The sequence below is a fragment of the Sitodiplosis mosellana genome, unplaced genomic scaffold, assembly GCF_009176505.1.
Source record: "Sitodiplosis mosellana isolate CC-2019 unplaced genomic scaffold, AAFC_SMos_1.0 Smas_scaffold_3, whole genome shotgun sequence".
Lineage (NCBI taxonomy): Eukaryota > Metazoa > Arthropoda > Insecta > Diptera > Cecidomyiidae > Sitodiplosis > Sitodiplosis mosellana.
The window spans coordinates 2,831,837-2,903,173 of NW_022595246.1; the positions used below are offsets into that span (position 1 = coordinate 2,831,837).

General features: G+C 36.6%; 6 protein-coding genes and 1 long non-coding RNA gene across 8 annotated transcripts; 4 read left to right on the forward strand and 3 right to left on the reverse strand.

Annotated features, from left to right (window-relative positions):
• The first annotated feature begins 4,480 nt into the window (after nt 1-4,480).
• LOC129566372 (phospholipid-transporting ATPase 11C) lies at nt 4,481-15,973 on the forward strand. Of its 2 annotated transcripts, none has more exons than XM_055442247.1 (16): nt 4,481-5,124; nt 8,587-8,839; nt 8,917-9,015; nt 10,783-10,920; nt 11,042-11,266; nt 11,387-11,762; nt 11,855-12,032; nt 12,094-12,177; nt 12,249-12,645; nt 12,718-13,168; nt 13,248-13,371; nt 13,441-13,735; nt 13,807-13,881; nt 13,944-14,191; nt 14,327-14,746; nt 14,894-15,973. In XM_055442247.1, exons 1-16 carry the CDS (start codon nt 5,104-5,106, stop codon nt 15,593-15,595), a joined length of 4,086 nt encoding a protein of 1,361 aa, XP_055298222.1. In that variant the 5' UTR covers nt 4,481-5,103; the 3' UTR covers nt 15,596-15,973. The 2 variants fall into 2 exon arrangements, with proteins under 2 accessions (XP_055298222.1, XP_055298221.1); XM_055442246.1 differs by lacking the exon at nt 4,481-5,124 and adding an exon at nt 6,640-7,468.
• A 716-nt stretch (nt 15,974-16,689) lies between these two features.
• On the forward strand, nt 16,690-21,827 carry LOC129566375 (cystathionine beta-synthase). Its single transcript, XM_055442250.1, has 8 exons — nt 16,690-17,144; nt 18,158-18,263; nt 19,140-19,246; nt 19,397-19,760; nt 19,863-20,088; nt 20,234-20,302; nt 20,403-20,779; nt 20,887-21,827. Exons 2-8 carry the CDS (start codon nt 18,175-18,177, stop codon nt 21,248-21,250), a joined length of 1,596 nt encoding a protein of 531 aa, XP_055298225.1. The 5' UTR covers nt 16,690-17,144; nt 18,158-18,174; the 3' UTR covers nt 21,251-21,827.
• Nucleotides 21,561-25,699, reverse strand: LOC129566373 (glutamate receptor ionotropic, kainate 2). The gene is made up of 15 exons (XM_055442248.1): nt 25,418-25,699; nt 25,089-25,244; nt 24,809-24,993; nt 24,562-24,719; nt 24,336-24,477; nt 24,060-24,221; nt 23,809-23,982; nt 23,447-23,665; nt 22,986-23,352; nt 22,715-22,904; nt 22,547-22,640; nt 22,250-22,466; nt 22,046-22,165; nt 21,818-21,933; nt 21,561-21,740 (listed from the first exon to the last, which is right to left on the reverse strand). The coding sequence occupies exons 1-15, from the start codon at nt 25,506-25,508 to the stop codon at nt 21,561-21,563; spliced, it is 2,571 nt and encodes an 856-aa protein (XP_055298223.1). The 5' UTR covers nt 25,509-25,699.
• A 3,043-nt stretch (nt 25,700-28,742) lies between these two features.
• Nucleotides 28,743-29,548, reverse strand: LOC129566080 (uncharacterized). The gene is made up of 2 exons (XR_008687693.1): nt 29,102-29,548; nt 28,743-29,035 (listed from the first exon to the last, which is right to left on the reverse strand). It is a non-coding gene; the product is annotated as an uncharacterized LOC129566080 (long non-coding RNA).
• An 8,445-nt stretch (nt 29,549-37,993) lies between these two features.
• Nucleotides 37,994-41,368, reverse strand: LOC129565662 (probable serine/threonine-protein kinase nek3). The gene is made up of 7 exons (XM_055440772.1): nt 40,581-41,368; nt 39,966-40,400; nt 39,660-39,826; nt 39,399-39,540; nt 39,159-39,326; nt 38,840-39,065; nt 37,994-38,752 (listed from the first exon to the last, which is right to left on the reverse strand). Exons 1-7 carry the CDS (start codon nt 40,626-40,628, stop codon nt 38,316-38,318), a joined length of 1,623 nt encoding a protein of 540 aa, XP_055296747.1. The 5' UTR covers nt 40,629-41,368; the 3' UTR covers nt 37,994-38,315.
• An 11,415-nt stretch (nt 41,369-52,783) lies between these two features.
• On the forward strand, nt 52,784-57,549 carry LOC129565884 (BTB/POZ domain-containing protein KCTD12). Its single transcript, XM_055441190.1, has one exon. It carries the CDS (start codon nt 53,772-53,774, stop codon nt 54,474-54,476), a length of 705 nt encoding a protein of 234 aa, XP_055297165.1. The 5' UTR covers nt 52,784-53,771; the 3' UTR covers nt 54,477-57,549.
• A 7,909-nt stretch (nt 57,550-65,458) lies between these two features.
• LOC129565751 (SCY1-like protein 2) lies at nt 65,459-68,856 on the forward strand. The gene is made up of 7 exons (XM_055440961.1): nt 65,459-65,738; nt 65,815-66,444; nt 66,534-66,742; nt 66,807-67,482; nt 67,648-67,867; nt 68,025-68,207; nt 68,290-68,856. Exons 1-7 carry the CDS (start codon nt 65,612-65,614, stop codon nt 68,654-68,656), a joined length of 2,412 nt encoding a protein of 803 aa, XP_055296936.1. The 5' UTR covers nt 65,459-65,611; the 3' UTR covers nt 68,657-68,856.
• The last annotated feature ends 2,481 nt before the right edge of the window (nt 68,857-71,337 follow it).

The following is a 71,337-nucleotide window of genomic DNA, read 5'->3' on the forward strand; positions in this document are numbered from 1 at the left end:
TTTGTTCATTTACCGTTATTTGTCAACAATTCTGCCACTGTGTCACTACATAGTATATATAGTCCATAAGAAATGTGTAGAGACAATGCAAAATGATATGCAGATTTGTTTACAAACAACAAAAAATAAACAAAACAAAAAACCCCATAACTAATGTATTGGCAATGTAAAACTAAATGGCGAACATTTTCGTCTCTGCACATTTCATATGAACTATATATACTATGTAGTGACACAGTGGCAGACTTGTTCACAATTATCGGTAAATGAACAAAACAAAAATCTCATTCCAGCGATAAATAGCTGGCAAATGCGTTAGATCAACACAACGCATGAAAAATATCGGATAAATTCATTTGATATTTGAAATTTGAAATTTATATAAATAAATTTATCTGCAACCAAATTCTGGTCATAAGTCAATCTTAACGCATAATTGGTGAAAATATCTTTATACCCATACAAATTTACCCATTTTCAACAAGAAAACAATGCAGCAGAAGAGGGTTTTTTACACGCAAACCGGCAAGGCCGTCTAGAGACGGTCTTTACTTTTCTTTTTTACCTGACGGTCGTTCTAGAAAATATTTTTACATGAAATAAATATTTAAACTGAAACAACCAAATTGTTTGCTGTCAAACTTTGTCTCGCTCACACCAACTGTCACACTCGTTCGTATACGAATTGCTGTTACATAAAAGAGATGTTGTTCGCAGTAAACTCAGTTCAGATGTTCTTTGAACTTGAGGTTTTTTCACCTATATTTACTTGTGAAAAAAAATTCAGCTTGATCCCAACATTTTAAGTATCTTGCCGACTAGAGGGTTAAGTTATTAATATGAATTGTCTATGAACTGCAAGTCTTGTTTGCAGTTCGCCAAACAAATTGAAATTTTCAATTTTTTTCATCATCCATGCGTCTCAAATTTTTACAACAAAGACTATTGCAAATTGTGTCATAAAAATTAAAGGGCTAGCATATCCGCTAGGTATCGTTTTAGTCTGTTGGTATTGAAACAAAAAAAAACAAGTTCTCAGTGCTTTCAGCGCTTCAAACAAAACCGTTATGAATCTGACTTTTTTCAATAAAAAATAATCCAAAAATATTTTATAATAAAAAAAAGGTAGAATAAAGTTGTAAATTCAATTTCTCTACACACAGTTTTTAGAAAATATTTTATTTGCATCAATAAAACTTAGGAAAACTACAATTATTTCACTGCAAACGATTTCCACATGAAATTTGAAACAACAACACACTTGTCACTTGTCAATATGTCGAATGGAGTATTGTAACGGATTTTCGTTAGATGTCGCTGTTAGTTTCGAAGTTTCAAACTTGAAATGGGAATCATTTGTAGTGGAATAATTTGTTGTTTACTGATGCAAATAATTTTTTTATAAACTGTGTGTTGAGAAATTGAATTTACAATTTTATTTTACCTTTTTTTTTATTCGAAGATGTTTTTTCATTTAAAAAAGTTAGATTCATAACGGATTTGTTTGCGGCGATGGTAGCGATTCAAGCGGTATAAGACCGCTAAAGCGGCCTTTTGAATTTTATGACAAATTTCATAGTTCAATTTGCAAACATCTTTTGTTGCGTGAAATTTTTTTTTGAGGTGAATATAATTCTTAATTGCTATAATTCACCGATTTTGCTCAAAATTTATGCGATCTTGAGAAAGAAAAGTGTTTTCTTAAATATATATGAATTATTAACGATCGAGTGATCGAAATATGTGTCGTTGAGAATAAAAATGGGATTAGCCGAAACCGCGTGTTTTTATGCGAATCATTTTTGTGTTTCTGGTACAAGATATGGGGCAAGTATCTCAAGCAAAGATAAAGATCTTGAAATATTCTAAAACATTGCAGCAGACATATGTCTTCTATCTCTTACCAGGAACACAAAAATGATTCACATGTAAATGAGCGGTTTCGGCTAATCCCATTTTTATTCTCAACGACACATATGTGAGACGTGTTATTATAATCGAATGTTTGAGGCGTTCAACGCTTATACGAATGTTTCATGAAATATGTTATTGGATTCTTCAATACCATTTTGAAGATTTATCTAAACAAAATGAATAAATAAACAAACAAGTCTAAATCAAATCTTATTCTGCGTGAATGCATGCGTAGTCAATAACAATAGCAAAATGATATAATAAAATTAGGAAGAATGACAGTTCTGCTGTATTGATCGAAAATTTAAAGTCAATTTTAATAGTACAATCCAATACGGAATTCAAGTGCACCAAATTCCACCGTTATTTGATAGCTAGCGAATAAGTTGTTCGAAGAAAATCTCTACCCAAGAAAAATATTATTTAAAAAAAGATGCTACTGGTTTTTCGTCAAAAAGAGTAGCTTTAGCCTGAACGGGTAATTCGAAAAAAAATTGTCACAACACGATTTCATGCAGGAAAAATTGCATCTACTTCGGAAATTTTGTCAAACGAAAATTTTTACTCAATTTTTCATAACCGTAAGCTTAAGCCTAGGAAACGAAGTTTTTTAATTCTAAAACTCGACTTGGAAAGTCTTGAAAATTATTTTGTTAAAATGCAAAAAAGTGAAATATAAATGAGTGACAGCAATGTAATATAGATTTATTACACTGTCTTTATATATTTTATTTTTTCGTATTTTTCTTATGTAACGTTTCAGTACACTTATTCTGCAAGTCCACTTTAATTTCCCATAACATATTTTCCTCACATATCTATGGGTGGAATTGAGAATGGTGTATGTTTCACGGGACTTTGTATTTAAAAAAGTAGAGTATGTTTTCAAGTGCTACGAAATGTTTGAAGTAAATTATTTATTTCAACAAATATACGTTGGATTTCTTTTGCAAAATTGTACAGTTTGAAAAGACCAACGATTTTTGAGAGGACACCATTTCGATATTTCTTGACAATAAATTAAAAATCGCAATGAACCACCTGTGAAACATACTCTACTTTATCAAAATATAAGTCGAAAAAATATACAATACTCTCAATCTCACCTAGAGATGTAATGCAGTCAGGATTTTTTTTTGCAAACCGTCCGATTCGGATTCGATACAAAACGTTTGTCTGATAAATAAAATCTTCTAACAAAAACGAGATTTCTGACGCACAATATTTTTCCGTCAAAATGTGAAAAAAACGTTGTTAAGTTTAACACGGACGATTTGCAGGAAAAAAAATTCTCTTGATAACAGTATTCACTTTATCGATTTGATTTTTTAAAAAATTAATAAAGAAAAAACCACCTGAAGTATAAGGTATACAACAATAATTCTAGGAATATGACCCTTCATTTTTCTACTGTGAAAGATACTGATCTTCTACTCTACTTATATACATTTCAATTGGCGACGTTTCCAGTATACGTGTGATGTGGTGGCGAATTTCAAATTTCCACATCGAATACTAACACCTTCACTCAACTTCATCCTCATCGTGCACTGATGTACTATTTTGGGCGGTCTCAACTCTTTGAAGGAATGTTGTGGCATTGCAACAGGTATTCGACGAGGATCGCACATTCGATAAACAAAGTCAATGAAGCAATTTTATATTCATATACAATAAATTTGTATTGGACTCATTTCATTTTCAATACATTGTAAATGAGATAACTTTACCACAGCTTCACAAGCTGGAAATCGATCAACAGATGTTTTCGATTTTGCACCCAAATGAAGGAGATTTCGAAAATTAATTGCCTTCGAGACAACGAATTTTAAATTAAAAAAAGAGAAAAAAAATCCACAGAAAAAAAGTACCCATAGAAATTGATTCAAGCTGCAAAATTGATTTTACACAATAATGAATGTAAGATGTTTGTATAATCAAGGGATACAGGTTTTGTTACCAACCTGAATTTTCAAGACATTTTGAAATAACCATACAAGCGACGTTTCGTACACGCAGCGCCCGTGTACTTCGTAGTGGAAAAAAAGTGAAGCTTGCTGGTCACCAATATTGTCAGTCAGTAGTTCAAAAAGTGACAAACAACATTTTTCATGATATTCGAATCACATCGTGCCAGATATTGTACTCAAAATCAAAGAAACATAGTATTATCACCCCTCCCCCTTTCTCTCTCTCTCTCTCTCTCTTTAAAAATGTCAAGTGATTGATATGGTGTAGATGGTTCTGCGAATAAATTATTGCTCATTGATCAAGCAAATGCTTACGCAATGAGTAACGGCCAGTACATCGATATTCCAAGTATAGCAAATAGACGGTGCGTTAGATTGTTCGGTTTGTTGTCACAAGTAAATATCAAATTCATACCTCAGCCGATTTTTCTCTTGTTTCGTTGTTGTTTCTGTACGTTCGAAAAAAAGCGTCATGTTGGAAATTACCACGATGAATGCAAAAGAAAAAAAGCGACTGATAAAGAACGCTATGATATCGGTTCGGAATTGATAATGATTATTTGAAATTGATAACAGAACCAATGAAAAATTAGCTTGAGTGTGCGCTGGGAATCGGCTTTGCCAATCCATTCAGTGTCAATTTCTGAGAGCACGGGTATCGTCGGGCCTGTTGTTTCAACCAGACGGACAAATCATTCAAATAGGAATATCTTAGATGTTATTTAAGTTAAAGGATCAAGCAGTGATTAGATAAATAAAGTAAACTTGAAACGAAAAAGAAACAATTTGCTTATATCAAATCAAAAAGCGTAGGGTAGATTGTTCTTCAAAGTGGGAAAACTTCATGGCAAGCAATATTAAGTCATCATGTCATCATTTATTCTATTCAGAGCATAGTTTTGACATCGATTTATGTAATAAGAAGATTTTAAAAAAGAAACATTGATCATTTCATAATCAGTTTGCATGAAATTCATTCAAATACATTGTGTCGGTTAAAATGTGAGTGCAAGTGTTCTCAAGCTGTGAAAACTACATTTAAAATTTAAAAAAAAATTTAACTATGAGTGCGAGAGAACACATAAAATCCAAAAGGTTCACGATAATGAAGATAAGATAAATGGTTCGAAATTGCGCAAAAAGTTTTTTTTCCCTGCTTTTTTCAATACACGTTTCGTGCAACCATCATTTTGTTTAATGTGTGGCAACAAAAGGCTGTATGAAATTATTGACAAATATGGTGAGTGCACGCCGAATTTCTTAATCATCTTAATAATTCGCAGAGAATTCTGAGATACGCGAAGTGAGCTCATTTCGCATGGTAACTCTTTCCTTGTGCCCATGCCAACAGTGATTTTTTTTTTAATTTTGAAAATTATCAAAAAAAAAATGGGTTGGATTTCGTTGATTTGCGCTTGGGCAACAATGCGATAAAAATACAGCTGTTGATGAGTGGCCCTGATGAAATATACTGAATGCAGTCGCAATTTTGTAACATGGAGATATGAGTATATTTTTAAAAAGTGGAGTTCCAATTGACGAAAGCCGAATCATAATGGAACCAAAAACACCTTTGCTTTTTGAGAAACAAAATGAGGAAAATTGAAGGAAAAAAGAAGAAAAATTCAAAAACAAAATAATTACAATTGAAAATTACTTTGAAATGACGACAATTTAGTGTAGAATCGACTGACAAAATGAAACAAGGCAATATAAACGATTTACTATTCATCCACATGATGATGCTTGTAAAAAGATAATTTTTGCTGATACTTCGATGATCGTTCTGGTCTTTCTGAAGTTTTTCGTTTTGTCGTTCTTGTTTCTATGAAAGTTCACCGTCAGTCATGGGAATCGAATGACTTACGTGGCGAAAAGGTTTGTTCATTTATCAAAGTCACAAAAAAATTTAGCAATTATTGCAAAAATGTTGTAATATCTGATTGGACGCTGGCTCAAGCGTTTTATTGATTGTGTATCAATATTTCCGCTTGATTTGAAAGCGTTATCAATGTTCGATGAATCGTCTCTATATCATAATAATAAAATGATTCGGTGCTTTGTGTCGTGACAAAGTACTTAATGTGGATGTCGTTAATGGCGGTCATATAACGATTTAAATGTTTTGAAATGTCTAGATAAAGAATCTATTTTCGATGAAACAAGGTACACAAGGTTGGGTTGGCCGCTAAAGCGCCCACATAACATCTTCTTTGTAAATATGAAAATTGCGCACGGCAAACGGAACAAGAAAATGCAATCAAAGAAATGTGCCGAAACACAAATGCTCGCGTACACAAAAGTGTTCGAAGTGAATATCAAAACAATTAAAAGCTGAACAACAAACAATCACCGTGTACCTCTCAATGAATTAGAGCTCAATCAACTCTTTCTTTCTGTCTGTCGCTTTCTTGTTTGCTCTCTTGCGCATTCAAGTTCCATGGCATTCGCTCGAAATATGCTTTTGTTATTTTCAGCTATTAGTTTCCTCTCTCTCTTTCTTCGTAAAGCGGCAAACGCTAATGTGTGTGCGCTATCGCACGATCCGACGAAGAAAAAAAAAACTTTTGTTTACAGCTACCGTTCTCTTTCCCATTTTCAACCGCCATATACACTTTGACTGCATGCACACGAAACAAGAGAAAGAATACACTACACCATGAGCTTGTAACGCATCGTTGGGAAAACGTACGTGTTTCTCTATATGCGATCCATTGAGATAGACAGAGAGACACATAGTAAAACCGCTTGATGAGCGTGTCCGCGTTCACTCGCTCGCTCGCTTGCTTGCTCGTTTCTGCATGTAGTTGTGTGTTGTTAGATACACAGAGAGAACTAATTTCAGTTTTGAGAATACCGTCGATCAGTTTAGATCTGTTTCATATTTTCGGCGCATATCATAAAACTTTCATTTTAGTTTTCTGTGTTGATCATTTTTTGTGGGCCAACATGATCACGGAAAATACCTAAGTGAAACTAGTGTTTCTTGCAAGTTTGTTAAATTCGACAATTCAAATCGCAACCAAAATAAATTGAAATCGACAAAACCACGAAGAAAAAACTTAATTTCCAAATTTGACCGCCTTTCGTGTTGTGTATTTATAGTTAGAAAACAAGCGAAGCGATCGCTTCCACTTGGAAGAGTCAGTAAAAAGAAATATATACGATATATTTGACGATTACGAAATGTAGAAAATGTGTCATTCACGAATATGAATGTGGATTTATGTGAAAACCAATTTCAACCGAGAATAGCTTACATTTCGTACATGCAACAGCAATTTCATGTGAAATATTGTCGTGTGTTTACGTCGATTCTCTTTTTTTCGCGCTGCGTTTTGTTGTTGTTTTTGTTAAATTCGCGATAGTTCTTTGTGGAACTGTTTTTGGAGCTGAAGTCATATTCTTGTTTTAAACCATGATCAATAACAAAATGCTGCCAGATTAAACGAATACCAACGAAAAAGGAAGAGAGAAAGAAGAAGCAGAAGAAACAGAGGTAGAAGCACACCTGAAATGAAACGATCATCATCATGTCTTGGTCGATCGGAACGGTTTATACGAAACCGTGGTTTTGGCGAAAGGTATTCACAAGCAAATCCATGTGTTTTCTCTCTCTCTCTCTCACTCATTTGCTTTGTCTTCTATTGTTGCCAAGAATGAAGACAGAAAAAAAACAGAGTTCATTTACTCCGTGTGTGCCATCCACGAAATAGACGAAAAAACTAAATAAACAAATCAAGTTTTTTTTTGAAGGAACATCTTGAGGTGCTTCGCGATGTTTTATAGAATAAACATCGACAGAGAACTACGTCAATTGCGCTGTCGAAATTGTCCATTTGTGTTCCGTGTTCAAAGACGACGAAGTGTTTATTGAACTGTGAAAAAAATTGCGATAAAAATCAATTTGGTTCGATGTAAATGTGTATGTACTCGACCAAAACTCAATTCTTATGCCGTTCACATGGTAGCAAAATTGCGGTGCAAAAAATATATATTATATTATATTATATAAATCAAAGCGAACATTTCTGGTTGAACACAAAACGGCGTTCGTATTCATTTTGTGTTTTGTTCATAATTTTTTTTTTTTTTATCGAATGATGAATTTATAATAAGGAAACCAGCTGAGACACAAGACGATACAAAATATCGATAAGAACCAACAAAATTGAAGGCCTGTGGGACTCCGCCATGTGATTTCTTAATTCAAAAAACCAACTGTTTAAATGCGCTTTGTGCGAATCGTCTTTATTTTTTTCATTTCGTTCGTGCTTAACGTGCACAATTTGATCGGATTTATCATCTTTTTATTCATTGAATATGCAATTTTCTCGTTGCCATCGTAATGACGTCGATATTTTTTTATCATTTCTGTACTTGATATCAAATTCCGATAATGAAAATGCGAACCGCTCTCATCCCAAAAATGAAAAATGGCTCGTGCAAAATATCGCATTGTTGCCAATGAAAAACATTTCGTTTGATTTAACGCAAACGAGCATCAAAAACAGGTGCTTCGTTTATATTTTCGCGTGTGTTCGATCATTTCATCGTATCTGAATCTCAGAATATGAAAAGTGCGAGTAGAAAAAAAGCGAACCACTTGTGCAAATTCAATCAAAACATTTGAAAAATGAATGCAATTTGGCTGGCGTGTATTGAATTCATGTCTATGTATTTTTCTCGTTCGTTCGTTTAGGGCAACCGAGTGTCAACGGAAAGTGATTCAATAGCAATTAGAATAGGTAGTATTGATGACTGTGATAATGATGGAAATGTGGCAACGGAAAAGAGAGCGACATCATCCACAACAACAACAACAACAACGACGACGACAACGTCGTCATCATCGCCGCCGTCGACCAAAAGCAAGGGCAGTTTCTTCAGACCGAGCATCCGAAATAAGAAAGCAAAACGGCCCATTGCCAACAACCGTGTTAAATCTACCAATTGTTAGTATTTACAGAAAAAATCAGCAACACATCGCCCCACACCCAGACAATTCTAACGATATCGATTTTCATTTCAGACACCCTCATAACATTTCTACCAAAGAATTTGTATGAGCAATTCAAGCGAATCGCCAATTTCTACTTTTTAATTATGACCACGCTTGCAAGTGTGATTGGTAAGTATGTGTTTGAGTGTGTACACAAAAATCACATGCGAATTTTAGAAAAAAAAACCAAGAACTTGATCATCTTTGCGTTGAATGAGACGTTTAAGTCATTGTTTGAGTTTCTAAAAATGGTAATGTCTGTCATTAATGTATGCAAATATCAAGTCGATTTTGACATTTTACAATTTGTAGAGCACACTCTAGATCAATAGGCGAAGAAGAAAAAAAATCAACAAGTTGAAATTGAGAATTCAAATTAGTGTGGAATGTGTGTGTTTCTGTGTGAATTTTACTTAAGTGAGAGAAAGAGTTCAATGTCAAATGAATTAGCATCTAGCTGTGCTACATATGGCATTAAAAAATCATGTTAAATACTTTTCATTCGTAGCCAAAGGTTCGATAAATCGCTTGGCGATATCACAACCATTTAATAACAAAATAAGTTCACACCTTTTCAATACACATATATATTTATAACCTCATTACAATTTACCGTTGCTGTTATTCCGCATACATGAAGTATTTCAAAAATCATATAAAAATGACCAAAAATAATTTCATGCTTGATATTTCATAGCGGCAGCAGAATATGAATCATGCTGTATGCCTTGATTTGCTCTCTGAGATTGTAAAAGTAGCGTTTCGCTAGCGATAACCACATACCAACGGAAACAACAGAGTGAAAAAAGCGAAAAGAAAGAAGAAGAAGAAGAACGAAAAGATAACGCATTGTATGGAGGAGAAAAAGTAATATATAAAATTTATATATTATTATAAGTATATGACTAATGCCTGTAATTAGAATCGTGAGCTTGAAGAGAATCGCTTGATATGTCATTTGTTTGTGTGTGCATTGCAATGTGCTTAATTGAATAGTATGAAATTTAACAATGAGCTAGCACATTGTTTACTTGAGTCAGAGAGAGAGAGAGAGAGCGCACGAATAAGTATGCGCTTAAGTACGTGACCGATATACTGGGCTTGGGCAGTACAAACAGAAAACGCTACACCGTATATTCCGATCGAAAACAACAAAAAATTGAAAGAAAAAAACGTCTCATTCACAAAAAATGTCTATTTTTAACATGAGTCTAACATTGGAAAACAAATATGTGTGCTAGCGTGCACCCGCGTTGAAATAATCATTCAATTATACGCGTTTCGTTTGCTCAACAAATCGGCACTTTTGTTCGATTTTGCCACATGATTGTTCTAGCTAGCAATTTTTCGTCTCACACGCTTACATTTCATCGCAGACGTTATCGTTTCATTTCTTTCTCCCTATTAGCTGGACGAGCAATACAATTAAATATCACATGTGCTTTTTTCTGTAAATTGTTGACGCACACACAGCACATTAAATGTTACCCAATCGGAACCGACTCAATACTATTATCATCATTTTTAACGATCGCCTCGCATTGTTTATTATTATTCATGGAATTCGTTGAATGGAAAAACCATAGCCCCAAAAGTCTAAAAGCTATTTTTCATTGTTTACACATAAAATTCGCGTTTTGCGAAACATTTTTCAATTAGAATATTTGCGAATTGTTTTCGAATAGAAAAAAACCTTTTGTCGATTAGAAATAAATGCGCCAACAATATCCAATTACATTCGACCTAGTAGACGATTTAACGCTGAACCATATAAATAACGATTGGATGCTAATCAGTAGCACATAATCAAATGATATTAATAACCCTTGTTTCAACCATCTAGATTTAAATTGGTATTTATTCAATTTTTGTGTGTGTTTTATGTGCCATTTCCAGATAGATTTGGCGATAGCCCCGTATCGATATGGACGTCATTGCTTCCGCTAGTATTTGTAATAAGTGTAACGGCGATTAAACAAGGGTATGAAGACTATTTACGTCACAAAGCCGATAACCTTGTCAACAGATCTTATGGTATGCTCATTGTTATTAGCAAATATTTGCACTGATTTTATGAAAATAAAGTTCGAAAAAAAAAAAATTGAAATATTTGTTCAAACAATCGAATGTGTCAACAATTCTAATGTTGTTGCAGCAACCGTCATTCGAAATGGTGTCGAAATAGACATTAAGTGCGAAGATATATTGCGAGGCGATCTGGTTAAAGCGTCCAGAGACTGCGATGTTCCATGTGATTTAGTACTGTTGAAAACATCCGATCCAGATGGCAAGTGCTATGTGACGACTGCAAATTTAGACGGTGAAACCAATTTGAAGGCACTGTTCGTACCGAAAGGGTTTCCTAACGATGTTTCCATTGGTATGTTTTCAAATGTTGCTATTTGCATCAATCAACATCAATTTATCTTATCTTCTATACTCTTTACTTGTTGCTTATGAATTTATTGAAAAATAACCAGTTTTTGTTGTTTAATTACAGAAAAACTTCATGATATCGGTTCGATTGAGTGTGATCAACCGCTGGCCGATTTATATACATTTAATGGTAGATTAGAAATTGGGCCAACATTTTTTTGGCGTCAACATCATGAGCCTACATTTAGCGATACATTACGAAGACACCGACGAACTCTGCCACTGACCGCTGATCATTTGCTATTGCGTGGTTCACGTATTAAAAACACCGAATGGGCTATCGGCTGTGCGGTGTATTGTGGTCAGAATACAAAACTTGCACTGAACGGAAAAGTTTTTCGGTCAAAAAATAGCTCCAGCGAACGATTCATTGATCAATTTTTGATTTTGTTCGTGCTCGTCATGATAACTCTAGTTGCCTCATGCTGTGGAATGAAAATGTAAGTTTTTTCAGAGTTTTGATTGAGCCTATAGAAAAAAGTGTAGAATTTTCATTCACCATTAAAAAAAAATAACGAATTTTCTCTTTCAGCTATTATGACAGTAAGATGATAGATCATAATGTGTATTTGGGTGATCCGAAAACAAAGGATCTCCTTTATAAATATATAGGAGACTTTTTGTCGTTTTTAATTCTATTCAACTATTTAATACCGATATCACTGTATGTGACCATTGAGATGCATAAATTCCTTGGCTCATTGTTTTTGGTAAATTTGTCTTGTTTGGTTTCTTCATTGCGTTCTTTTAATATTGGGTGGAATTTTCTAGGAATGGGATTTGGATTTGTACGATGTTGAAATGAATCAGCAGTGCCTTGTGAATACATCGAATTTGAACGATGAGTTGGGACAGGTATGGCTTAAAACAAAAAAAACCTTACTTTCATTTTACTTTTCAACTCAATAATTGGTCTTTATTTTCAGGTGAAAATTTTATTCTCAGATAAAACAGGCACGTTAACGAAAAACGAGATGATTTTACAGCAATGCTCAATCAATGGCAAAAAATATAAGATCCAAAATTTCGGTTTGCGTGAAGAGAATAGCTCGAGTATTATGCGTTTACCACAATATGATCCGTATATGCGAAACTTTTTTCAAACTCTAACGACGTGTCACACGGTGCAAGTGGCAAAACTGGAGAAAGTCTCCGAAGCTGACGATGCCGAGATGAAAGGATCTTTTGAAATGGTTGAGTCGTCCGGTTCATTGGTGGAAATCGAAGAGGATGTGAAAAGAAAAGCAGAAACCGAACAAAATACTAAGCAAAATGAAGTTTGCTTACCTAGCAATCCGCTTGAGAATATGCCAGCTGTTCAACGTGAGTTTTTCGATTTTCCAAACGGAATTTTTCGATTCAGAATCAAAATTAATGATACTTTTCAATTTTCAGTTCGGCGAGAGCATCGTCGAGTGGCAAGTGCATCGAGTGGCATTCGCAAAATAAGCTTCAGCAAAGAGAACAAAATTGCAATTCTTGCCAATTTCCCAGTGGGTGCACGGGATTTTGCACCAAAAATACCATCGCCATTGACTGTTGAACCTCCGTTCCCATTCCGACCAGAGAGACTGGAGTACAAACGAACATTGTCCACGAAAGTGGGAGGGCCACAAGAGCGTATAACGTTTGGCCATCGTCGAACGCAGTCGTTGAATGTACCGCAAAACCAAGTAAATCAATTCACGGGAAAGAATGAACTTCGCAAGAGTATTTATAATCGGAGCTCAACCAATATTGCCAATACGCGTGAATTCTATGCGGCACCCGCCTACAACGAAGCCTCTTTGTTGGAACGACAAGAGTCAATGCGGCTATCCACCCATTCCATTGGGAGTGTGACTGCGTAAGGATCACTTTTTCACTTTTGTCACACTCAATTGACAGTCGTTTGTTGCTATTGATTCGGTTTTCTTTTCATTTAGACAATTCGATTACCAAGCATCAAGCCCAGATGAAAAGGCATTAGTTGAAGGATGCGCTAAAGTTGGTTACATATTTACTGGTGAAAAAGGCGGATACCTCAACATAAAGCTCCAAAGTCAAAGGGTAAGAAGAAGAATAAACTCTCATCGCAAATCGATCAATTGACTAATATGTTTCGTTTGTTTTGTGTAGCCAACAAAAGGATTGTCGACCAACGAAATCAACGTAGAAAGACTGTATACACTGGAGTTTACTTCAGATCGCAAACGAATGAGTACAATTATTAAAGATGGCAAGGGTGATATTTGGTTGTATACAAAAGGTGCTGAAAGTCACGTGTTTCCGCTGTGTTTGAACACATCGTCACAACAAAACCTAATGAAACTAACACAACAACATATTGATGATTTTGCTAAGGTTGGCTTGAGAACATTAGCGGTTGCTCGGCGAAAATTGACATTAGAGGAGTATAACCAATTCGATATTGGTAAGTGAAGATCATTTTAAATTTGGAATTTCTCAATGTATCTAAGTTTATCGTGAATTACTTTTTTCCAGATATTACAAATGCGAGCAATGCACTGGCCAATCGAAAAACGCAGGTCGAACAAGTACAAGCCAAAATCGAAAATAGTAAGTTAAATCACTCTTAATTTTCCTACAATATTTAATCCATTTGTTTTTTTCGTTGACAGATTTAGAGTTGCTTGGTGCTACAGCTGTAGAGGATGCACTGCAGGATAAAGTCAAAGATACGATTGAGTCACTCCGGTATGCGGGTATCATAGTTTGGGTTTTAACCGGAGATAAAATTGAAACTGCTTTAAATATCGCGAGATCGTGTGGCCAAATTCCGGACAGTACGGAAACATTCATGATAACCGAATGTAAAGAAGAGTATCAGATCAATCAACACATGGATATGCTCGATGACCAGTTGATTGTAAGTGAAAAGAAGTTACACATCCTTCATAACGGAAGTTTTCCGTTTTTCAATCGACTTATTCGCTATTTAAACTGGAATTGCGTACACTTCAATTCGATGATTTCATAAAATTTTTCATTTGAACCCAAACAGTTGTTCCCATATCGTCCCTATTCATTGCTTGTCGATGGAGCGAGTTTAAGTCTTTTAATGAAACATTGTCCAGAACGATTCCGTGATTTGGCGATGAAATGCCAAGCGGTTCTGTGTTGCCGCCTAAGTCCGTTGCAAAAGTGTCAAGTGGTCAAATTAATGAAAACGCTACCCAATTCACCGGTCACAGCTGCGATTGGCGACGGTGCAAACGATGTGTCAATGATACGTGAAGCGCATGTTGGCTTGGGAATTTTGGGCAAAGAAGGACGACAAGCAGCTCTCTGCTCCGATTATTCGTTCACAAATTTTTACATGCTCAAAAAAATACTTCTTGTTCATGGTCACTTCTTTTCCTATCGATTTTCCATACTGGTCCTGTATTTCTTCTATAAAAACCTCGTGTTCATGCTTATCCAGGTGAGAGCTCAATAAGTTTAAAAAGTTCAATAATGTTGTAGATCTGAATTATGTCCAATTTTATCATTTTGCCGAAAAATTTTGAAAATTTCCAATAAAAAAGTCACGAAAAACTAAATTTAATGAAATCTGTTCCAAAAATTGCAGGTATACTTCCAACTACACAACCAATTCTCCGCACAAACCATCTACGCCAGCATATTTCTAACATTTTACAATGTGATGTACACATCGATGCCGATTTTACTGCTGTCAATCACAGAGAAACCATATCGTGAGGATCAGCTGCTGAAAAATCCATCGTTGTACATGGAAAACAGTGGCAATAAGCGTATCACATGGAAATATTTCTTGGCCTGGATCACATTGGCCGTGTTTCATTCGATGGTCGTATACTTCATCGGTTATGCATTTTGGATGGAAAACAATATGAAAACAAATGATCTCGATTCGTTTGGTGCCTTCATGATTCACAACGTGGTATTTGTGGTCACAATAAAACTGTGGCTTATTTCACGCTACCGAACAATTATATTCGCTCTAGCTGTGTTTCTATCAATTTTTGCATTTATGTCATCGACGATCGTGTTTAATTTGCTGCCATTGCCGGGATCATTATATAATGTTTACAATCATCTGGTGTTTTCATATGAATTTTGGGTGTATAATGTGCTGATTTGCTTTGCCGCATTGATACCCGACCGTGTGATTACAGCCCTAAAAATTTTCAATATCAAAGTCAGACCGACGGACACTATTTCCGATGGCTGGAACCGGCTCTTTAAGGACGCCAAAAATAGTAGCATGAATCAAAGTACGAACAGCAACAGCGAATCGACTTATTTGTAATATACTTATCAATTTACCAGTGACATAGCTTATTGACACACCAATGATTCAGTTAAGTTACACTCATGACAGTGCGAACAACAAAACAAAATGACAAAAACTACTAGCACAAAATGGCACAAATTTTACATTTTTGTCAAGAATAAAATTTAGGCAGTTTTAACAAATCGACAAACCAATTTCAATCGCTTCGATAGGAATTCTGTACAATATTTAAATTATATATATATATATGTATATTTGTATGGGGGGACATTTTTACCACTCTCTGTATTTTTGTATGTGAATTCTACTTACTTATTAGATAGGCAAAGCCATTGAATGTATCAAATATTTATTTTGATTAAAACATTAATAACAAATTGAATGTAAAGAAAATTGGCTTTTTTTCTCGTCTTTTTCAATTGTTCTTTCATTGTTTATTTTATTCTATTATTTAAATTAATAATTTCTATTGAAATTTAAAGGCAAAATGCTTCTATTGCAATCAAATGATGAAACCCTTTTGAATTTGGTTCGTTTATCAAATCCATCCTCCAGCGCCATCTATTGGAAGTTGTGTGTAATCATCTGCGTTCCGATGCGGATTCTTTTCTTTATAAGCGGTTTGTACATTCCAGAGGCTAAATGTGTTATCTACCATTTGTTATTTCATGGCTTCATTATTCTAAATGAAACTTATTTTTTTTCTTCAGAAAATATTCAAATATTCCCTCATCGTAAGCTACTGCAACAATTGATTTAGATTAAAACCAAAATAAATACAAACATAATTCCATACAATTCGCCCAAGAAAATATGTTGAAGACAGCCGACAAAAAATGAACGTGTTGCAAATTTCTTGATCAAAATCATTGTATCTCGTACCGATAACCATGACCTATGTGAAACATATTATCAAGTATAACAATGGCGCTCGGCGAAATGCCCACCGACTTACAAACATATATACCGATTTAATGCCCAAAACCTTATCAGTAAATGCAGGGAATGTGTAGTCTAACGCATGGCCGAAAGTCACAACGAGCTAAAAATACAAGCGAAAGCATGCGTTCACCAGCCCACCGAACTACATACTATAGTATGTAGCTACTAGTATATCCAAGACGATTGAATGGAAAGAGTGAGACGGTGAACACAAGACACGATGTAAAACAGTTTGCTGTTTAAATAGTCGAGAACACATAAGCGGCTTGCTACTACGAACTGTGCATGTATTTGTTGTGTGTATACCGCATAAATGCATATACATAGAGCCGTGCATATAAAAAAGTAATTCGACTGTGAAAGATGAAAAAGTATCACTTGAGAATGAACTGTCGTTCAAAGTAGACGTACATACAAAATTCCAAACCAATAAAAATCCAAGTTGAGAAATCAAATCCATTTTGATTTAAAGAAGCAATCATTCTTCTTCAATTCACTGACAAACGACGTAGTTTTGCTAAATAAAACAAAAACGTGTGAAACATTGCGACTGTAAATTCTTGTGCATTTTTTTTTTCATCTTGTTTGAATTCATCATAAATTAACAACTTTGATGTACAAAGTAAGTGTTTTGAAGTTACTAGTGGCCATAAATTGTGTCTTTCTCGCGATTTTCTTTTCATCTTTCGTTTTTTCTTGTCCACTTCTGTTCATATTCAGAGAGAAGAAATTCTTTCGATGCACTGTGTGTTCCGTGCGAATTAATTTGGAACATATAAATAGATTAGAAGAAAAAAGAGCAACCGTTGTCGTGTAAATTGAAACGCCGATGTATCATATAAAAATGAATCAAATTGAATTTGATGATTTTGCTATTCTATTATTTCACCGTGGTGTTTGATATGTATTTATTCCATTCATATGTCTTTCTAAATACGCAAAAACCGGTTTTCGCCATCGTTTCTAGGACGTAATAGCTAATTGAAAGTAGTTGCGCATTTTCGTTATGGAAAATAACCCATAGTTGTTTATTACGGAAAATTCGTTATATTTATCTAACAAACTTTTTTTTGCATCAAATCGCTTGTTTGACAATTGTGGTTGGCATACGTGTTGACACTTCCCACACATCGAGAAGAAAAAACATAAGCGCATATTTACGTGTTTCAGAAAAAAAAGAAATTGCTCCGATCTTTCATTTCTACATGCTTGAGCATTCGGCTGCTAAGGTCAATGTTCTCATTTCAATTCATTATCATTTCATCTCATGAAACCAAACACATCAATGAATTGCTGTTATAACAAAAGACTGCTTATGGACACACCTTTCCAGCAATCCACGTTTCTTGTCGGTTTTTGTTATTGGAAGTGTACAACAGCGAAGTTTCGCATGCTTTTGACGTTTCGCGTGAAGACATGCGTATAAAACGTATTTCCAACATTCATTCCAAATACCAAATGGATGATTAAGATTACATTGTTGCATCTGTTGATATTTTATAACGATTTGGAAACAGCTTCAAATAACAGTCTAGATGTGTGATTTTTTTTTTGCAAATCCTCCACGAAATTGGATTATTCCAATTTATTGCCATATCTGTTCCCGTTTATTCTAATTTCTGACTCTAATTCCAGGCAGCTGAATCAACAAAATGTCTAAAAACTTGAATCAATACGGACAATTGTGTGAAGAAGATTCATGTTCATTTGCTAACTGGAAAAGGCACACTCATCGCACTCAGTAAGTTGATACACAGTTCAATTTTTTTCTTCATTCACAAACCGTTTCGTATGGAATGAGACGATAACGTGATTTAAAAAAAAAGCCATGTGAACAAAACAGAAATCGAAAATGATATTTTTTGCATGGAAATTTCGTGTTTTTGAAAAATATGCTGGTTTTTGGGGTCGTGATTGATAGTGGAATTTTCAAAATAATGCACATTGAAATCTGTGTCGCGCCAATTTATAATTCAGTTTGAACGAAAAGTTATGCGACCGCTTCATGATTTGTTGCAAAAATCGTGCTTTTAAAATCCCACTAATATATTATAACGCAACATTCCTGGTTGCCGAATCTCAATTCAAATTTAATCACTTTTTTAAACGCTAACCTTTGATTTATCTTCTGCTTTCCACTCTAGACTTTTCGTTTCAAATACTATATGCACGGGCTTCGGTTTTCGGTTTTTTTCTTCTTTTTGTTAGCTTCATAGTTGATATTTAGACGATCACAATTCTTGCTCCTTGGTAAAAATACAGAAGTTGAACGTGCGAAAAATTAAATTTATTTTTGAATAAAATTCATAATGAAAACAATCAAAATCGACTGTTTTGCTAGTCCGATGAGTAAGGTTATAGGTGTAATCTCGTGCGATTAATTTGGTTTGAACAAAAAACAACAACAGTCACGTTCGATTTCATCAAAATATATGCTGGAAAAATATGGCTAATCATTGCTCGCATTGATAATCAAACACTAATAATAACACTAATGAGAGTCAACCATAACGCCTCGCTATTAATTGATTCGCTTTTTACCGTATTTGCCTGAATGAATATACGATAAAGAACAGTATGGATAATGCGAAGTTCGTTTTGTTTAATTTTTTTACAGCGGAAATGAAAAGAGAGTGTACCCGAATATTTTGCACGCTATCGGAAGTACCCCACTTGTGAAATTGAATAAACTTCCAAAGGAGTTCGGACTGAAATGCGATGTTTGTGAGTGGATTTCTATTTTGTTCTTCGTTATATGTGATATGTGGTATATAATATATCAGTTTTCTCTGTATTTAACTTTTTACATTTAAGCACATTGGATTTGATAATGATTTTATTTTAATTTGGTTTCATTTTTCGTCAATTTTCCAGACGTGAAAGTGGAATTCTTCAATCCGGGCGGTTCGATCAAGGATCGAATTGGTTTCCGTATGGTGGAAGATGCCGAGGAACAAGGTCGATTGAAGCCAGGCTGCACAATTATTGAGCCAACATCAGGAAACACTGGCATCGGTTTGGCCATGGCATGTGCTGTTAAAGGCTACAAATGTATTATTGTTATGCCAGAGAAAATGTCCGACGAAAAAGTGGCTACACTGAAGATTCTCGGTGCTCGAATCATTCGTACACGAACAGAAGCAGCTCACGATGATCCAGATGGTTTGATTGAAGTGGCTAAGCAATTGAACAAGGACATTCCGGATTCCGTTATTTTGGACCAATATGGAAATCCAGGGTAATTTATTTTCTTTTTCGATTCCACTAAATACTCCAAATTGCTCCTGCCAAATTTAATCCATGTGGGGCCCACATTGTGGGCCACATTTGATCCCTTTAGCAATCCTTGTGCACACTACGATTCAACTGCCGAAGAGATTGTCCAACAAACCGATGGAAAAGTTGATATGGTTGTGGTCGGCGCTGGCACTGGAGGCTCAATTACAGGTATCAGCTACAAAATCAAAGAACATAACCCAGATGCTGTCATTGTTGGTATCGATCCATTTGGCTCAATTCTTGCATTACCCGAGACGCTCAACGAAAGCGATGTGACTTTCTATGAGGTAATTTCCTTCGACATTGGCGCAATTTTTCTTGAAAACTTTTTGATAAAAAAATTTTCTTACCTAAATTTGAATTCAATGTTTCTCCATATATGAATTAAATGTTCATATAAACGTATTAAGCAACTCTCTTTTCATTCAACAGGTTGAAGGTCTTGGTTACGATTTTATTCCAGAAGTATTGCATCGCGAGCACGTCGATCGTTGGATCAAGGTACATTTTCATTCTGGCCAATACCAATATTCGTCTAAAATGAATTGTGTGCACTGAATCATTTTCTTTTCATTTCCATTCCATTCCATTTCAATGATAGACGAATGATAAAACCTCTTTCACAATGATTCGTCATTTGATCCGTGAAGAAGGTATTTTGTCCGGTGGCAGCAGTGGAGCTGCACTTTGCGGAGCCTTCAAGGCGGCCAAGGATTTGAAAGAAGGACAGAAATGTGTCGTTATTTTGCCAGACGGAATCAGAAATTATATGACTAAATTCGTCACCGACAACTGGATGGAAGCCAGAGGATTTAAGGAAATTGTTAACGAACACAATCACTGGTGGTGGAATCACAAAGTCACCGAGCTCGCCATACAACCGACTCAATCAATCGAATTAGGCACAAGTGCCAAAGAGGCTATCAAGTTTTTGAAATCGAACGGATTGGATCGGGCACCGGTTGTAAATAGTGAAGGGTGAGTGAATGGAATAAATTTTTTAGGCCGATTGAATGGACCATATATTGTGGTTTATTGATTTTATTTCAATTTTCACTCATTTTTACTTTCTCTTCAATTCGTAGAAAATTGGAAGGTTTCCTCGCTCTAAAACACCTAACGAAAAAGGTTGTGAGTCAAAACTACCAGCTCGCTAACCCAATTGATAAAGCTCTTTTCAAGCAATTCCGTCGCGTAGCAAAAGATACCGTGTTGGGTTTGGTGTCGCGAATTCTGGAGACCGACGAATTTGCTGCTGTTGTTGATGAAGCCGATCGTCCAATTGGCGTCGTAACACACCTCGATTGGTTGAATTTCATTACAGACGACTCAAAATTAGCCAACACAGTCGGAGCACCTGTTGCGAAAACGGTTTTCGATGGCAGCATTTCAGCAATCGGAACAAATGGAGTACAAGCAAATGGTCATTCAAATGGCCTTACACACTAATTTCACACCACCAGTTGCAATTAATCTCACCAGGAGAAAAAAAACACAGTATATTTTTCTTAAGATCGATATCGTCGCCACATTTATATTACGTACAATATTATCTAGTTGAAATTTATCATTAATGTTTATTTTAAAAATGTCTTGTCGAATGTTAAATTAAGCTGCATTTAGTCGGGCTGTAATTTAAACTCCTAATTCGATGCTGCTTAAGCGTTTAACAATGTTGGACCTGTTTGTAGAAAAGAACGAAATTCCATTTTGGAATGGATTTTGATGTTGTTGCTACGATGCTACGCGAACCTCAGATTTAGTAACATTGCATTTGGATGACTCGCTCTTCCGTGGCCACCTTTCGTGATTTCCAAACAAATTCACACACAGCAATGACGCAAGCTACCCCCATGCCACCCATCAATACTACAAACACACCACCAACATTTGCCAGACCCAATTCGTTTGCAGTTGAACTCGATTTTGATGTGTCGTCCTTCAAATTATTGATGATTTTTTTTAATCCATTTATTTTTTTAAAATTAATGAAATGCAATAAATTTCAATTCTTACGCGACAAGAACCGCCCCCGCGTTTCTCTTTCCACCAACGAGTCTTAAGAATGTGCAATTTTCCCATCTCTTGTAGCTTGAGAACGGCTCCATTGATCATCGTTCGATATGGTGAGTCTTGAAGGTACAGTATTTGTTTTTAATGAATGACATACATTGAATTTGAATGAACAAGTAAATTTCGATGATTGAAACCAATTTCAAAAAATATTGTTATTTGACTGCTTACTTTGTCTCATCGCAATGCCATATCCCTTTGAATCGAGCATACCGCCAATTTGAGTCAATTCACAATTGCGCTCGATGACATACTCAATCGAGGTTGATTCCATCAGAAAGGCGTAGGAGCCTGAAATTTAAACAAAGGAAATTAAGCATAATATTACCTGAATCAATCGTAATTTGAGTTGAAAATAAACAATAAAAAATGTACCTTTTCCTTTCGTAACACGTTCAACACCTTCAGTATTGCTTGCTGCAAAAACACTTGGCTTGCATGATTCCATAAACGACCACATGCGTTGATATGTCGAAAAGTTTGAATTCCGGAAGAATGATGCAGTTGAACCGCCATTGAGAACACCGTATTTAATCTTGGTCTGTTTTGCCAAATCTTCGGCACTTTCAATTGGCGAATCCATTCGTTCGACCTGAAACCATTTTGTTTTAAACAAAAATGTAAAAATTGTTCGAATCAGAAGAAAACTAAAAAAATGAACATAGCAAAAACCGTGAGAAAGGCAGCCAAATTGGCCGTGTACGAGGATATCATAATCAATGTGAAGAACCACCACATTCCAGCCACCATTCGTGTTGAAACCGCTCTGTAATTCAAATTGGTGTTCAATGAAAAGAAAATGATATTTGAAACCAGTTACAAATAGATTCTAGCTCGTACTTTGGTAAAAAGTCGCATCCTTGCTGCATAAGTGAGCCGATGGCAAACCACATACAATTCATCAATGTGAATTGAGTCTCGCCCTTGTCTGGATGTTGAGTGTTAGACCATTCGTAAGGCGTAAATCGAGCTAGAATGAACAGCAACACGGAAACACCCAAATAAGCTGTTGCCATGTAAATCCAAACATCTGTAATGAGAGAAAAATGAAAATTCTGCATAAATTTTTTCCTAATGAAAATTATATCAAAAGAGTTGAATCGGAGCCTACCCAAAGAAAGTGGTGACAAAAATGAAAACAAATTCGGTGGTTGTTTAACTGGTTTTCGGTAAAGTACGGAAATGCCCAAGTTCATAAACGGCATTGTAAAGTCAACAACGTGTTCTCGTTCGTATGTAATGGTCAAATCTCCAATAGCCAAATCTGCTCGCTGTTCCAGTAACTCTCGAACCATTCCATCCCATTCACCGGTTAGCTTATTCAAACTACCGTATCGTCCATCTGGTACCAAGCGAAATGTGAAATTGAAACCGAGTATCATCGATATCTCACGTATCAAATCAATGGCATAGCCTTCAAATTGATTATTGCCAGTCAGCTTAGCCGCAGAATCCTTCCTCATCACATAGGGGTCGCTCTGGAAATCAAAACATTCGTTTTTTTTTCAAATTATTTGAATAAAATCTGAATATTCCAACACAAATCTTCAGGGATAACCTTGTTAAACATACCAAAAGTGCCGTAACAACCAGTGTTTTATTCTTCAAGTTTTCCACCATATCTTGTACTTGTTCCTTGAACGATCTAGTGAAGTTAACCCCTTGAGTTGAATTCCAGTCACCAATTTTCCGTATTCCACTCGGGCTCAATTCGATGATATCCAAAACGAAATCGGTTCGAAATCCTTGATTATCGAACTTAATTACATTCGTTAGGCCTTTCATTTCCACCTGAAACCCGTTTTAAAAAAAAAAACAAATATGTGACAATTGTTCGAAAAATAAAAAAAGGACATAGCAAAAACAGAGAAAATGATGGAAAAAGGGACATGACAACGCAAATAGCAAAAATGGGGAAAACGTTTGGCACGTACGATTTTCATGTAGTTGATTAAACTGTATCCATGTGGCCATGTATCTTGCCCATCGCATGAAAGTGGTTGGATATCAATTTGTTGGCTCGTGTCTAGATCATGCAGTGCTTTCGAAAAAAGATGCACCGCATCATAAATCAATGCTGTCTCCGCTTTTATTACAGTGTCATTTCGCTGTAGAAAAAAGGGTACAAAGTGGAAAAAGTTTGTTAAAATCTGACGCTAAAAACCATAGTTAATTGGCAACTTACTTGGAAAGCACGTTCATTCGGCTTTTTGTCTGACCTCAATTCCGATTGCGACCATTCTGCTACAGTTTTACGCACGGTTGGATTGTCGGGATCGACCAGGCGGAATGCAGTGATATTAGTGCCGCTATATTTGAACTCATCTAAATCAATCGTTTGCAGGTCCTAATGAACAAGAATATGATGAAAAACAAAAAATTACGATCAAGTGAGAAACGTTACAAAAAACTCGACTCAAAAAACCGGTCTGATTCCGTGCATCCAATTCTAATAGCATACCAGTGATGTTATTAAATAAGAATGATAGTCGCTCATCATGCCAATTTGTTGCGATTGCTTGAGAACATCATAAACCTTCTCGGTGCTACAGTCGAGAACGATGTGCGCAACGCCGGAATTTTTGATTTGCTTCAGCATTGGCCTGGAATGAAAAATCCGCTTTGATTGAATTATCCGTTGTCATTATTATTTTGTTTATTTTGTTTAAATCTCATTACACGGCTACCTATAATCATTCGTATCGGGAAGCTGTCGAACGGTTGTTGGATGGTCGCTACGCCGGTGGGCTTTTAGAAGCTCTTGCAATCGTAAGAGGCCATCATTTGTCTCATAAATTATTGTATAGTGTTTCCATCCCCAAGCATCAACAATATCTACATAGGCCTATTTAAATGTAAATTGAATGGAAAACAGCGACAATCCTATCTAGTGCACTTATTGTGTAATTTTCAATCTATTGTCATTCAAATTACCCGTGATAAAACACTCGGATGTGGATAGAGATTGACAAGACAATTTTCACGTCGATGCGAATAGTCCCAACGCATTTCCAAATGTGGAATTTCCATGGTATCACAAATGCTCTGGACATGGTTCGAAATGGGATTGGATTGTGGGCCAAAAATCGAGCTAACGCCCATTCGCAACAAGTGACAAACTACAATCCAATCACAAACCAAACACAAAGAAAGAGATTTTTTTTTTGAATTCTAATTCAAACATGATTAATAAATTAATTGATTGTTATAGTACCTCGTTTCGATGCATGAAAACTGTCTTCCGACGAAACGCGCTCAATTTGTGCGGATAGCTTGGAGCGTGGCAATACGGTTTTGTCTAAATTAATTTTCTCGACGGCATATCGAAAAGCAAGCTCTTGATCAATGTCACCATTATGGAATATACCACCTGATTAGATATGCAAAACACATGATACAAATTGGATTATCAATTATTTTTCTCTCTCGTTTTTTCTCCTTGCGGCATCCATTCGAATATATGAATTTTATGGTCGAGAGAATAATGATGCGCGTTGCTACAGACGCACGACAACAAGAGCAACCACAAGAGGATACACTCACCAATGCGAATGATGTCGGGAAGACAATTGACTGAGCACAAAAAATTTGCAATGAAAAATAAATGGAAAAATATCGGTGAAACTTGCACCATTTTAACGAAATTCGTTTCGGCGGGCGTTTTTGTTTTTAATTAGTTCAACACAAAATTACGGATACTACTTTCACATCGGAAAATCAATTTGACAAAGCTCAAAAAAGTAAATGGTTTTTCTGAAATTCCATTCGAAATGAAACGAATGAAATGGCTTTTGCTGGTTACTCCGATGGATGTTTGTGTGCGACTGTCATTACTGTGTGCAATGGAATTATCGATGTGAAATGGGAGAAATGGTCTGTGTGTGAACTGAAGCTTGGATGCTGTGTGATTTACATGCGAATAGCAGCAATCATTGCACACATACACATTAAAGAAGCAGCCAAACGCCAAAGCACATCATACGGTGTTTTTATTTGCAAAAATACCGCACAACCAACAGGGATGACTAGATGTTGCCGTGTGAGATAGCGCGAATATTTGCCTTTGTGCGTGGTCGGAGGGGAAATAAAAGAGAAGCGGCTGTTATCAAACAAAAAATGTGTTGTCAGTTGGCAAGAAGTCGCGCGGTGCGTTCAGTATGGGAACAACGAAAACATGGTATTGCGCGCAATACATATATGCGCAGATTGGTCGTATCGCCACCACTCTTCACAATCTCAGTGTTGTGTGCGTTTGTATTGGAGTGGATTTATGTTCTGTTTGCAATGATTTTGATGATGTAATGACGATGACTTCAATGATTGCCAATGACGATGATGATGACGGCAATGACGGCGATGACGGCGATGACGGCGATGACGATGATGATGATGGCTGTGAATCCCCTTGAAGCAAAACAGACTGTGTTTTCATGGATTTTTCACACTTTCGCGTTGACAATATTTGGAGATCCTTTTCGAACCAAATAAATACCGAAGAACTGTTCAATATATACCTTTTCAACAGCAGAAAAGAGCGTATGATACTCAGTTTTCTCTCTCTTCAAATCATACAATGGACCAAACCTATGTGTGGACACAACTATTTTCATGCTTGCTTCGCCAAAAAAAAAACCAGCACCCTCGAGCTCAAATAAAAATGCTTTAACCCACGCATGCATATATATGCAAATAGACAAACAAGCAAGAGTTGATGGCGAAGCACACTTTACTCTTTTTTTTCCCTGTTGAAAATAAAAATGAATAAATATTCAAATGGAGAGGTAATTTATGAGCAAGCTTTAAACGCTGACTGGGTTCGGCTAGCGCGATTTGAAGTGTAAACTAAAAGATTAAAAGGCACACAAATTGGTATTCTCGCATTCAAAATACGAACAATTTTGTTTAGCATAACAATCAAGCTCAACTCCAACTCTCGTTCACTCTCGCTCATTTCGCTCGGCCGTGCTTGCTTTGGTTTCAAACTCATTAAAAAATGTGGTAAAGGAACAACCAAAAAAGTCTTGAATTATCCGGCGATTTCCATAGCCTTTATCATTTCATTTCATCCGTTGTCCAGTGACAAACACGTTCGCAATGGGCGCAGTGAGGGTGAAGTAAAGCTAAATTTGTTCGTTCGTTGTTTATCGTTATGAATTTCAAAAAACCGCCAACAACATATTCGGTCGCATCTTCAAGCAGTGGTTTATTTGATACTCGTTTTCTGGTTTTGGGCTAAGAAGGAGAAAAAAATGCTTTTTCAGCGCTCAGCAACAGACAGAACCACAAAGTACAAATGAATAGCCAGGGCAATCTCATGAAACGATATTAAATTACCAAGCCACATTCTCATCCCTTTTCGACTCCAAATCGGATTCACTTGCTGCTCTTTTTTTCTGCCGAGCTGCTCAATTCCAGTATACGCATGCACAACACCTCTGCAAGAGGCATTATGGCTCGGCCTCGTTCTACTCGATGGTTTCCTTTGTTTCATCTTATCTGTACATTCTTTTTTTCGCTTCGAAGGGCCAAATGACAAAATAGAAGTTCTCAGTCAGCAGTTGCGAAAGAAAAAAAAGGAAAACATCTCGTCAATCTAGATTGCTTTTGATTTGGCGACGGCAGCGACCAGTTTGGCCGATTTTCTGTGTACGGAAACGAATTATGTGTCTCTGGCTTATTGCATACGGATTGTGCATGTTTGGTTCACTGAAATCTATCATTCAAATCACTTTGGCGAATAAATTTGATTTCATTCCAAGAAATTCAGGGCAAGAATTACTGCTTCTGCTGTGGCTACTGTGTCTTTAATGGAAAATATCGTTTTATGCACGACATAATATCTCTTCGAATAATTAGAACACAATTTCAAGAATATTAATTTAAACAACAATTTATTTCATGCGATGCGGCACGTGCATTTTTAAAATTGGGTTTTTGAATCATTTTCATCACAAATTCAACTGTCATTTTTGACGCTTAAACGTTTCACTGCCGTTTCCATTTCGTTAAAACTCTTCCGTTGCTCGAGATTTGCTTTGAATTGGATTTCAGACCTCTTCAACTCATTGATTCGGCACATTGTGTCACTTTTATCTTCAGTTTGCGATTGGCAAGCGGCTCGTTCTTCCAACTCATGGATTTGGTTGAGACGCTTTTGTGATCGGGCGATGTGTTGGTTGTCTGTAAACGAAATATGTAATCGATTACACTCATTCAATAAAAACCAATTTCCAAAATGCTCACAATTCATTGTTCAAGTTCCGACGATTCGTTTTTCTTTTCGTTGATGTCGTTTTATTTGAAATGAAAAATTACGATTCCAATTTTTTTTCTTCTTTCTGTAAAAAAATATATACGGTTGGTGCGATGCGATAAAAAGCAAGTGCTAGAATCCAGCAAGAAACATACAGAACTCCTGTCCATGTTGTGTAATTTTGATTTCGTGCCAACTTTTTTTCTTTCTTACTTGTTTTCTATTTACATCGAGTCTCTGCTTTGTCGTCATTTTACAAAAGTAATTTTTTATTTGCTTGTTCAGCGAAAACTCAGTCGATTTGTTGGAAAATATTTGTTGCGAATGCCCCGCATCGATTCTTCCCTTTAGGCTATATTGGTGTATGAGACGAGTGCTCGCTTGTATTTTCTTTTCCGAGCTCATGAAAACAAACTGATAAATCATCGTCAATCGCAAGCGTGGTCGTATTGATATTTCCCATGGTATAAACAACCGAATGAAAAGAATGAGTAATACAACATCTTCTTTAAACTGCAACTTCGATTGTTGAGAAAATAAATACACATCACGGTTCAAAACGCATACATATTTTTTTTTTTGATAAAATATTTATTTTTTATTGATTACAAAAACCACCGATATTGCCCCAGATTTTTGAAGATCTGTTTTGTTTTTTGTTAGTTTTGCCAACAATGTAACGGTCGCATAAAATAAGAAATATTTTCTTCAATAAATTCCATTTTGTCATCACATGCTTCTTCTTGGTTGGTTCTTTTCATCCCATCTTGATTGTCGTCTCTCTGTTTTAGCATCATCCATCATGCGAGCTTCGGTTTTTTTCAGTTCTTGGATTTGATTGCGAACCCGGATGATTTCTTGTAGAATTTGTCGTGCACTCTGGCCGGATGTCTTATTCTCGCTAATACCTATTAAATTTCAATTCATTTTTATTTAACAAATCTCCCGTTTAAATTTCACTTAAAGCATCTTACTTGGCATTTTTATCGTAAATTGATAATTTCTTCTTTGAAATCGCTTCGAATAATCGATCAAATGGATTCTCGGCCGTCTTTTTTTTCTCTCGACTTCCTTTTATTTCGCAAAATCTACACTACTCTGAATAAAAATGAATGCAAACGCTTCGTTTGATTGAGTGCCTTTTGAAAGGCGGTTTTAAATGACTAACGCTTTTATCGACAGACTTTGAGGGCAAGAGAGATGTGAATGCGGCAACGGCACCAAATTCAATATCCCGAATTTGAATGAAACGGAAAATACGCACTGAGAGCAAAAGAGGAATGGAAGTTTTGTGCTGTTCACGCCAAAACCGTTTGTGATGATAAATTATGTTCATCGAATGTATATAATGTGATTTCCCTCAGCTTACTTCAACTGAGGCAGAGCTAATGAAAAAGAGTGAAAAATGTTTATGTTCGTTCGTTCAACGGCTAACAATCGATTAAGGCGTATTTTTCACGCATCAACCGAGCTATTTATTTCATTATTCAAACACGCGACCGAACATTACACTTGTTTATTGAATTCATCAATGATTCATGTCTTTTCGCTCGAATTACAGTGTAATTTGTTTTTTTCACCAAAATAATTGGTAAATAAAAACAACAACAACAACAACAACAACGACTCCACAGTCAAAATATATACGTTGCAATAAAAGAGAGTTCGTTGGAATATGACGGGACATAAACAAAGTAAAGCGATAATCAGCTGAAAGCGAGAAGTATTTCGTTTGACATTTAAGGTGAAATCGATGTGTTATTCCTGGCAATGATTTACGAGAAATACTTATACCGTTTTTGGAATGTATTAAAAAAAGTTTCTTTTATGACATGCTCAAGTTTTCCGCCCGTAATGATGGAAATAAATGCCTCCCCCCTCCCTAGAGACGTGAAGGATTTCTCTCCTTGCCGCAGCACTCGAATTTCGAGATAGACAATACTATACGCTTTTTTTTATTTGCAAAGTTTTTATTTAAGACTTACATTTGATTTGATTTTCAAGATGTGTTTGAAATCATTCAAATCAAGCGAGTGTGCACAGACTACAGTGGCATTGCTGTTATGTTTCATCTCTCGTATATGTCACTCACAATTAGGCGAATTCCATATCAAAAGTTTGCAACTTCGAATCATGATACTGCGGTGATGTTATCGCGCATGCTGCCCGCAAACAATAACCATGATCTACGTTAAAACATTTGATATAAAGCAATTTTGATTATCTCGAATTCGAGATATTTTGCCAGAAATATATATATATATATAGAGATACTGACCCATAACATGAGTTCATCGGCTTGTTGTTCCAATGGATGTTTCGATTATTTTTTTTACTGCACCATTTCCTGGCATATTGACTTGCGTCTACTTAATATTCAAAACGATGTTGACTTTTGCTTGTCACAAATTATAATATGTCTACTAGCCTTATTCTCTACTATGGTTGGTTCTTCATTAGCTGCGTTGTTATTTGGGAAGTTTTTCTTACTATGAGCTTATCGAATTAATCAAAATCAAATTAACTTTCTTCTTATCAATTATAATTAGAACAAAGTTTGTTTGGTTTGACGTCATAAATCCGGGCGCAACACGTATTTTCGGGGATCATTTGACAAAAAACTCGGATCAACTTTATCGCTCAGCGTTCGTATTTAACAAGGCAGTAAAAACTTTCGCAAGAGATTAGCCGTGATGAATATTCTTTTCAATGCCATTAGCAAAATCGATGAAGACGTTCAAAATAGCGTGAAAAAACGACAAAAAAGAACACAGCAAACACAGAGAAAAAACAAGACCGCAGATCGTCGCTTGGCTCCGCTCTGCGTTCTTGAAGCTTGTAAATTTAAGGGGTTTAATAAATTTGATGTTTATCAGTGTCTAAAAACCATGCTGAAATCAGAAAAAGGGAAAAGTGCTGGCTGATTTTCACTTTGTTCCCGTCGAAATGTAAATAGTTGCATGGAGCAGACAACGATGACCGGTCTTAATACAAATTCATTGTGCGGAATATTAGCAAAACAATCAAGTGATAATGGCTCAAGTACGGACCCAAGGCAGAATGCTGTATTTGTGAAAAAATGAAGCAACGAAAAAAAAGCCAAATGCCAAACCATTTCCATCTCCTTTTTTTGCCTCATACGTTGTCCAGTGCGGAAAAATGCTGTTGCTTTTCAAGATAAAATGTTTTCCACGGGGGATACAAACCACTCATCGGCTATCAAGTTAGTTTACATTATTATTATACCTATGTGTTGTATACCAATAGCTGTTGATGTTTGTCATATCTTTTTCAATCGCCCTTTGGAATTCAGAAAATAGCCACAAATCGTGTTTTCAAGAGCTTTTATTTGATGCAACAAATTGTATGACGTTTTACAAAGTGTGTTCGTTATATAATAAGCTGGCACATCATTCAAACTATCGCTTTTTTGAAGAGCCAATCAATGTTTGACTTTATCCAACTTGGCATCCAATTTGGCCCGTAAATCAGCTTCGATACGTTCGAGTCGCTTGATTTCACGTCGAACATTTTCGATGTCTATCATACACTGGGATCGCGTTCGAACGGATGTTGTCTTCGGAGCGCGAGAAACTTTGTCATTCTTATCATTCGGATCTAGAACCAAGTTTAACATAACTTGTTGAAATTGAGAACACCTAAAATATATACTCTTCTACTTACCTTGCATTTCGAGAAAGAGAGAGAGGGAGATGTTATTGGAAACAACTTGAGCGAAGAGTTTTTATTTCTCTACCTTTTGTAGACGATTCTTTTTTGATTCTTGAATGTGAAGTGGTTTGGTTGACTGAAATGGAATATCTGATTGAAGTAGCGATTGAATTGTAAATATGTTGTATAAAGTCGTCGCATCAAGACAAATACTGCGAATAACGCGACCATCAAAACAATATGGTTATGTTTTATTTGTGGGAGAAATGTGATTGCATCAGCAAAACGTGATATCCAATAAATACTCATCTTCGTCCATGTAAACATGGTCGTTTATTTATACAAAATATGGTCGTTTTCAGAGCATAAACAGAAGCTATTATTTGCTTACGAATGAGAATGCATGGGCTTAAGCCCTTACTGAACAAATTCAACGACTCCAGTGCTGACAATTACCGATTCAATAGCGAATTTTATTTGCGCTTCTGCATTTGATTACATCACAATAGGCGGTGTGTTTTTGTTTCTGCAGAGGACAATATAATAATCCGGATTTAATATCGAATTTGGTTGCAAGCAAGCGATTTCGTTTATATTGAGACATGGCATAAACGAATGCATTATCACAGATTTTGATTACAAATACTTTCATTGTTATCATATATTGTTTGGAGAGTAGCAGAAGAAAGAGCTGTTTACATAGGAGCATGTTGAGTAGCGTGCTTCAACACAAGAATATATCGACAACGAGGCGCGCCGTTCGGCAATTAAGGTTTTTTTTTGCGTCGGTTCGAATTGCCTCTTGAAAAATCACATAGCAAAGAAAAAGAAACCACTCAAAGTGACGTAAAATTGGTATTCGTGAACGAAAACATTTCGGTTGATAAGCAATAGGAGTGGAATTGCGACGTTTGCACAAATCAAGAATAAAAATGAAATTCCCAGTGCGAGAAAGAGAGTGAACCGAGCCGAGAATATCAAGTGGCGCAAATGACGAATTGTTTGCAATTCGTTCGTCGAAATAGTGATTCCGTCATGACTTTCATAGCCAAGTGAAATTAAATGTGCATGCGTATGCATAAATTCGTTAGAGCTAGTGAGATTAATTCAACGGGCAGAGCAATGAAAATTAATGAAAAATAAAGCAATTACATATTCCGCGCAAAAATCAACCGAAACGAACACTGGTCGAACGAATTCACAGCGTACACAGCTAATGCTCTAGCTCTAATGAAAATAACATCATTTCAGCAGAACCCTAGTTAATGGCCAGAAGGCAGAATATGTCTTTACTGCAAAAAGTAACACAAAGTGGATCAAAGAACGGAAAAAATATTCGGTTCATCGTAGCCTTTTCTGTTTCTCGAAACGAAATTAAAAGCAAATGTTTATTCGTCTGCAGCACGAAACCGATGTATACATATATGAAATGTTTCGAAGTTTTCGCACATTTGTGCAATCTCTTGCTCTTGTCTTTTTATGGAAATTTCAGGGTGGACGACGAGAGAATAAAGTGATAAAAGTTGGCAGAATATCAAATAAATATCCATTTTGACGTGAACATATGTCCTGGGCTGTCGTTTGTTATTTTTTCTTCTTCTTTTTCAAAGATTTGTCACACCAACAGCAAAACCATTAACATTGTAACGGTCGTCATCGTTGCCGCCGCCATGGCCGTCGTTGCCATCGTCTACATCGGCGCGACATCCAAAAAGGCAAATGCAAATCGAAGCGCACACATACGAATGGAGTGGTGGTCGAATGAAAGCAGCAAAAATAACAAAAGAGAGAAGAAAGAAAAACCGAAACCTAAATAAACAAATGTGCATGTGTTCGTGTAAATGGCGCATAAAAACTCATTCAAATACCTCTGACACGACATCAAATTTTTCCTTTATGACACTCGCATTCTAATTTCAGTACAATTCATCCAAAATTGTGTGCTGCAGATTTCTCATTCTCAATTCCTCTCTCTGTTTCTCCATCTCTCTCTCTCTCCATCTCTCTCTCTCTCCACTTCTTTTCATGGCACAGAAGCTCGTGCCAAAACTTCATATAAGTGTCAACTATCATTTCAGTTCAACAACGACAATGAAGGAAAAAAAAATCTGTAGCTTCGTCTCATTTTCAAACGCCTTATTACTGGAACAACAGCAAAAAAAAGAAGATGACAAGAGTCGTCACATAAAAAAAGGTACTCAAACACACATAGAAAACCAATTCAACACTGAACTCCTGAGAGTGTGAATACAATAAATTTCCTTTTGAAATTTGTATCTATTTCTTTCTTCATTTGTTCTCTTCTGTTGTTCGTTCAACTCTTTGTTCCGTTTTTTAGACACGCACACACATACATGGAACCGTGGGCAAAATACTTGCAGCCAAATTTTTACAATGTTTCTGCTCTTGTGAGTGTGTATGTTTGTGACAAACGGAATTTTCATGCACTGCATGTACGATTGATTTGTTTACAATGAGCGCGTCATAATTTCCTTTGTTAGCACATTCCAGTGATAAATCTTCACCAGACGCATACAAGACGACGACGACGAGTTGCGGGTGCTCAATTTTTGAATTGGATTTTTCGTCATCTCGCACCAGATGTATGAAATGTTTTAAAACTTCTATTGACGTGTGTATCATCTGCATTTTATTATCGAATTACCAAACCTCTCACACAGACATGCATACACAGTACACACACTCGAATTCACAAAAATTTTATTTATTAAATTAGCAACGCTGAATTAAATATGCTCCAAAGCGTGCGAACACCCATGAATATAATGGAGGAAAAAGGAGAGAGAGAGAGAGAGAGCAATGACGGGAAAGAGGAATTTGCTGGGCAAAAAGTGTTGAGCCGTGACATAAAATAAAGACTGAAGCAGCATGCTATAGCTAGAGCATGGGAGAATGTGTTGTTGCTTTTTCGGTGTTGAAATGCAAAAGAATTGTGTGCTTACACGGGCGCGCGCGCATCAGTGTGTGCAGAAAAGTATGGGTGTAGTGGGTTTTCAAGGAACATGACTTTCATATCCGACCATGGGTGCTACAATTAAAAATCATCATTCAACCACTCGAAACACATGCATGTGGGAAACAATGCTGCTTTTCACTTGATGAATGAAGGACTTTATTTGATTATACGGAAAAGCAATGATGTCAGGGGAGAAAAACATTCATTTGCGCCTTCAGAGCAAAGTCACAACAATCGTTGTCATGCCACAATTTGATTGTGACTCGAACCGGATACGCTTCATTTCCAACAGTCACTAATTCAAACACTTGACAACAATATTAATTCTCGTTTGATTGGAGCCTGTGTCAATGCGCTCGCTTCTAGCACGGTTTTATTCAACAAAATGAGTTAATTCGCATATAATGTCAAATTATCGGAAAATGTGATAAGGATATGCTGTTGATTTCTTCATATTAAACTTACGGTAAAATGAGGCATTCCTGATTTAAAAATGGGAAGAAGAAACAACGGCTAACGAGCATGAAAGAAATGCATCATGTTCATTACTGAGTGATGATTGCTCACAGAAAACCGAAACGATTCATGCATATTGCACTGAAACTACGAAATAGAATGAAAAATATTTCCAATAAAACCAATTGTCTCGAAACAACGTTCGACTTCGTCGAAATGGAACGTCACGAATCATACGTCCGCACGAGTTTTGAAAAGGTTTTAGCGACTTTAACTTTTGGTAACATAACATAAAAAGTACACATATAATCAAATTCTTCGAAAATTGTAGAATTTCTTTTCCAATCAATCAGCCGTAGTACGGTACCAAATAAAGCAAATAACATCTTAAGGTAGGTACACAGTTCCCCGTGAAATGAAAAAATTTCTCCGGTGAAATTTTCACAGGTGATATTTGTATGGTGTTTTTTATTTTCGAATTGCAAGCATAATGATTTTTGATGTATGAAACCGTTAACTCCCTCCAATATCAACATAACACATGAATAAATTTGAATTTTGATATCATTCTTCAATGTATTTTGATCTTTCTTTTTTTTTCACGACCGTGAAAAAAATTTGTTTAGACAAAACACATAGAAGAATGAACTCAAAAACCAAATTTGTTCAAACATGCAAAAAAGTATTAAAAAAATATTTTTTGATGACTTGAGTTCCATCCGATTGAGAATCAACAAAATATTATTACAAAATGATTTTGCACCATTTTAAAGACTCTTATGAAAGCAAAAGTTGTGTTTGATTACGTAGAGCCTGGAAATCATGTGCTGAAATTTTGGAATTTCGCAATTGTATTTGTCCTTTTTATTTAAAAAAATTAACCTTTTTTTATTTTGTTTCAGTGGTTGAGAGCTGAATCAGCTCAATGAATTTATCATCAATTTATTGTAACAAAAAATATTTCTAAAATTTACATCATTGCATGTAATTAATGAAGAAATAAATCATCGATAAAACTCAATTTATACAATAAAACATCAAAAATTGGAATGGAAATTGGAAAAGTCTTGTACAGTGAAAGAATAATTTGAAAAAAAAAAAAAAATCATTGCATTTCAACCGAGATATTTCTATTGGGATTGTCCGTGTCTGTGGCAATACCCGTATAATTCAATTCTCCACTCGATTTAACAATATCGACCAGCAGAAATACCAATCTCGCTCCACACTGCTCTGGAATCACTTCGCTCATTTGTTTGGTTAATGGTTTTTAATTACGAATTGATGCTTGTTGTTGTTGGAATCAGAGCTGGTGTTCCCATTTTTCATCTAGTTAATTGCCATTTTTGTGCAGCAGCAAGTACATGTCAAGTGCATGACACTAATTAGAAAGTAATCAGGCAATCTTACGATTGCGGCGGAAAAATCTTAGCGACCGACAAAAAAATGGAGAAACCCTTGAAGAGCGCAAATTCACTGCAGATTTTCTGCACATAAACGGAAAAACATGCAGCCAAGTATTGTGTGCCATAAAACCATTACTCGGTCATATTTCAATGCAGAGCAAAAGTAGATACAGGGAAGGGAGAAAGATCGAAAAATAGTGTGTGCACGAAATGCACAACGAATGTGCAATGAAAAGCTGAAAATCGAAATATTTTTTATTGGTTTTGGTTTATTACGGCGCTTTAAATTGGATTCATTCCCAGATTGATCTGGAAACATAAAAGTTTGTATGTGTGTGTACCATTTCTGGGCGAGATGATGCCACCCGCAAAGGTTATCAGGCAAATAGCTGATTTTTTACGATAATGGCACCGTTTACGCTGTCTGTAGCTTTTTCATTGATAATCGTGAAAATTAAAATGAAATAACAGTCAAAATTTATATGGTTTTTTTTCGTGCCGCTTCCATTCTTCATGCTGTGAAGAGAGAAAAAAAAGAGAAAAGGTGATGAAATTGTCTTGCGGTGGGCACGACGAGGCCAACCAACGAAATGGGTTCCGTTTTGTGTGATAATAAATGTATCCCATTTAATGGCATAACGATGGCTGACTTCCGAATGCCAGCCGTGAAATTGGCACGATGGAACGACGATTCTGCTTTTATTATTTGTTGAAAATATCTGAGGGGCTATTTTTGCGGCATCAGCGAGTATTCTGGCAACGTAAGAACGGAAAAAAGAGACCGAGGAATAAAACCTAAACGAAATAAACGAATTTTATGTATTTTGTGCCATTCGGTGGGAGCGGTTGTTTGTTGCTTACCTAGGATTGAATTTGTACGTGGCAGTTGACAACGATTCGGCATAGGTGAGCGTGAACACGGGCGACTGGATGTGAGTGTGTTGATTTGCGCCACACTGAAAATGGGAAATGCTTTCTTAACAGTGCTCCAAAATGAAAATAAATCGACCAACTTCTTCACATTGCATAAACAATGAGTAAATTGTGTCCATTTTCCTTAGCGGGGCACATCGTTTGCCAGTGCTACGGTTGCCAACACTCGTTTGTTGCTTCGCTAATCCGTTGCTCTGTTTGGCTCCAACAATTTCCAAGAGGTTTGCCACTGTTGCTGTTGTTCACTGCTTCGCTTAGAATCACATTAATACTTCATTTCGATGCAATCCCGCATTCATCAGCTTTGTCTCTCTGCCCTGGCAATCTCAACAGTAATAATTTTGCAAAACAACTCGACAACATTCAAATTTGAATGCAGACTTTTCACGCAACAGTACACACACAAGCTCCAAATGTTCGTCTTGTTTGGTATTTGAGTTTTATTTTTTGTTGTTTCTCTTAATAATCATGTGATAAGGGTCTTAAATTAACAAAATTTTAATAAACAAAAATATGCAATAACAAATTGTCTCTCTGTCTCCTCCTATCTCGAAGTGAGCCGTTTACAAATATGAGAATAAATTTGGTCATGTAGATTTTGGTCACAACCTTACGATAAAATACAAATTTTAGACACAATTAACAGTCATGAATTGAAGAAAAAAAATTGGAATGAATAATTGGAAAAAAAATACAACTGATAAGCATAAAAATGAACAAGATAGTTGAAAATGCCAGGTGATTTTACTTTTTGGCGAGTTTCGATGGTAACAATGAATTTATTTTGGATGTGGCAACGGTTTTGCGAGTTGCCAGACCAGCCGTAGTCGGTGTACCAGTCGAAATCATGGCTGGACTCGATACACGACGTGAAATAGATGTTGGTCGTTTAATCGATGAAGCAGCTTGAGTTGTTGGTGTCTTTGCTGCGGTGCTACCAGTTGCACGATTTCCAATGGCAGTGTTTGTGCTGGACACTGCCTTTCCAATACCAGACACGGCCTTACGAACCGCGGCCAATTTCGATGTAGCGGATGCTGGACGTTCAGAACTACTCGGCCGCGATGTGTTCATTCGAGATGTAACGGCAGGTGAAGCAACGCCACTTTTCGTTGCCATTCGACCAATACCGATGCTACCAAGGCTTGCACGTCGATTCATCGTCGATCGTGGTGGGCGCGCTAAAATTTCAACCAACATAAATAATGCGATTAGTTTTGTTAATTTCAGCATGTTAGCTGTTTCAACGGGCTAAGTAATTAGGTTACCATTAACAGTGGCTTGCGATGCATTACGACCATTTAACATCCGAGGCAGTTGTGGGCCAACGGAACGACGTTTGTCAGTGCTATTGTCCGGTAATTCTTGCATGGTCACCGACAATGGGCGAGTTGTTACGCCTCCTGATGCTACATCTTGTGCTAAACTTCTGGTGGCATTTAATTTGATTGACAAGATGGCGTGGTCGATGGATTGACGTGCTTTATTCAAGCACTGTATGTGTTATGTGTGTAAGGAAATAAATTCAATTTTAATCCACTGGGCAAATCAAATCACACATTCAAAGTGAACATTTGTTGAACTCACATTGATTATCTTGCTGTCACGTCCATTGGTTATTGCGGTCGTTTCACTGCCGTGCGGACTCGATGTGAACATATCACTCTTTGGGCTTGTAAAGGCCTCCGTGTTTACCGTATCATTCAGGGCAGTCGTTTGGTCATTGACTTTTGGAATCGTACTATTCATTAGGGCCTATAGCAATCAAATTCGATTTAGACATGGAAAATATTCAATTCATGGGTTTTGGAAAGAAATTGCAATTACCTCTGGTTCAGTTGGTGTCACATTCATCGAACTCATCGGCGTAATTAAATTCAAATCATGAATTTGACCATCGCCGCCGTTATCGACCTTTCCATTAGCCAAGATCGATGCGATATTAGTGCTCTCGATAGTTCGCATGATGCTAAATAAGAAGAGAAAGAGAGGGAGCGAGAGAACAATGGCGATTTATTGGAAATTGGCAGCACAACTCATGTCGTGTCATTCTATAGATTATTACTGCTGCTGCTGATGCTCACTAACCTCTTTATGTCGACATCCTTTGCCATGCTCAGCTCACCGAATTGCATATTGTTCTTGTACTGATTCAAGAGCACTTGTGTCAAAACGTGAGTTAGCGCAATCGATTTGGTGGACAGAACGGGCAACAAATTTGACGATGTGTCATGATCAATTCCTGATTCTGGATTCTAAATAGAAGCAGTTTTTCCTCGATTTATTAATTAATCTATGAACTGATAAATGTGCAACAATAGCAAAAGCAAACAAACAACGCACAGTGAAATAGTAAACCGAAAGAAAAACAAATAATTTTTTTCTGCAACTCACCATCAACGAATTTATGGAACGTCTTTGATTGGAAAATGTGCCGCTGCTTTGAACCTCCCAAAACGAATTGTTGATGTTGCGCATTTCGCGTTTCGGGCACGAGCATACAATCATTTTCGATGGATCTGTCATTGGATGTTGTGCTGCATCGGTCACCACAGCTGGTTCATCATCATTGAATTTCAGCGATAAATTCGAGACAATTTTCGATTTACTACATGAAATCTCCACATTAATGTAGTGATGGTCAGCAGCATCTGTACGAATGGAATTGGTGGCCGATGTCGAAGCTGGCGTAGCTGTCGATGCAGCATTTCCATTTTCACCGAATTTTTTGCCGCTCCAACAACGCAATTCATCGTAATCAATTGATTCCAAACGAAAGCCAATCGACTTTAAAAGCAACGTCAGTTCTATAACATCCATTGTCAGCAGCTGTGATCGATTGAGAAATAACCATACATTTTTTTGTTGTCGTTTTGTTATTCGTTCGTACCGAAAAGAATGAAACATACAAATTTTTTTTTAATAAAAATTGAACATGACAATTGAGGCGGAAAAAAAAGAGAAATCATTGAAAAAAAACAGTGCGCGAATGAGAGAAATGGAAAATACCTTGGATTTTGATGAATTTTTGCCGGAACGTTCAACATCGGGTGCCATTGTGCGAATTTTTATATATTTTTTGTTTCAACTGATTACTTAAACGGCGAGAAAAAAAAAAATGTCGTCCGATTTTCAATCAAACGATAAATTTATGTCGAAAATGTTAAAATGTCAATATATATATATCTGTTCCCGATGAAAAAAAATAAACAACAATTAATAAAAACAAGACTGAACAATTAAAAATATTCAACACAAAATAATAACGCAAACGAAATTCATTATTCACTCATGACTCTTTTTTTTTCTCTTCGTCGCTCCGTTTTATCGTTGATGCATGAGGCACAGAGCTCTGACTAATGATTTGTAACAATGTGATGCCGTGTCTCAAACACACAATAACGGGATTCACTTGTTGTTGCCTGCTTCGTTCTATGCATTCGGTCAATCTGTCGCATTTCATCATGCAAACCGTGCTCGACGTCGTCGTCATCGTCATCGTCGCCATAGCTGTAGCTGTCGGACTCAATTGTGTACTTGTGACATTCGTTCGATTGTATGCAAATCAGTGCGGTACCAAATGTTTATGTATAATGAGTCGATCAAAATATTGAAATCGAAGAACAAAAGAATGGCGGAGAATGAGAGAAAAAAAATCGACCATATTTCACATCCGAATCGTGACCAAAACACTAAACTGTCTATTTGTCGCTGATACTTTTTGCATTATTCAGTTGTGACACCGAACTACTTATTTGTGATATTCGATGATTTTCTGGCTTGTGTCGTTGAAGAATGATGGCAACCGCATGCACACAAATACAAAAATACAAGCATAAGCACACACCCATACAACAAAGAGTTTAATGTTCTTGTTTGTTGTTTGAATTTGCAACGTGTCGGTGGTTTTGAACCGGAGCACAAAGACGCAGACCATTTGCCCGAGCTCAACGTTGCTGCATAGTAAAAGTAAATATTTGAGTAGCTCGTCTATTGTCAAGCCGTCCAAATTCCAATTCAAGCACGAATAAATATTTCACCTCAAAATGATGGTAGAAAATGGATGAATGAAGTAAAGCCACCCCACAAAAGTCTTTTTCTGAAGATTTGTTCTTTTTCTGTGGCGCAGTCAAGCATTTTTCATATAATGCGTGGGTCATTTGTTCAGATAATCTTTTTTTTATACCTTTTCAATGGTCATACACAAAAAAAGCCAAAAATGGATTTTCATTTCATCGAATCGCACTGAGTGAAGAAGATAATGGACAGCGCATCGAGTCACTCGATTCGAGTGTGCGGAAGCAACATAGTCCAATTTAAAATTATAATAAATCAAGTGCTGCTGCTATTCGATCGGAATGTATCAAATATTCCACTTGATTCTTCCGGCTATTTTTTGCGTGTAGTGCAACCCACATCTCTGCGTGAGTGGTATTCGATTAAAAGGGTTTCTTCGACTGATTTCATTTTTTGTTCGCACTCAGCTGTGTGCCATTAAGTCATACGATCCATAAGAGTTTATGCTTCTCATCCGAATGATAAACAGAGCTAAACGTCTGTTTATGACCATTTCATCAGCGTTTGGTTATCGAAGCGTAGCCGTCAGTGAGCAATAAATCGCTGAGCATTATGAGTCCCTTTGGTCCGATAAAAAAAATCTTGCCCAAACGAAGTTTGTGTTGGAGATTTTTTCGTAAAATAAATTATCCATGTGTAAATATATATGACAAGTTTGGTGAAGAATCAGATATCGGCGATTCTCAAGCGGCTTAATAGCAACGGAAAAAAAGGAACGGAATACGAAGGAAATGAAATCAAAAGCCACAACTTTCAAGCAACTTCGAACATTAACATGAATAAGTGATTAAAATACATGCGTTGACAATGTAATCGATTACGTATGTTGTGTTTACACCAACTCGCTCACTCTCTCAAGCGATTCTCAAGCGGCTGATTCTCTCTATCTCTGTCCCTTTTGTATGCACGTTAACGTTTCTACTTGAGTTCGGATGAGTGGCATACCAGAGGAATATTCCTTTGTCGGTGTTTTTTTTATTATTTTTTTCTTAAGTTTTTGAGCATAAAGTACATCAAAATCGCACAACGAATAAAGCGCTACGTTGTCAACGGCTTCCTCATCAAATAATGTCACACATTTCTATGGAAGTGGTCATTCCCATGTGGGTGAAAGAGAGAGAGAGAGAGAGAGAGCGAAGAATTTTTCGAAGCTATATACTCTGATCATAAGCAGAAAAATGTCTGAATACACAGACCGTTGGCATTTCATAACACCACGAAAATATGTTCGTCGTTGCCTCCCCCAAAAACCAATTTTAATGACGCGCTACGAAAAACATGAAGATGATGACGAAAAAACACATTTTTCATCATCTGATATCTTAGCAATGTCACGTCGTCATTTCCATCATTTTCCTGCTACAGCCACGCTCATCGCCTTATCAATTTTATACCCGAAACATGAACAGAACAGAACAGAACAGCCTCTCGTTTACCCAGCCAACCAACCAGCATGACAATGTCATACAACTTTGTATTTTCTATTCCACACGATGGTGAACATAATTTTTCTTTCGTCAACTTTTATCACAACATTATTAATACTTTTTTATTTGTTTGGCTTTCTGTCGGTTCATCGTTTATTTTGTTGTTACTTCTACTTTCGATCACATATTAAAAACTGATTGGCTGTGTAGCACAAACTTTTCATTTCACTACAATAAAATACGGCTCACAAAATTGGTTGTCTCATATACTTTGTTGCGTTTTCTATACGAGTTAACTTTGTTTTGGACCATTTTCGGTGCAATTTTTATTTTCCATTGATTTTCTCGTTTTTTGATCTACTCTTGATTAAAACTTATAATGCTTTGTTTCACTGAAATTGTTTTGTCAAGGCAAATTTCTTCAAAAACACACAAACAGCTTCGATCCAATATGTATGTATTAAATACAAGGGTAAATCACTCAAAAGTAATACAACGTGAAAAAGTAATACAACTTTTTAGTGACTTGCCCCTTGATTATATATGCTTGTTTATCATGTCTGTTGGGTAAGCAGCGGACGGCAAAAGTTTTTTTTGTTTCTTGAAGAGTGACTAATGATGCATCTTCATAAAATTACACAAACGACCGAAAATGGATGTGAAATGCTTTCGGAAGCAGCAAAATGGACGATGATTGTAATCATAATGTGAATCCCAATATTGTAAATTAGCATTTGCAAATCAAGCACACTTTCAACATGATTTCTATTTCTCTCTCTCTCTCTCTCTCTCTCTCTCTCTCTCTCTCTCTCTCTCTTGCTCGTTCCAAAATGATGCGAAAGAGACTGAGTTGCGGATGACGAACGAACGAGAAAAAAAATTAAATCTGATTGGAATTCATAACTTTATCGCATAGGCAGACACCAATCAAGAGATTGAGCGATTTTGCAAGCAATTTTCTATGCACATTCCGCTCGTCAGGCCAAATTGACGTTGACGACGAAAAAAGAAAATAAACCAGGCACCCCAGATATTGGATTTCTTTTCAACATTGCCCTTAAATCATTTCACTATGGTATGTAAATATTGAAAAAGTTACATATTTCTGCCAACAATTTTGTGTCTTTTTTGTTTTTTCTCAATGCACAGCACAGCACAGCACACAGCACACAACTCGACACATAAAGAAATGTTCAATCTGTCTGATGTGAAAATCGGAAATTCCCAACGTAATAGCATGAAATGATTTTTCCAAAAGCATGTCGTCTGCGAACACACAAAATGTTAACGCTCGCAAGCATCTATCGCTCTCGCAATATGCACATGTCAGTGTGAAAAGTGAGTTTTAAATGCACGTTTGCCAATCGATTTGATGAAGAATGTAAAATTGAATTTTATTCATATATGTATCGTCAACATTTTGCACGCTAAAAACCCGACAAAAAATCAACATCGATGACTTATGACGCTCGCTCATGCTGAAAGTGTACAAGTTAAACTTCGATGACATGGAGACTACGGTGGGTGAAAAAATGGGAGAATGTCAGAGAGAGAGAACCTTTTTCTTTAAGAATAGAGAGAAAGAGGATGTTGAAAGAATAGGATGATAGGCAAAAAGTGAATGAGAATGAGAGACTGAGATAGAGAGAAAGGAAAATAGCGAACACAAGAAGAAATCTATTTTGATGATGGTGTTTGATTAAATGAGTGATGGTTGTTAAGCTCATTGCTTCTATTGTCGATTCGTTTCGATTACATTTCAAGAGATTATCCATAGCCATCGAAATAATTAGTAAAGCATTTCCTGCGTGTATTGTTGCGTTGACCTGACAAAAACAATGCAAATCATGCTTTTGTCGTCGGGATGCTTGGGCTGTTGTTGATGTTTTTTTCTCTCGTTGCTTTCACTATTCTTGAGCTCTCTTGTGAATGTCGATCGATATCAACAGCTCATTTATAAGTTGAAAAGGAGCAATGAGGACAAGAGTCGGATGACAAAAAATAAAAAAGACAAAAGACAAATGCGAGCGCGAGCAAGCAAATCAAGAGAGAGAGAGAGAGAGAGAGAGAGAGAGAGAGAGAGAGAGAGAAGTACGAACGCAAACGAAAAAAAAACTGTTCACCGACAACCAGCATCAGTGGCATAGAGTGGCAAGTCTGCTATATATATGTATCTCGGTACACTTGGCAATGGTGACAGCAGCAACGACGACGACAACTGAAAGCATTCGTTATGAGGAGTATGGTGAAAGGGCAAAGAAAAAATCCTCCGGCTAAAATGTTTGGCGAAACTTGATGTATTAATGAAGCCGTCGATGTTGCTTTTCGCCATTTTATTCTCTCTCTTTTTTTCCTTTTCTAATGTGTGTGTATGTTGTTGTTAGATTTATGGAACAACTTTTTTCACTTCGTTTCTCTCGTTTTATTTCGCTGTGCATACTGTATATACCCTTGTTGATTGTCGAAGATGGAAAATTATATATGGATCACGTATGTCGTGTGTATGTTAAGCTTTCTTTCCTTTTTATTTTGCTCAGCGCGCTGAATCTCCGAAAAGTCAAGCACTGCAACACAACAGAGAAAAAAGAAGAAGAAAAAGCAGGAGAAAAAAAGAGAAACCGAGGATAAATAAAAGGAAATGTGTAAAGTATGGCAAGAAAGAAAGAAAAATACACGTTGCAAAAAGCCCCAGCCATACGCTGGCAATTGGCTAAATACAAAAATCCAAGAATCAACATCAACTGCAAATGTTCCCTAATGACATGTATGCTTTGTGTAGCGATTCGTTTGAAAGTGAACCAACGGTGCAAAAGCAGACTATATTCGTTGAACCGCGCTCTACAGCGCTGTACCATGGCCCGACTGTTTCGTTCACTGCATGTAGCCAGGCATTGTTGATTTACCAAAGACAAAGAACAAAACCGTGTTCGTGACATGTGAACATATGCTTTAAGAATTTACAACGTTATCAACGGAGTGAACGAAAAAAAAAGAAATGATGGTGATGATGATGATGATAATAGTGTGCCCGAATCGGAAAATACGGGGAAAAAGAGCATAGCACAGAGGCAGAAACAGATAGTACACGGTACATACTGAAGTGAGCTCGACGGTCGACAAAGAGGCGAAAATATCACACACAAACTTATAAAAAATATTGTGAACTCAATTTGTGTAGTGGGAGAGAATGTGTGTGAGCGTGTTTGTGTCGCATACCTGTTGTTTAATGAATGTGCCTGAAGATATTTACCGTAATGCCATCATAAAATGCTGAATGAAATGAACTTGAGCATCTGTGACGACCATCGGATCGGGTTGACATTTATGAAAACACTCACTGTACGAGGAGGTCACAGACAATGGCCACGAAAATCATCATCCAATCGAACCAATCAGCAATGCCGCTCTAGCCTCCACCATGGCCGCCATTACCGTAGCCATCATTCGATTTAGTTTTCCCTTCATTGCACAAAAAGTTTCGAAGTAATGTTGACTTTCGCATCTTTTACTCAGACATCGAAAAATAAAAAATAAAACGTCAATCCTTCGTTTTCATGGAAACCCCGTCATTTTGTCACATAATCAAACAACGAAGGCGACAGCAAAGTTAATATGTATGATTTAAATCGAAATCACCCTTCTCTATCGTCTGGAAAACTTGTTGATTATATCCTAATTGAATAAAAGATATACTATTCGACTTGATGAGCTCTGGATTATCGGAGCTTTTATTAGGTCACAATTAAGGAAAATACAAGATTAGTCATCATCCACACGTCATAGCCATCAAACATCATAAAGGCACCAACATCGAACATAAAAATGAATATAGACAGTGCACGGAATTTCGAGGTTAAAATTTTCACCATCGTCTCAATTTTCATATCCTTAACGTGCGCGCTCACATCAACATCGAGTCTTCTCGAGTAACATCCATTTTCATCCTACTAATAGAAAAGCATCTATTATTTATATCGATCGACACCATTGTTCACTGACAACGAATTTTGTTTCTTCTCGTTTTCGTTTTCGAGTCAAATTCAATTTCCACGAACATGAACAAATGAACATGATACGTATTATGTGCATGTATTATACATTACCCTGATCTATGCCAACATCGAAAGCATGTCTCAGCCAATGAAACAAAAAATTTACACAAAAACAAGAAATCTGCCCTTCGCTCCGGATTTTCATATGCACGATGAATTGGCTTTATCTCTTAAAAAAAGAAAAATTTGCAAATTAAATCAAGGGCGATGAAATGATTTCACCTGCCTAATAAATCTGTCTACCATTTTACGGTATAAACCATATTATATTGGCAAATTGACAATATATCTCAAGTCGGTTGTTTTGTCCTCATCGCTTCGATGCTCGCGTCTTCAACGTCTCGAGTGTTCGACAAAAAGTAAACAGGCAGTACATCGATAATAATTCAATCTAAGATAATAAACTGAAGAACAAAAAAGCTATCACGAGTCTCAGTTGTTTACCAAAAAAAAAACGGTGGAAATGAAAGATCGAAGGGAAGAAGAAATGACGGAAGACAGAGATGCAGTGTGGCGAGGTGAAAGCAACGCCGCATCCATTGTGAACGCCTCTATGTGTACATGTGTATCGATGAATGAATAACGGGCTGACAAAAGAAAATATATTGATTGAATAAATAAATAAATGCGCCTTCAAACAGAAAAAAAAACCGTAGAGTGTATATATGTACTTTTTTGTGTATGTTATGTATCGGTCGAAAAAAGGGGATTTTTCTCTTGTGTTGTTATTGAATTCCTTTTCCTCTATAACAACATTTATCACAATAAAAGACTTGCTTTAAGCAAAGTGCGCCCAAATATAACAACCGTTTACGAGCCAAAATAAATGTACTGTTGTTATTCTGGAAACAAGTTTTGTGACTGCGTGTGCGTGTGTTTGTGTGTAAAAAGTGGAGCGAGGCGCGCGAACGATCGATTGAATTTTCTGTTTACAGAAATCAGCCTAGACGGATGCGATATTGACACGAAAAAAAAACGCACAGAAAAATAGAAAGTGATTGCAGTAAACTTGAGCGGATTCACAGTGTCAATCAATAAACGGAAGCTATTTTGGCCCATCTGTTTGAATATATATCATTTTATCGTATCGACATTGATATATACAAATGAATAACATATCGAAGCACATGCCGAACAAATTGTACCATCAAAATCGATACGGGGGAAGCAAACTTTTGATCGGGCACACACGCATTGACTGACTGACTATCTCAACACGATTCAATTGATTAGGGAACTTCGACAATAAAATAAAATATGAAAATTCACTTAATGTCACAGCGGATTTGTTTGGGCTGGCCGAATAATATAGTCCGGGCGCACTGTATACGGGATACACACACATATATGTCGTATCGGTGCGTTGGCCCACATGGGAACGTGAATAAAAAATCAATCAAATAAAATCGTAACATTGGCAAAGCTTAAGCGCCAGTTGTTGTTGTCGTCGTCGTCGTCGTCGTCGTCGTCGTCTCATGGCCCAAACGCCAACAAATTTCCTATACGCACTCTAATCGGCAGATTATTTTTTCTTTTTCCTTCACTTCTGGCGTAACGCATAACGTGGAGCAAAAGGTTGAATGACAAAGTAATATATTTGCCATGCATGGGCAAACTCTGGGCCAAACTCTTGCCTTTCCTTAGCCGAATCGCAAACGATATATGGATTTCGTGTCTTTATTCAACATTTTTGTAAATGTGTACATACATTGAGAGAGCGTTTAAAACGTAAGCCTTCTCGCCCATTTATATTCAATTGCTTTTAAAAGGCTGCACAGTGCACAAGCAGCAGCAGCAGCAGCAGAGGCAACAACAACAGAAGAGGAAGAACAAAATCGAAATTTGTGCTGTGAAGCAATCGATTGTATAAGCGCACAGCCAGTCAATAGTGCTCCTATAGATTTCAGCTGCGATTGGAATTCATTCGGCGAACACCCACAAAACGAAGTTTTTCGATCAAATGAAAATCCATATTTTGTGTTTTTATATATCGTCATCGAGTTCATCATGTGCGCTCGTCAACTTGCAATGCTAGAAACATGTGCGCTGTGCATGTGAGCGTGACCGTAGTTTATTAACAAATTTCACTGTGCTCTTGCCTTTGAATTACTCCAAATTTCCCACATACATAAATATTGATATGATTTCTTCGAATATATATGCGTTGATGGTGTTTCTGTGGCTGGCTTTCATTCGTGTGCTCACTGGTCTCACTCTGATTGAAGCACGTTCGCAATCAATCAGAGCACTATATAATGCGCTTACATATGGTGCTTGGTCCATAAGCCACACAAAAGCAACAAACAGATCAACAATTTGTGAAAAACAGCATTTGCGGAAACCGGGCGCATTTCTCAGGAGAGCTATCAGTCGCTTTATGTGCATACCCCGTGTTTGTGTGTTTTTATTTGGCAGCGATGCTATTAAAACGGATAGACAGAGACATGTTTTTGAACTAACGAGACTGTAATTTGGTTTGCATGTGTGTGTTTGTGTGTTTGTCGAGGCGGCAAATTAAACTCAAAACCAAAATCCCAACAAATGCGAATCCGTCTGTATTAACCGAGCTCTCATTAACAGAAATCTCATTTTTAGCTCGAGCCCAACGTTAATTGGTGCGAAAAATTCTATTCAATTCGATTGAATGCACAAGCAAAAAACCAGCCGGAACGAGTGTGAGAAAGCGACACAGACGATGTCGACGACTGTAAAGAAGACACACAAACATCCAAATATGGAGCAGCATCAACGAAAAGTAATTATGGCAACGCATTAACATCAGGCATCAGCATAATGGTGATAACATGACAGTTATTTACTAGATACAAGAAAGACGGATAACCTGCATGTGCTATTCAGCTTGAACACTTAGTCTTGCTCATTGAGAAACGAGCTCGCTTTTCGCACTACATCACTGATACGATCGATAAATGCGCCAGTTAGTGAGCGGGGTAAGCAAGGGAAGTGTTACGTGTGTTAATGAGAATTTTAGTTGGTGTTTAGTTGTGATTCACAAGGGTGGCATTATTCGATGGAAACAAAATCTGGTTCACAAAAACACGTGACACGCAAGTTATGACGAAGCCGAAAGCCCTGCCATGCTGTTGACTGCCACACTTGAGTTTAGAAATATTGGTAACACATTTTCATAGCCCATGCATAACGATAAATTCCAATAACGGAAAATCGCAGCCGAACATATTTTACAGGCGTTCACCCAATACGTTTCGCGAATATTTCTGAATTCCGCCATCCAAACATGTGTATCGTAAACCAGCATTGCTTCAACATCATGCCTGCCATTGACGAGGGCGAGAGGTAATGTTCGCATTTCTGGCTGTTCCAGCATCATCCATCGCCCGAAAAAAAAATCTATACGTGCTCCAAATATACACAACAAACAAAGAACGAGAGAAAAATAGGAATCATAAAGTGCGAAACGCTTGGCAGCACATTTCCCGTGCACACACACACACTCAAACATTCTTTCTCGCTTGCTTTTGATTTTGAAACTGGTTGAATCGCGATAAATATTTGGTATGCTCCCTATCGCTTGGGAAAAATGTCGGAGTGCAAAAGAAGGGAACGCAATGAAGGAAAACAAACTCTCTCACTCACTCATAGTTCGGACGGAATTTATCGTCAGCCTAATGTACGTGAGCTTTTTTTGGGGCATTTTGCTTCGGTTGTTCCTTTATTTACATGAATTTCATGTAATTTACTTTTTCGATTCGCGTTTATTTAGCATAAACACAACAGCAAAAGTATGGAGTATGGCCATGGGCAAGCAAACGCTTTAGTGTACATAAGTGTGTTGTGATGCTGCTACTTATGCTGCTGTTGCTGCTGCCGCTGGTAGTGGAAAGACTTGACTGCAAGTGAACGAAATCCAGCGAGTAGCTGGCTGGCTGGCTGGCTGGCTAAGTAACAAAAGAAAGAAAAAAATTGTATTTATTTTCGCCTACACAAAATGGGGCATTTTGTAATATATGGTAATATAGGAATATTTCGGCAGAGCACCATGTAAACGCCGAGTGGTTCGTCAGCCTCTTACACATAAAACGAGAGTAACTTCCAATATACAAGCAAATTTGAAGAACTGTGTTATTTCAGTAAACAACGTACGAGAATGTGTGAATCCAAAACAACACAAATATCGATGCTGCGCATTCGGACTACTAACAACAAAATATATCCGCATTCATTGCAATCTTTGATATTTTGCGCGTCCTCCTCCTCTCTCTTCCTCCCGTTTTGCTTTGTACCACACATCAGGCCACCAAGGATTGTTTCAACAGCAATCTCCGACAAATAATCAAATCAAAAAACGTCCCTTGCTCTTGAAACATATGAAAAATGATGATAATGCCCAGAGCAACGATAAAAATTGCGAATAAATATATTTCATCAGCGAATATTTATGAATGATGGTCCCATATAAATCTACTTGATAGTCATTTTTCATACGGTTATTATGCATGCTCTCGTGTCGCTGACTGATTTTCGTTTCAGCGCGCATTTTTTCCTGCTCTCGAGTGTTTCGTTTTGTTTAGTTTTTTTTCTGCTCCATTTCTGTTTACTCATGTTTCTGATGGCCAGAAGACAAACAACATCCAATTCCGCCCGAATTTCGAGATACTCTCAGTTTGGTGTGTCAAGAATTTGATAAACTATTGCAAAGTGACTACAATTATTGTCTCTCCAATGCATATATATAGCAAAATTCTTTTCAACCTGAGCAAGCAGCGGAAGCGCGACGCGAATTGATGAAAGATGACGTTTCTTTGTTTGCTCAATGGGACTATTTTTTGTATGTAAAGTGTGGTACACGAATGCGAACCTATTTTTTGCCTATTTTCCGTGTGCCCATTTTTTTTCTTCGTATTTATGGTGGCACACACCTGAAATGACGGAATTCAATTAAACAAAATGTTTATGTTCGCATTATTTCGTTCATATTCGATGGTTAACTTTTATGCTTTCGCAGTCTTTCGAAACCATTGCAAATAATACAACCGAAAGCAAGGGAAAAAAACAGCTGCCTTTGCCACCGTACATTTACAGTTGGAAATTACAAATGGAATTGCTCGGCACAAAGAATATGTACAAATATGACTTTAGTTTCAAGCATTTACGTGTGCTGTATGTGTGCTCTGCAATCGTAACAAAACACGCACACATTCTCGATGGCATGGAAAATCGGCTTGAAAAATTCTCGCTGTTTGAAGAGGTAACAAAAAAATTAAAGCTCGAGCAAAGCATTCACATTGGTGATTCGATGTGTTGCTTCTGCACAAAAAGCGTGTGCTTCCATTTTCCCTTAGACACACAGAGAGTGACTCACATAGACACATACAAATATGCTGCCAACTGCAAAAGGCTTTCATTGTTTTTTGACGACAAAGAAGAGGAGGCCAACACGCACACACATATCCGATGGTGCATGTTTCGGTTGCGTGAGAGCGAACAGTTGAGTTTTCCCATCTGAGTTGATGGTGGAAATGTGTGCGCTTTTCTCACTTTGACTGTGATCATTTTCCATCATTGTCATCATTCGTATAGTCATCGCGTAGTCATCGACCGTTCGTATCGTTTCGTTCTGTTCCGTTCGTTCGTTCGTTCATTTGGCTGTGTGAAATATGAACTGCTTTAACTTGATTCAGCCAGCCTACGATGAAGCATTCGTTCGGTGCGAACTCAAGTAGCAGCACGTATCCTTCGTTCGTTCCGTTTGTCGCACGAACACCACACGATTCTACTCGTTTGAATCAATGTTCGCGCGATTTGCAAGCGTGTGTAGTTAGTTTTCGTCGTGGGAATTCACTAATAAGAATTAAATACTTTGAATCATATTGAACAAAGAAAGAAAAAAAAATACTCGGATGTAATCTCATTAAACGGCAACTTTTTGGTCGAGAATTATAACAAGTTTGCACCAGTTTTGTCAGCAGCATCAAGCACCAGTGGTCGAGAACAAGAGAATAATTCGTGTAAAAAAAAGGGAGAAAAAAAACCTCGTAACCACCAGCATTTTCATAAAACATTACATTCGTTTGCAGAAGGCGAAAACTTCCGGGGAAATTCTTCGCAAACTTAGAACGTGCAGGCGAACGAGAGATCGGAGGTTATTTCGAGTTTCGTCCGAAATCGGAAACCAAAAACACATTAACCACAAACCATTTCCAACATTCATCGAAATCATAATACCGTTCCGGCAGTAGAACAAGAGTGTGTTTAATTTGTGTGCGTGTTTTTGAGACTATAAGAAACAGTGTGGCTTTCGAATTTTGTAAAGTGTTTGAAAGCGATTTGTGGTCGAAATTTTCCGTTTGAGTGCCAGCACATGAATAACAACAAGAGCAAGACAAGTGCAAATATATTACTCTTTCAACTATCAACAGAACATTAGAGGGAAAGTGTATGTGTGAATGTGTTTTGCTTCTCTCTCTCTCTCTTTCTCTCGTCCAGCAGCTGATGATAGATTACACTCGGTGAACGACGTTTGAAGTTGAATGATACAAAGCATCTCTTGGAAAAAAGACACGAGCACACTTAAAAGAGAATAAAAAAACGCACACAAGCAAAGCGAAAGTGAAGAGAGAAAAGCGTAAAAGTAACACATACAAGAATCACTTTGTGCAAAAATGAGTGGCGAAAATGATACAGTGATTGAGTTGAATGTCGGTGGTGTGCATTACACGACAACACGCAAAACGTTAACAAGTGATAAAAATTCTCGGCTCAGCGAATGGTTTGATGCGAGCAATTCATCATCGTCGCTGGTAAAGGATGCCAAAGGTCGATATTTTTTAGATCGTGACGGTGTTTTATTCCGTTTTATTCTCGATTATTTGCGTGACGATGGCATTCACTTGCCCGACGGTTTTCGAGAGAAGCAACGTTTGCTCAAAGAAGCGGAATACTTGAAATTAAATGGGTTGCTGAAGTGCGTACAGGCGCTGAGTGACAGTCATCCAGCCGGCTGTATTACTGTCGGCTATAGGGGCAGTTTTCAATTCGGCAAAGATGGGTTGGCAGACGTTAAATTTCGTAAATTATCACGCATTTTGGTGTGCGGCCGGGTGGCATTATGTCGTGAAGTATTTGCTGATACGCTCAACGAATCACGAGACCCAGACCATGGTGGCATCGATAGGTACTCAGCCCGTTTCTTTTTGAAACATTCATTTTTAGAGCAAGCATTCGACATGTTAAGCGAAAAAGGATTTAGACTCGCAGGTAGCTGTGGATCGGGCACAGCGGGCTCAGCTGCCGAACTTAAACCGGGCGTCGATGTAGAAGAAAACCGATGGAATCACTACAATGAATTTGTTTTCATTCGAGACTAAAATCTGTAGCCGTAAAACCAAAACAAAATGAATCCAAGTTAAACCAAACAATTTATTAGTATAGCTTATGTCATGTTTAAAATGGTTTAGCAAATACTAAAATCTCTACATATTGAAATTCTATCTTTTTAATGATTCCACACATACGAGAAACATAAAAACAAAACAACAACATCACAGCCATGGATAATGGATATATTTTTTTTAATTTCCATTAAATGACACAAACCATTTAACTACTAGCGATTGAAAAAAAAAGCTCAAATCACACAATCGGTATGCAGAAACCAAACTCATTAACCGGAATAAATACCATTTCGAAATGGAAACTTGTCAAAAGAGCTCCAAATGAAATGTAATTAGTTGGAACGTGACATAAAAGAGTCCTCAATTAAACAAATATTAATTGCGATGACGACAATAGTTTTACGGTGCAATTATTTGTTCCGTCGCTCGTTTATAAGCGCTCGCTCACTTCAGCCCGCACACACACTCCAGCATTCATTTCGATCTATTTTTTTTTATAAAATCAATTTGCGCAAATTATTTGCTTATTTAATTGTCAATTTATTGCTCGTCACTGCATCTATGTGGGCCGCATCGATTTGAAGCTACACACATAAATGAACCGCATCAATGGAATGTCGACAGCATAGACGTGGTGCGAACGCACGCGATGAAATGGAATTTTTCTAGGGGCAAATAACAGACGAGAAAGAAAAAACTTCGTACTTTTATTGCCATACATTTACATTTTGCCTGTTGCTGCGTTTACTCCTTTTTCCCTCCCTCTCTCTCGCTCGTCCCTTTGCGGAGCAGACATTTTTGTTTGGTCATAAAAATCTCCTTTGTTACTTCTAACGCTGCTTTTTTTTCTACTTCGTTTCCACCCGTATTGTATTCGTTATGAATAGCTGTTGGAGTTTCAACTCTGAAAGCATCTTTATGATTTTCAAGTACGGATTTTATTTTGTGCTCTTCCTTTTTTTTCTCTACCCTTTGCACATTTCGTTTTTAATCATCATTCTTTTCGCATTTTTCCCAATTTCACCTCATTTGGTGCGACTTTTGCCAAGCGACCGCAAGAGCAAATTGTGGAGAGAAAAGAAAACACGAATGCCAGAGAGATACCGAGCGAAAGATGGAGAGAAAGAAAGAGTGGGCAATAGCAACAACGGCAAAGTGTCTCGACTCACAGTAATTGAAACTCAAATAAAAAGGGCAATTTTGTGTATGTGTTGGTGTGAATAGAGAGAGCGAGTGAGCGACAGTGAGATCGACATAACACATTCTAAATCCAGAGTTCAAAAGTCGTATAACTTATTCCATTTGTGTGAGCATCCATTCATTCTATCGCTCACTTACCACTAGATATCCACTATTTTCATTCCATTGATTGAATCAATTTTTTTTTCTTCCCTTTCTCTTTCTATGGCTGGCTAACTGGAGCTAAAAATAAAATTGAAATTCGGCCAATATCGTAGCCACACTTTCATACATGAATATTTCACTACCATCATTCATAGTCAATGCCAATTTGGTTCGACGAATTACAAATGACTTGTTAATGGAATTGTGAATTCAATCGACCATTTCGAAAATAAACTTTGGTTCGATATTAAATCATAAACTTTTATCTCGGATGGTAAACACTTAATCGTTTTTTTTTTCAGTCGGCTCGTCGGTAGCCATCGGGAATGCATTTTTGTTCATGTGATTCGTTGAATTGCAGATGCAATCGACATGATTTATTCACGTCTCTTTTTTGCTCGCTTCCGAGTAAACCAAAAATTGAAATGTTTGTTTGTGTGTGTGCTCTGTGCTGTATGATGAACTATTTTTGATGTGCACTAATTGCATGCAGTTAGTTATTCTTTGCTAGGCGTTATTCAAGTTGATAAAACATAATATAGAAATGACAACAACAGCAAAAGCGGGAAAAAAAACTTAAATAAATTTAGCTTTGTGAAAAGCAGAGCAACGAGAAAGAGTAAATGCTGTCATATAAACTTTGACTATAAATTCTATTGCTGAATTTAAAATACAAACATAAACTTTGCGATCCGCTCCTCTTGAACACAAATTGTCTTGAGGGAAAACCGGAATTTTCATGGCACACACTCGATTCGGGCTGAAGAAAACAGTGCAATTTTTGTTGTGAGCAAAATTCATAAGCGCGCTATGACACATGCCAAATATATATCATACACACACATGTGCACTCATTCACACATATTAATGAACCAACTTAAGTTTTCTTTGACACTTTTATCGTGCAAATCGAAAATTTATTTAGTCAGAAAACTCAATCAAACTTTTCGTTCCATGGCATTGCATCATTTTATTTTTCGGTAGGGTGAAGAGAAAAAATTAAACGAGGATACACTAAGAGAAAGTGAAAAGTATCACTGGAAACCATGCAGAAACTATCGATAACAAGATTTTAAAATCGTTTTTTTTTTTGTGTGTAGAAAATCAACAACAGTCGTTGTCACCTCAAAAGCAACTTTAAACTCGTTCAATTCGATTATCGCACATGAGCTAAATTTGCCTAATTTTCACCACAAACCATTCATGCGGAGATAATTGGTGCTACTGCTGCCGTTGTCATCGGTTGAAAACGGATTTCCGAAAAGTTAAGCAGCGTACGATGAAACGTGACCTTTTCACATTGGCAAATTGTGTTAAATGAGTTGGAAATTGTTTTTGGTATGATGATAAATATATGTGATAATTTAGTAAAAATTAAAGAAAAAAATAAAAGAAAAAACAACAAGGGAGATACAATTTGTGCACTCAAATGGTGTGAAATTTTTGAGTTCTAAAAAAAGCAACCGCCAACATCTTCGGGCATCTACTAAAAATATATTATGAACAAAAATATATATATAGACATTGTCTATTAGACAGATAACATCAGCATGAAATGCTAAAGGAATGAATTATTTCAAGTAATTATTATTAACATTATTATTATTGTACATGATGAATCTACATATATTTATAAGACACATCTATCAAAAAGTACATTTTGAGAAAGCTGAAATAAAGAGAAACACAACAACAACAAAAACTTTAAAATAAAATGACAATTGTATTCAAAACTATGCGATTCAATTTTAATGTTGCGTGTAAATTGGTTAAATTGCATGGGCGCGTGGGTTGATGTCCCCAAGGCGCGAGTATGATTGAAAAGCGCAGAACAACAACACCCATGGGGCTTTCAACACACTGCTTTTGAATGCGCTGATTATGAGAGCACCAACATCAGCAGCAGCACCACCATCACTAGCACCAGGACCAGCAACAACAGAGAGACTCAAGTGAAAATTTAGTGCACGATGCTCCACGAGAATAAAAAAAGGCGTAATAGAATCAGTGTTTTGATAAGTATGTGTGCACCAATTAAATATTCACCAATTTTTGCACAGTCACCGCTACACCGAGAGTGAAGCTCAGCAAAGGCTGAAAGATAAATTATACGCCCAATGAGGAAAACGTTACAGTTGTATACACGTACGTGTTGTCGGTTAACGGTTCTAGGTCGAGCGGAAATATGATTTTGTGCCGTGTATACGCGTCGCTTGAACCTTCAACTAACTATATCATCGTTAATGTCGCCGAGCCACATATACTGCACTGAATCTATAATAACTTGTGTAAATACATGGTGACGCATATATTATGCATGGCTTTTTGGTATTCATCATCTGTGGGCTACGCACACACAAAACAGTACAAAACATCTGAATTCCAAATGACATGAATTCCAGGGGTTGCATGCTTTATAATTAAAAACCGCAACATTTCTGCCGTTTCAATCTGATTCAAATCCCATATCCACCTTGGTCCGTTGACCATTCACATTGCTGCCTCCTCAATTCGTACACACACACACACACGTAACATTGCCTTGACATTTATACGTTCCCTGCTTGCTAAGGATCAGACATTCCCAACAGTAAACTCGTCGAGGTTTCAAGACAATCATCACAAAAAATATCACGTAAAATTGTGTTTAATTAAATTTACAACCGTAAATATGCCAGGTATGCAGTGAGTATGCTTTAATTGAAAGAAAAAGAGAACAAACTCCTCAGCACTCTTCACCACATTCTCGTTTTCGATTCGCAGTTGGGAGTCAGCATAAAATTGATGCTTTGTTCTTTTTTATATTTATTTTCGGGTTGAAATGGGTACTTTTTCTCCAAACCGGATGTGCGACAAGTTTTCTGCACTCGAGAAAAATGATTCTGGAAATATGTAATTGGTTCTAAGAATACATGTTGTTACCAAGCCCGCTTATGACATCGAATATTGGTTGCGAAACAAAACGAGCACATTCCAAGCCAAGAAGAGGAATCTTGTTTCGATTGCTGTTTCTATTATTTTCTTTGTCATGAATATGCACAAGCTTATGTCGAGAAAGAAAAACACATATGTCGTTTGCAGACTATATGTTGTGTACTACTCTCAGTTATTCCGTTCACTTTGTTTTCATTTGCAGCGAATATGTGAGAGAGAGGGATAGAATCATGACAATCAGGCGTTTTCAGTTCAACGCCGATCGAATTTTGGTTTTCATTTCTATTTCGATACTGATTTTAATCCAGTTCGGAACAACAAACGACGTGCTAAAATTCATCCCGATTATCATCGTTCTGGCCAGCTGACCGCGAAATATGTTGTATGTAATCGAATTATCTCGATAAAATCAATATTAAAAACGCATTTCGGTGCTATTCGGTCGCCGGATATGAGCGCTTGTTTTTGTTGCGCAAACAGTGTTTTTGCTTTTATTTATACACACGAATGTGTTATTGAAGTGTGAGAAAGAACAAATGCGATGATTGGGGAAACTTTGTTCATTTGTTGAATAATATTATTCCAGCTGAAATGCAATTTATTGCTGTCAAGTTGATGGTGTTGAGGATGATTCTCATAGCACAAAGTCAAAAACTTCGCCAAAAGTTGTTCCGAAAAAAAAAATTCGACAAAAAGAGGGAAGTTAAGTGTAAAGCTGTGGCAAACCAGATGTTTCTGCCCTGTTTTTAATCACAAACTTTTCAGTCAGCCTGGTTTATTGGAACAAAGAAACGCGGACGCTTGAACTACCTTTGGGAGGCTTCAATTCGGCCGTTTTCAGAAAGTCCTTTTTCCTCTCTTGTTTCCGTTCACGTTTTCAAATGGGTTTCGTTGAGGTTATTATAATGGCTAGTTCTGAACGATGTGGTCCGGTCATACAATTAAAACGGTTTCCAGTTTTGCCTTGTTAATCAAATTTTCACTGGTTAGTCGGTTTGGAACTCAACAGAATACGACACTGCCGACGATATGTATTTAATTTATTTTTAGTGACCTAAATCCTTAACTATTTTCGCAAATTCCATTGCAAAGCTTTTATTGAACGGTCAAGCTATGGTCGATGAGATAGTTTTTTTTATTCTTCAATAGAATATTGTTGCATAGCTTTCATATGCATAGAGCCAAACCAGAGAATGTATTTGGCTAATGTCAGCTAGCTAACTGAAAACATTCTGGCTGGCTCAGCAGCTGAATTCTATGCGTTGCGTTTATTCATCGCATCTGCAGTACAAAAATCATATATATGGGTATTTTTGTTTTGTTTATTTTTTGTTGTTTGTAAACAAATCTGCCTATCTTTTTGCATTGTCACTGTGCATTGTGCACAGTATATGTCCATAGGAAATTTGCAGAGGCAATGCAAAAAGATAGGCAGATTTGTTTACAAACAACAAAAAATAAACAAAACAAAAATCCCCATAACTAATGTATTGGCAATGTAAAAATAAATGGCGAAAATTTTACATTTCTTATGGGCCGTATACTATGTTCAGTGGCATGGGCAGACTTGTTGACAAATAACGGTACATGAAAAAAACAAATATCTCCATATATATGATTTCTGTACTACAGATTGTGATGAAAAAACGCAACGCATAGAATTCAGCCGCTGAGCCAGCCAGAATGTTTTCAGTTAGCTAGCTGACATTAGCCAAATACATTGTCTGAGCTCTCATCAATGCCATTTAATTATAGAATCATCAAAAGATGTGATGTATTGCTGAATCATTTAAATTATTATTCAATGCTTCAGTTCAGAATACTCTTGGCAAAATCTCCCATGTATTCATGTGAACAAGCCGCTCGAAATATCCATAACCACCCATAGTCCTATATGAGTTTCGAAACCGATCTGAATCCATTTTCCGTCATTGTTTTCAAACGACAACGATCCAATGTCATAAGACCACCAACATTTAGGGACATATTGGTCGAACATTGTTTCATAAGCCGCCATGTGGAAATGTAACGATTTTGGTGATTCAGTCGCATTGAATCTTTCCAATCACACACCTTTCACATATCTCTCTATACTACGAGAGACAATGTCCACTTTTCGCTCATAAACTCCAAGCTCGCTGGCCAAAGCAGAAACATTTGGATCTATACAAATAACAAAAATGGCATTTTTGTGAGCAAATACATTGAATTTTGGATGAATAGACAAGGTCGGCATAGCGAATCATATGATGCATATGATACGTTTCACACTGAATACCACGGTTAACCAATGTCAGTGCATGTTGACGGTAAACTATTATTCCACTACACAAACGATTCAATCTCATATCACATTTTGGGCAAACGTTTTTCGCTTGTTCTTCACCATATAACAATTGAATAAGTAACAACAAATTCGACACTTGTACGTTTTTCACCCTTTTTCACAGGGAGTTAGCAAGACGCACGTTATGAAGTTTTTGACTTCGAATTCGAAAAGTAAGAGAGATAGATATATACAACTTGTATTCACCATCTCTTTCGATGGAAGTCCAAAACCTTAAAACGTGCGTCTTGCTAACTCCCTGTGCCCTTTTTAAAAATGATTGCAAGAAATGTGAGGTCAATTTGCTTTATATTTTTAAGCAGTGGCAAAATTTTCATTAAAAATAATCAATAACAGAAAACTATACACACTTTTTCTTGACCAATAACGAGACATTTGATAGATAGTATATTATTACGGTTATATTCTTTGTTGGTATAATATTCACAAATCACAGCATCAAAATCATCAATTTACGACTGACTTTCAGAATTTCATGTTTTAACAAAGCTTTGGCCATTTACCTAAATTTGAAATTGGATAATATGAAGTATATTTCAATGCTAGAAATGATTGGAATGTGAACATAAACCAATACTTATTAATGTTCCATAATCATTGAGTCAATGACATTGACACAGCCCAAACAAAATAATCGCATACAATTCCGTTGATTCGTTGTATACAAAGCGAAAAACTTCATCAAAAGTGGCTTAAAAGAATCAACATAGAGGGGAAAAAAATCTGTTTTGGCAACATTATTTCTACCAGATGTTTCTGTCCTGTTTTTAATCTCAAACTTTTCATTCGGCCTAGTTTGTCGTACGAAGAAAATGGTTCTACTACTGCTGGGAGGCTTCAGATCGGCCATTTTCAAAAAGTTTTTTCCTCCTCGTTGTTTTGGGTTCACTTTTTATTGGTTTTCGTTTTAGGGTCAGCATAATGGCTAGTTTCGAGATGAACGATGCGGTATACCAATTGCAATGGTTTTTAGGTTTGTTATGTTAATTAAATTTTACTGGTGTGTTCGGTGAGGCTCTCGGCTTCAACAGAACACGACACTTTTTTTTCGTGTGTGTGTGGCATTGACAAGCATATTCATTAGTGAGATTTATGATGGGTCTGGATCGATTTCAGTTTTCCTGCTTATGTGTCACATCACATGAGCTCTGTTTTTTCTCTCTCCATTTCTCTCTCGAATTCACTTGATGGATGAAAAATTGCTGCCGTTATGGCACTAACGCATCTGCTCCCATTTCAAATCCACACAACATACGAGCAGACTGGCAGAGGCAAATGGAAAACGAAACGATGCACGGGATAACTTTGTGTCAGTGCACATATGGGCAAGGGTCAGTAAGACGAAACCACGCAAAAAATGTTTCTAAGGAGCAAAAAAGTATATTAACGTCGTTCGATCGCAATGAATTTTTGCATAGCTTAATTATTTCATAAAACTTATATTCTCTGAAAATTTTATCCAATTCGGATAATTTTTTCATATGAAAATCTACAAATTTTCGATTTTTTTCCGATTTTTGTAACGTTACCGACCGTTTTTTGAAAGCACAAGATTTCTACTATGCTTTTACAAAACTACAAGAACCTTTACATATTTTTGTAGAAATGGGCCAAAACTTTAATAATAAATTCGAGAAAATATGATTTTTATTTTCTTTTCTGGTTTTTGGAGCACTCAAATCGCACGTGTAACGTTACCGATTTTTTTTGTAACGTTACCGATTCTACGCCTACTGGGTCCAGAGACCACCAAAACAGTTTTTCATGCACACCCTGTATTTCTATCTTTTCTTTGATCCTTCATCTACGATATAATGAGTGACAACAGATTTATGCCTGGGTAGATTCGCTAATTTTCATAAAAACGTTGAGCAACCTCGCAAATCACTTCCAAAATTTTGTAACGTTACCGACGCCTTTAATCGTTCATAAGTCCAATACTATAGGTGATAAAAATAAAAACTTTTCTTTGAAATGTGTGGTATGGGCAGCACTATCATATGCACTTTTGAAATTTTGGGTTTTCATTATTATTTTCAGAGATATGGGCGAAATAGGCGTGCGAATTGTAACGTTACCGACCTGACCCTCGCCCATATGTTATCAGCTTTAAGTTTTGATGCATATAGTAGCACTGTAACTAATGCCATAAACGTGTATGCACTCCGGCTACTATCAGCCCGAACATTGAATGAGAGATGGTATTTTGAGGTTTTTGCGGTTTTAATTTGATAATGTATTGGTGTGCTTTTCGAAGAAAATGGAAAGGTAAGAAATGGGAAAAGGAAGAAGTAAAGATGCCGCCTCCTCTCACTATAAGAGGATCTGCATTTAATGTAAGTATATGCGTCAGAGTATTGTAAGCATCTTATTTTTGCATATGAATAGACGCAACAGATCCGTTGAGTGATGTTGCAAATCCTTATTTAAAGGTGAAACCACCAGCGGAATTTTCATGAGTTTCATTATATTCTCGAAAACCCTAAAAATACCACTCTAGCTAAATAATTTTCGATACACCAAAGATGTCTCGAGTGCTTGAAATGCACATAACATACGCAGAGGGTTGTGCGCTATCGAGATTTCCATATATATTTCATCATTGAAATGATGCTAAAATTGGAGTGAACTGATCCATTTACACCAAAACCACAGCCAAACGCTTAAAATATATATTTATCAAGGAGAACTTTCCGCTTCCATGAAGATACAAAGTGGTTAGATGCAGTCACCTGTGCAGAGCACAGAAACGCGATGGAACTGATGAGGTACGCTATTTTAAGTGCGATGCGTGAACGAAAATAGCTGAACAATGTTCAGTGAACATATATGTATATCTATGTGTGTGTGTGTGTGCTCAAGTTCAAACCAGAAGTTTTAATCTCAAGGAAATGTTTCGTAAATCAACTACCTTTCGTAATTATTCCACTCATTAAAATATCATTAGTTTTAATGCACATTCAACTGTTTCATTTTTATGGCATATGCCATATTTCATTCTTCGTATAGATTGCAACCATTGCGGTTTTGCATTATGAGTGCGATTCATTCAACTATTCTCACTTTTAGAAAATGTTAACGATGCTTTCGTAAATATTTTATGCATTGTTTTCTACACTTCAAATGTATGGAACGATGATTCACGGTATGAGTTGACGGGAATATAATTCGGTAACGAATATACCCATATTGACTTGAGTCTACTTTTAATTTCACGGATGTGCAATCTATACCGCCGACCATTGAAATTTAATTAAAATTATCAACCTAACATGGACCATCGAAAACTGTTGAGATTGCAAAGCAACAACCAAAATTCAAATTAGCTGGTCTTCAAATGCTACCTCGAATCGAACATTATTAGCACTTGCTGACAGATATTTGATGGAATTTCAGAGAATTCTACTCTGGTTTCGGCGTTATCCTTGAATCTAATTTCGAAAATGAAAAATCTAATAACAAGTATCCGATTACAAGGACGAACTGGACATGGGCTCTCTCTCTCTCTCACACACACACACACACACAATCCAATTTCCAATGTAAATGTGCACATACAATTTCTAATTTAAATTTGTTTACTCAATATGATGATTTTATTATGAGATTGTATGGCGATGGAATGTATTTGGTTGTTTGTGTTCATTTCCAACTCATCGTCCAATTCACCGGAAATTCTTTGTTGGCTTTGATTTCATGTGAAGAAAATAGTTTTTCAGTTTTTGGCTATTTAAAATTGCCTATTCTATGAATGGAATATTTGCAAAACCATAAACCAAATGCAAATGGAAGGTAAAAAGTTCCTCTCTATATTATTAATAAGGTGTAGAATCCAACTTTTTGTATTTTATTTTGTCAAAAAGCACACAATGTTCATAACTTTTGAAGAAAATTATAGAAAACGAATTAAAAATAAATGAAATGGTACGTCGAAAAAAAAACTAACACCCGTTCAACGATATCTAAAAAAGGCTTAATGGAAGAATGAAAAAGCATTCAAAACGACAAAATTGTACAATCTCCACACCATGCATTTCAAATTGTTCGCTTCTTTTCCAAGCAAATTAAGTATGTTGAGTACGTTAAATACGTGTGTAGAGGAATTCGATGGAAATCTGCATAGGAATGTCTATCGAATTGAATTTCAAATGATAAATCACTATAAATTTCATATTTACGCCCTAAAAAAATCACTTTTCAGTCCAATCTCGTTCAAAAACAACAAATAGTCCACGTTCCCCATTCCAATCCAGCACTCAAGCAACGGAATCTATTACGAAAATTTACGTAGAATCAAGCAGTCTGTTGCTGCCGTGTTACGTACGTGCTTGATGCACACAAGTGTCAGTTTTGACAGTTGGTTTCTTGTCATCAAGGCAGAAAATTTGGAATCAAAACATTAGAATCGAATAGAATTGTGTGTGCAAATCCACTGTTTGTCCCTTTCGTTTGGTTTTTTATATTTTCTGCTATTCCACTTGCAATGGATGTGTTGAATAAGTTTGTGAATACGGTGAGTAGCACCGTATCGCAATTGTCTAGTGTTTTACCCGGAAATCCTGTGTCAAAAGACTTCGAAATTGGTGAACATATTGCAAGTGCTGGACCAGGTGTGTGTCATTAACATTCCCAATTACCCCATGATTCAATTTCAATTGAAATTCGCATATGATCTTTCTGTCGTAGGTTTATGTTGGAAAGTGTACAAAGGAACAAAACGTTCAACGAAACAATCTGTCTCGGTGTTTGTGTTTGACAAAAATCAGCTGAAGTACATAAAAGAGGACCGAGATGCCATTTTAGAGGTGTTGAAGCGTGGTGTGATTCAGCTCACAAAAATTCGACATCCGCGAGTGTTAACCGTGCAACATCCTCTTGAAGAGAGTCGAGACAGTCTTGCATTTGTTACTGAATCCGTTCTAGCTAGTCTTGCAAATTATTTAGGCAACTACTCCAATATGCCTTCACCAAACGAATCCACACAATTTCCATCATTACATGAAATCGAAATAAAATACGGATTGATGCAACTGATGGAAGGTCTGCAGTTCCTACACACCGACGTTAAAATGATTCATCGCAATATTTGTCCCGAATCCGTTGTGATCAACAACGAAAATTGTTGGAAAATTTTCGGTTTTGATTATTGTTGTCTGTTAACGGTCGATCAAGACACAGGAAAAGTTGGCGGCACCGAACAATCAGCATATATTCAAGTGAATAGAGTTAGTTTACTTCAGCCGATTTTGGATTATTCAGCGCCCGAATGGATCATTGATTCACAACAATTTTGTTCAAGCGATGTGTACTCTCTTGGTAGGTGCTTCATTTCTCAAAATTCTATAGAGACAATTTCTTCAAATGAGCACTTTTATTCTACTCAATTCTATTCAACGATTTTCCAGGTGTTTTGATCTACAGCATTCATTCGGCTAACAAAAAACCTTTTAAATTATTCGGAACCAATTTGGAAACATACAAGGCATTTGCAATGGATCTAAAGTTTGGAAAGTATCCGCAATTGACGTGCATCCCTTCAGGTATTGTGGACAATGTACGATTGATGCTGCATTATAATCCAGACACACGGCCGAATTTGTACGAATTGCTAAAGGTAAAATTGAATCGATTCTTTTATATTATCGAATTAAAAGTCACAAATCTGTTTCCCTTCGCAGATTTCCTACTTTGACGACTTTGGCGTGAAAACATTAAGCTATTTGGAGTCGCTATACCAATGGGACAATTTGCAAAAGTCAAAATTCTTCAAAGGACTTCCACAAATTCTCGAAAAATTCCCCGAGCGCCTAAATCGTAAACAAATTCTGCCCTGTTTGATCAAAGAATTTGTGAACGCAACAATGATTCCATTTGTGTTGCCAAATGTTTTGCTAATCGCTCAAAATTGTCCATCGCAAACTGAATATTTGGCGGATATTCAGCGCCATTTGCTTCCTATCATGAAAATCGAACAACCCATTCACATTCTGCTCATATTCATGCAAAATATGGAACTACTGATCAAATTGAGTACATTGCAAGTGATCAAAAATGACCTGTTGTCGCTGTGCAATCGAGCTCTTGAATGCGATGTCAAAGAGATACAAGAGCTCTGTCTGAATATTCTTCCAACGATGGCCACACATATCGATTATGCCGTGCTGAAAAATGCCATCTTCCCTCGTCTTAAGAAAATGTGCCTTACAACACAAAACTCATCCGTTAAAGTGAACAGTCTGATCTGTTTAGGAAAACTGCTAGAATACTTTGACAAATGGTTTGCATTGGATGAAATCATTCCATTTTTAACGCAGATTCCGTCACGCGATCCGGCTGTTATGATGGCGATTATCGGTGAGTTTTCAGATATATATCTTCCAATGTACACTCAAGATAACATTTATTGTTGAAAATTTCATCAAAAAATTACGAAAATCTCATTGAATAATTATTTTAGCCAATTTTACTGATGAGGATTTATTTTTTTTGATTGATAACAATAATATTTTCAATTGACAGGTATTTTCAAGCTGATCATGAGCCACAAAAAATTAGGAATGACAAAAGAAATTATGGCCTCAAAGGTGATTCCATTTTTGGTGCCACTCAGCATTGAAAACGGTCTAACAATGCAACAATTCAATGCGATTATGGCAATGGTGAAGGAGATTATATCAACCATCGAAACCGAACATCGTGCTCGACTTGAACAATTGAATTCAGTGCGACAAGATACCAAGTGAGTTATAGTTTCCATTTCGTCTCCTCCTTATGCTGCTTTATTCAGTTTTGTACCATCATCTAATTACAATATTCGATCATCCACAATGTTCCTTCATATAAAATATTTATGGCATTTTATGAATTCTACAAATCTCATGATTCATTTTTTCCAGATCAATCGATGGTTCTTCTGCCCCGCAATCATTTCCCGAGTTTAATTTGAATGACTTCAAATCATCTTGTTTGAATGATGATAAATCGGCGGCGCAGCCAGCGAAAAACGTTAACGAGGTTTTGCTACCATCTTCGATGAGCATGCCATCGATTGCAGCCGCAAAACCAACACCACAGATGAAGTACGTTGAAAATATCTTTTCATTCGATATTAAAACTAATTTTACATTTATTTTTCTAATTGAAATTCCTCCGTTTTGACAGGAATTTGACATCAACTTTGAAAACGAATTCAATAACCGCATCACCGAGTTTTCCAACACAATTAGCATCGAATGTAACCACAATGGCGAGGTCATCAAACATTCCAGCGGCGCAATCATCATTAAATTTATCAAATAGCAATTTTCTTAGTGGCTTGGGTCAGATATCAAATGCGCCAAAAAGTGTACCGATGAACCAAATGATGGCATCCACACCATTCATATCATCGGGTCCGTTCCAGAATAGTGCCAATAGTCTATCAACGCTCAGTCCCATGATACCGAATCAGTCGAATGCCACAAAAAAGAATGGACAAGACAATACGGTTGCACTATCAGCACAGGAAATCAACGATTTTCTTAGTTAGATTTTCATTTCCATCTCGACTGGCATTTAATGCAACTAAGTTAAAAGAAAATATATGATTTTTGTTTTATTCATTTTTTGGCGGCTTTTAATTGAATGCTTATCTAAATTCATTCCGTATCTTCATTTGGATTTTAAGTGATATTTTGTGCATAGTCTATTCAACACTCAAAATAAAACTAAATAAGTTTTACATGGAAATGAAAAGAGTTTTGTTGTTGTTGATATTGAATCATGGCGTAGAAATAGATTGCTAATCAATAATAACCTCGTTATCTTACTCGTTGAGACAACAGAAAATCCTCCAACCAATTCAATGAGTTGCAAAAGCGGATACGTGAACCACAAAGTTCATGTCTATGATAAACACAACCGATTGTGAACAAGCATAAGCGTGTCTATTGCGTGAAGTTGGTTGCACTTTGAATTATCAATATTTGAAGCTTTTTATCGGCAGTTGTTTTTAGTCCACAGTAGCTGTTATTTATTAGCGAATGAAATATTTATCCATTTACTAGTTTTAGAAACAATGCCAAATGCAATTCATTAGATGCATTGGAAATGTAATATGATTTTCCATTAAAAAAAACAGCTTAAATTATTTTTATTAAATTTCAATCAATGAACCAAAACTTATTCAAAATATTTCATGAGAGATAAATTCCGTCACACTTTTTGGTGCCTTTATCGCGCAACGACAATTAACATTAAATAGTTGTAAATAAACATGAGCCGCGAATTTCAGTATAATTTGATTGCTTCAAGATCCGGTTGGTAGGCCGGTTATGCATTGGAATTTGGTGAATTAAATTGGTTTTGCTTGGTGGTAATATAAATCAGTAAAGGTCAAATAATACTCATCAAAAGTGTTTGTTTTGTTGTTGTTGTGCATTAGATGTGTTCGAAATCGCATTTAATCCATGGGCACTATCCAACTGTGATAGTCTTGTGTGTAGCAATCACCAAAAATAGTCTTTTGGTATTACAGCAATCGAATTTTGGCTCAATACTTATTGATGCGTACACAGCATGAACGGTGTAGATTCTCGCGGAATGCAATGCATCGAATTAATGAGCAAGAGCCGAACAATGAACAGGAATATAATGTGCAACGGCACTTCGAATCAACGCGTTCGATACACATTAATTTTCAGTGTTTATTATCCTTGCTACATCGTAGCTGTTGCTGCTGACGCACGACTATCCGAATGGCAATACATTGTAAAATGCTTTACACGTGTTCATTGCTGATTTTATTACATTAATTATGAGCCGTTGTCTAGCCAAATGCATATTTCTTCGCTGCCACACAACAATATTCATCACTTGAAAATTTCAATACAAAATGAATGAATGTTAAAAACAGAGGAGGAACAAACTTGTTAACCCATAAGTAAATAATTTATATGCATAGTAAATGATTTATAGTTAGATATTTTTCGGTTGAAATTGGAGTAGAATCCACATTTCATGGAGCTTGGTAATGGCTATTGTCATGAAAGAGAGACTGAGATTTTCTGCAAAAACGTTGAAATATGAAAGTGATTAAAAACGGGAGCGTTTGCAGTTTTTGCAATGGAAATCTAACAACTCCGCTATTTTTGCCACTCGCAGAATACTGGACGTATGAAAATTAATAAATAGTTCGAACGGTATTTGTATTCAATTTCTTTCATTTTTCCCATTTTCATTGCAAATTCATTCAGATACGAACTTCTTGTATCATCATATTTCATTTAGATAGATGCAGCGGATATAAATCGATATATAGTGATTTTTCGATGTGATATTTTTTGAAGGAAATTTTAATCAATGTACAATTTGGACCATAAATTCTGTTCATTAGTAAGCGAATTGAATTTAATTCGATACCTCAAACGGCATCAGGGTGATGATTTTGACTTGCGGCTCTTTTAATTGTACACCTGCGTTCTGTGTGCAACGAAAGTGGAAAATTCACCAGAACACGTCGTTCAATTCGTGTTGACTCCTCGATTCGTGTCATTGTGTGTATATTGTCCATTTCATTGATAAAGACCTGATGCCACTAATTTTGTGTATCGATACGATGAAACATCCACGCGACTCAATTTCATTTAATAATTAAAGCGATGGACATAGGAGAATATTGTACATAGGAAATGCAGTTGCGCCAATGAACGCATCGCTGGATTGAAATGGTAATGATGATAAATGACATCTAAATGGATGCCCAGTTTGAACTGTAATCTATGAAATTAGTTGTGTGTGTATATGTGTACGTTTTAACTCACACTCGTAGCATTATCATCATCATCATCCGTGTACAGTGACGAAGACATATAAGATTTACCGTATCAATTACAATACCATAACACCATATCGATGGAGTAACAGTTGTAACTTGGTCAACAGAAATTTTTTCGTTTCATCTCCATTTGAAGTTGGTTCATTAAGTAAATATGGAGGTGGTAGCATGCGTCATTTATGTCCATTCTGTGATATCGAATAGTTTTGTGAATTTAGGAGGTTGGTGTGAGTGACTGAGAGAGAAAAAGAGATGGAAACAAAGAGAACAAGGAAGAGATAGAGTGAGAAATTGAGACAGACAGAGAGTAAAGTGACATGGGTGGTACGAAATGCGGTCAAAGTATGAGCATTTTTCAATGGCTATTCATCAACCGACTTGGTAATAACATGACA

What these genes read in the sequence shown, in the direction of transcription:
- LOC129565751 (XM_055440961.1), top strand. Translation starts at nt 65,612, where the DNA reads ATGGATGTGTTGAATAAGTTTGTGAATACGGTGAGTAGCACCGTATCG. An exon ending in TGTTATGATGGCGATTATCG is followed by an intron (nt 67,483 to 67,647) that starts GTGAGTTTTCAG and finishes TTCAATTGACAG; the next exon opens with GTATTTTCAAGCTGATCATG. An exon ending in AAACCAACACCACAGATGAA is followed by an intron (nt 68,208 to 68,289) that starts GTACGTTGAAAA and finishes CCGTTTTGACAG; the next exon opens with GAATTTGACATCAACTTTGA.
- LOC129565884 (XM_055441190.1), top strand. Translation starts at nt 53,772, where the DNA reads ATGAGTGGCGAAAATGATACAGTGATTGAGTTGAATGTCGGTGGTGTG.
- LOC129565662 (XM_055440772.1), bottom strand. Translation starts at nt 40,628, where the DNA reads ATGGCACCCGATGTTGAACGTTCCGGCAAAAATTCATCAAAATCCAAG. An exon ending in AAAATTCATCAAAATCCAAG is followed by an intron (nt 40,401 to 40,580) that starts GTATTTTCCATT and finishes AATCGATCACAG; the next exon opens with CTGCTGACAATGGATGTTAT. An exon ending in GTGACAGCAAGATAATCAAT is followed by an intron (nt 39,066 to 39,158) that starts GTGAGTTCAACA and finishes TAACACATACAG; the next exon opens with TGCTTGAATAAAGCACGTCA.
- LOC129566372 (XM_055442246.1), top strand. Translation starts at nt 7,418, where the DNA reads ATGTCTTGGTCGATCGGAACGGTTTATACGAAACCGTGGTTTTGGCGA. An exon ending in CCTTGTCAACAGATCTTATG is followed by an intron (nt 10,921 to 11,041) that starts GTATGCTCATTG and finishes ATGTTGTTGCAG; the next exon opens with CAACCGTCATTCGAAATGGT. An exon ending in TCCTAACGATGTTTCCATTG is followed by an intron (nt 11,267 to 11,386) that starts GTATGTTTTCAA and finishes GTTTAATTACAG; the next exon opens with AAAAACTTCATGATATCGGT.
- LOC129566373 (XM_055442248.1), bottom strand. Translation starts at nt 25,508, where the DNA reads ATGGTGCAAGTTTCACCGATATTTTTCCATTTATTTTTCATTGCAAAT. An exon ending in TAATCAACTACATGAAAATC is followed by an intron (nt 23,666 to 23,808) that starts GTACGTGCCAAA and finishes AACGGGTTTCAG; the next exon opens with GTGGAAATGAAAGGCCTAAC. An exon ending in GCGGGGGCGGTTCTTGTCGC is followed by an intron (nt 21,741 to 21,817) that starts GTAAGAATTGAA and finishes AATAATTTGAAG; the next exon opens with GACGACACATCAAAATCGAG.
- LOC129566375 (XM_055442250.1), top strand. Translation starts at nt 18,175, where the DNA reads ATGTCTAAAAACTTGAATCAATACGGACAATTGTGTGAAGAAGATTCA. An exon ending in CGGACTGAAATGCGATGTTT is followed by an intron (nt 19,247 to 19,396) that starts GTGAGTGGATTT and finishes TCAATTTTCCAG; the next exon opens with ACGTGAAAGTGGAATTCTTC. An exon ending in CCGGTTGTAAATAGTGAAGG is followed by an intron (nt 20,780 to 20,886) that starts GTGAGTGAATGG and finishes TTCAATTCGTAG; the next exon opens with AAAATTGGAAGGTTTCCTCG.